General features: G+C 60.9%; 1 protein-coding gene across 4 annotated transcripts; it reads left to right on the forward strand.

The window, feature by feature from the left end:
* The first annotated feature begins 32,285 nt into the window (after nt 1-32,285).
* On the forward strand, nt 32,286-60,725 carry INF2 (inverted formin 2). Of its 4 annotated transcripts, none has more exons than XM_061159540.1 (23): nt 32,286-32,417; nt 44,407-44,806; nt 45,987-46,102; nt 46,173-46,332; nt 46,760-46,793; nt 47,590-47,731; nt 48,561-48,702; nt 48,861-49,526; nt 49,948-50,093; nt 50,170-50,231; nt 50,837-50,939; nt 51,036-51,121; nt 51,618-51,718; nt 52,714-52,784; nt 52,881-52,988; nt 53,305-53,375; nt 54,051-54,171; nt 55,023-55,187; nt 55,292-55,394; nt 55,522-55,683; nt 56,287-56,922; nt 57,333-57,389; nt 59,810-60,725. In XM_061159540.1, exons 2-22 carry the CDS (start codon nt 44,416-44,418, stop codon nt 57,386-57,388), a joined length of 3,642 nt encoding a protein of 1,213 aa, XP_061015523.1. In that variant the 5' UTR covers nt 32,286-32,417; nt 44,407-44,415; the 3' UTR covers nt 57,389; nt 59,810-60,725. The 4 variants fall into 4 exon arrangements, with proteins under 4 accessions (XP_061015523.1, XP_061015521.1, XP_061015520.1 ...); XM_061159538.1 differs by lacking the exons at nt 32,286-32,417; nt 59,810-60,725 and adding exons at nt 41,561-41,703; nt 58,777-59,799; XM_061159537.1 differs by lacking the exon at nt 32,286-32,417 and adding an exon at nt 41,562-41,703.
* Nucleotides 60,726-60,948: the final 223 nt, after the last annotated feature.

Below are 60,948 nucleotides of genomic sequence, written 5' to 3' on the forward strand. Positions count from 1 at the left end.
AGCCGCCGGCGGGGCCTCCCTGCCACCAATAGAGGGACGCCCTGACGCCTGGCTGCTTGCAGACGGTGTCCGTGCACTCTGGTTCCGCTGCCCTGGTGGACGTCTGGGTTTACGGGGTTTGGGGAGAGCCGAGCCCTGTGCCACTTCTAACACATCCTTCCCTGAGACAGGGCATTAGAGAGTTTCAGGGCCTTAGAACAAGGATCATCGCATTGTGCTCAGGACCTGGGAGCCAGGAGTCCAGGCTGCGGTGGTGACGGACTGTTATTTGGGGGGGGGGGGATATTAAGGAGATAAAATGCTTATAAACCATGTTGACCTCTTATACTAAGTGTATGTATAAACTTGTTAGAAGCTAAAACCTAAAAACACGGCTGTGTAGAGCCCCACTAATTCTTGGATCCCTGTCTGTGTGTTCAGGCTAAGTGGCTTTAGTCTCATATCCGACTCCTTGCGACCCCGTGGACTGTAGCCCACCAGGCTCCTCTGTCCATGGGATCCTCCAGGCAAGAATACTGGAGTGGGCTGCCATTGCCTCCTCCAGGGGATCTTCCCGACCCAGGGATCGAACCTCTGTCGTTTCTGTCTCCTGCTTTGGCAGGCGAGTTATTTACCACAAGCGCCACCTGGTAAGTGTATAAATTTTATAAAAATCAAATCTTAAAAAACTAAAGGGAATCGCAAATATGAGCAAGGTACATGAGACTACCAAAAATTTTCAGACAGATTTTTAAAGACTTCTAAATATATACATATAGTCATTGAAATCTGGAACTTGGTTGATTGGCTTCACAGCAGATCTAATGCAAATGAAGAGGGAACAGTGACCCGGAGAATGGTCTGAGAAGGTTCCCCAGGATCCAGCAGAGAGGCCAGGGGACATAGAAGGTGAGGACACAAGGGTGCAGCGCGTATGATTTCTGCCCCGAATGCACACATGCCCATGCTGGGGAGAGGTAACAGGCTGGGGATTTTCCAGAGCCGATAGACTGTTGAAACCTCCGTTTCAGCAATAATCTGGAGTGAGAGAAAGAAACCCTCACAGCGGACCTGCAGGAGGCCCACTAGAGGGAGCACGGCGGACCACGGCGTGGAGCAGCAGGAAGGAGTCTGGATGTAAGAGAGATTCAGGGAGTGGACAGGCCCCTCTGAGTGCGGGCAGAGTCCGGAGTGCGGCCGAGGCTGGGGCTGCAGCAGAGTGTTGGGGTGATTTCCTGGGATGGGAAAGCCGGCAGGGGAGGGGGACAGGGTGGAGAGGGGGTGGCGGGCTCTCTTCTGGCCTCTGACTTGCACGGGGAGAGCAGACGGGAGGCTGGAGGCCTGGCCGAGCTCAGGAGAGGGACCCAGGACAGGGGGGTCAGCAGCAGGCAGTCTTCACGGATGGGCGGGATGGGGTCACCCAGGGAGGGTGTGTAGATGGACAGAGAGAAGAGAAACTGCCAGGGACCATGCCCTGGGCCCTCGGAAGCTTCGAGTCGGAAAAGGAGGAGCTGGCAGAGGGACTGAGGTGAGGGAAGAAGTGGGCACTCTGGATGGATCCATGTCCCCCAGAATCCACACGTGGGAGCCCTCACCCCCATGGGACCCGACGTGGAGTCGAGGTCTTCAGGAGGTCATCGAGGTTAAATGCAGTCACGGGGTTGGGCCCTAACCCAACACGACAGGAACCTCGCAGGAAGGGGAGGACACCAGGGGCGCGTGCACGGAGGCAAGGCCACGTGAGGACACGCAGGGAAGGGTGGGGGGAGACCCCCTTGCCGGCACTTTGACCCTGGGCTTCCGGCCTCCGGGACTGTGAGAAGTTCACCTCTGCTGTTTACGCCCGGGTCTCTGGTATCCCACTGTGGCAGTCCCAGCAGGCTGAGACTGAAGGGAACCATGACCTCACGGGGCCAGCACCCAAAGCGGGGAGAGAGCCCCAGTGGACAGCCCGCACAAACCCCGAATGGCTCCCCCAGGAACGGCCTCGCAGGAGGCAGCCTCAAGCCCATCTTTAGGGAGGAAGCATCTTCCCGGCTCTTGTGGACACAGCGGAGAGGTAGCCGCCCCGCAGGGACCCAGTGACTTCTGGCCCAGCGCTGGGCCAGCCTCCACCGTCCTGGGTGACTGCGTCTGCCAAAAGAGGCCGCACAGTGTCGCCCCCTCACCCCGCCCCGTCCTCCCAGCGCCTTGTCTGGAGGGAGAGTGGCTGTGCCCTCCCCTGACCCGGGCAGGCCTGGTGATGGCAGAAGTGATGCTCCGGGACTAGAAGCCCCTCCCCGCGTCCCCCAGGCTCACCCATTCCTGGACCAGCCACCCTGCTGCCCGGAAGCCCGAGTGGAAGGCAGAAGAGAGGCCCTGGCTCACCAGTGAGTGAACCCCCGCAAGCGCATCCTCCAGCCGCCCGCCGAGCCGCCCAGGCCGAAGCCACGTGGACCAAAGTGGGTGACCCTCCCTGCTCAGCCCTGCCCGTGCGGCAGACCTTGAGCCAGATGCGCGATCACTGCCGTGGAAGCTTCGGGGCACTCTGCCCGTGACCACTCAGCCCAGAGCTGTGCTAAGTCGATTCAGTCGTGTCTGACTCGTTGCAGCCCTACGGACAATGGCCCGCCAGGCACATCTGTCCATGGGATTCTCCAGGCGAGAATACTGGAGTGGGTTGCCATCTCCTCCTCCAGGGGATCTTCCCGACCCAGGGATCTAACCCGGGTCACTTGCGTCTCCTGCGTTGGCAAGCAGGTTGTTTACCACTAGCCCAGAGCGGAACCCGGTTACTCTGCAGAGGGAGACCGGAGATCCCCGGTCATCCCTGGGTCCTGAGTCATCACTGGGGTGCCCTATTTCTCTCTCAAAAGTGTCCTGGCTTGGAGGGTGAGTTGTGAGGTCATCCTGTCTGTGCAAAACCAGAAGGCCCACTGGCTCCTTTCTGGGAGGGGCTCAGGACCCCGCGATTGGACCGGGCTGGGCGAGTTCCCTTCCTGTTCTTTGAAGGGGGTATGAAGAAGCCAAATGTGAAAATGTCCCATTACATCATAATTTGGTTTCTGGAATCTTCTTTTCTGGTTTGTGCTTAATCGAAGGTCCTTCAGGGAGGGGTGAGCTGAGTCCAGGAAAGGAGGGGGCTTCCTGGAGGGCCAGGTGGGGGCTCCACCCTCCCTGCATGTGGAGCAGTGTTGGGGCCCCCCGGGAGGGTCTCAGCAATGTGGCAAGGCAGCCCAGCACCTCTGGCACCCAGCACAGGTAGGTCCCGGGTTCTGGTGGGAGCCCTGGGTGGTCCAGTCCTGGGTAGCACCCACGTCTCAACCAGATCACAAGCTGCAAAGTGAGACAGGCTGGCCAGGTCTGTGCAGGCGCGGTCCCGCCCCCTGCCCCAAGCCCCGCCCCTGCCCCAAGCCCCGCCCCCTGCCCACGAGCCCTGCCCCGCCCCGCCCCCTGCCCTGAGCCCCGCCCCTCCCCCTGCCGCTCCCCAGGCTCCCGACTGGGGCCCTGCTCCATCCACAGGGCCGTCCCGGGCACTCAGGGGCCCGCAGCTGCAGGGCACCTGGACCATCAGGCCTCCTTCTGGAGGCGGGGGGGTCCTCCCCAGGTACCCCACAGTAAGTCAGAAAACTGGGACCTCGTGAGCTGCCCTGAGGTCACAGGTCCCCTTCGAGGGACCCCACCAAGCCTGTTGACGCACCCCACCCCACCCCCGCCACCCCAGGGAACTCCGCAGCCCCACCTGCCTCCCCACCCCAGACAGCACTTAAAGGGGCTCCGGGCTCCTCTCCAGGTGGCCCTCTCTCGAGGACACTTTCCTCTCAGGTTCCAGAATCCTCTCTTCCCATCAAGCTGGCCGACCTGCAGGTGCGCTAGCCCTTGGGGGCCCCCACACCCTGCCACACCTTTATAGACTGCCCCTCAACTAAGCTCCCCTGCAGTGTACTTAATCTGAAGGCAAACCTCTTTCCTCTGAGAAATCTTAGACCTGAGAGATCTAAGGTCTCTGGGGATTTCGAGGAAGGTCCAATATCAAAAACGGATCAATGCAAATCCCATAAGAATAGATTACAGGACAAAAAGCATATAATTCTCTCAGGTGATGCAGAGAGAAACTTAACATCTGTTTATGACTTTTAAGATTTAAATAAAGATTTAACACTTCGCTGTGACCTTTTTCAAAAATCTCTCAGCAAATTAGGAATAGAGCCAAAGGAAACATTCCTGGCTTGGTAAATGCACCGAAAGCCCACCACAAAGGTGTATTTAGGTAAGCAGAGTGGTGGCTTGGCGAGAAGGAGGCTGATCAGGCAAAGCACAGAGCATGTTTCAGGGCCTATTCTGAGGGTGGGTACAGATTAAAGATAAAGAGAGAACCTTTAAATTCACTGTGGACAGTGACTGCAGCCATGAAATCAAAAGACACTTGCTCCTTGGAAGAAAAGCTATAACAAACCTAGATAGCATGTTAAAAAACAGACATTACTTTGTCGACAAAGGTGCATATAGCCAAAGCTACGGTTTTTCCAGTAGTCATGCATGGATATGAGAGTTGGAACATAAAGCAGGCAAGAATTGGTGCTTTCAAATTGTGGTGTCAGAGAAGACTCTTGAGAGTTCCTTGGACTGCAAGGAGATCAAACCAATTCTAAAGGAAATCATGCCAGAATTGAAAGGACTGATGCTGAAGCTGAAGCTCCAATACTTTGGCCACCTGATGTGAAGAACTGACTCATTGGAAAAGACTCTGATGCTGGGAAAGATTGAAGGCAGGAGGAGAAGGGGACGACAGAGGATGAGATGGTTGGATGGCATCACCGACTCGATGGACATGAGTTTGAGCAAGCTCCGGGAGTTGGTGATGGACAGGGAGGCCTGGCATGCTGCAGCCCTTGGGGTCACAAAAGAGTTGGACACAACTGAGCAACGACTGAGCGACTGAACAACTATAACAAAAACTAAGATGAAGCTAAAGATAAAAAAGCGCCCGAGCACAGTTGTTTCCCGTAACGGTTCAATCCTGAAGCCACTCTCCGCGTGTGCTGGAGTGTGATGAGGAAGTGAGTGGGAGGTGGGTGGGGGCCAGCGTCCACTGCTGAGTGGGGATTTTCAGATGAGCAGGAGGAGGAGTTCAGAACAACCATGTGTTGATGGATCTGAGGTGGAGACGCCGGCAGGAACAGGAGCTCGGGTGTAGTCAGCAGAGATGCAGGCGGGCCCGTTTAGACACGTGCAGATACGTGTGTGTGTGTACACCAGTTAGCACACACGTGTTTTCCCTGGCTGTGTCAGCTGAGAGGGCTGAGAAACAGCAATACCCCAGCAGCAGCCAGCCCCCAACCAGGGCCTAGATCTCGGTTTCTAATAGGATTCTCCAGCAAGAGGAACCAGGGCTCCCTAGAGAAATGGCTGATTCTAGGGCTAGGGCAGAGAACATTCCAGAGAACCTGCAGCTTCCTGTCATGCCAGAAAGTAGGAAAGCGTCAGCAAGCTGCAAGCGTGTCCCAGACACAAGAGACACCTGAGGGGCTCCCAGCGACCGAGACTGGAACAATTTGAGCAATAAAATAAATAGTGCAGTGTTCTGATCCGAAGCGTAAAATAAACATCCCAAGTACATAGCCATATAAACACATGATTAAATAAACAATAGAAGAGAAGATACAAATCTCCTTGTGCAAGCAAGCTGCCTTCCCAAGACAGAAACTGCATCCCCTCCCCGCCCCCGCCACGTCTTCTGCGTGCTTCGGTTGCCTCCTAGGCCTTCCCCGAGATCCAAAGGCTACCTTTAATCAGAGACGTGAGAAAATAGAAAAAGAAAGGAAAGCAGAGAGGACAAAATAATAGTAACAGTTTAGTCATTAGACAAAGTCTAGGGCCTTTAGTTCTTCTTCAAGGACGACAGATGACAGCCTTAGCCATGTCTTTTGAGCTGTTTGGCAGATGCCGAAATCCCCACCAGGTAGAAGTTACCTGCACGCTGCCCACAGGCACGTGGATCTCAGGCCAGTGGGAACTGAGGGGCCAGCTGACCTGAGATGTGAGGCTCAGCCAGCGTCCCAGGCACAAGGGACAAGTGACCACTGAGTACGGCTGTGTGAGAGAGACGAGCGTCTTCGAAACTAGAAGACTGCCCCCTCCCCAGCCCGTGGCCCCTACCTCTTCTCCCCGGCTGATCTCCGAGCAAAGCCTGGGAAACAGGTCGCCGGTTCACCGGGCCCTGAGTCCACCTTCTCCCTGGGGCGGCCGGCTTCCCCAGCACGGCTGTCTTTCCTCTTCCCCAACCCTTGTCTCTCAGTTTGGAATTCTTGAGTGACAAGCAGCTGAACCTGAGTTGGGTCACACCTGCAGAAGAATTCCACATGGCTTATGTAGAAGCTCAAGGAGGCAGAGGGCGGCCCCCCAGCCCTCGGGGGGGCTGCAGTGTGGCCTCCTTCCAGGGGACAGTGTGGGACAGTGTGCAAAGGGGGGAGAGAGGCGCTCAACCAAGGAGACCCCTGACGAGCACACCTCAGCCTGGAGGCTGGGACCAACGTCCCGGGTCACATGTCATGGTGACGCTGAGTCCCCATGAAGAGCAGTGGTGGAAAGCCTTGCTCCCTCTGTGTACTTCCTCACCAAGCCCGTGACCACAGTGTAACCATGAGGAAGACATCAGACTAACTCCACTTGAGGGCCATTCTACAAAATACCTGCCAAGTCTCCCTCAAGGTCGTCCAGTTCAGGGCAAGTGTGAGAACTGTCTCCCCACAGAGAACCCTAAGGCCACAGAGTGACCAGGGCAATGTGGGGTCCGCGTGGACAACAGAGGACATTCGTACAAACCAAGGAAGCTAGAGCAAGGCAGAGACTTCATTAATAGCAATGCATCAATATTGGTTCACTGGTCATGACAAACGTCTCACTAAGGTGAGATGTTAACGTTAGGGGAACATTCAGCACAGGCTGGACAGGAATTCTGTGCTATTTTTGCACCTTTTCTGTAACTCTTAAAACTATTCTAAAATAAACAGGCTATTTTTTCTTTTTTAAGTACATTTACTATGGCATCATTGAGCCCCATCCCCTACAAGATCCGAAACAAGAAAGGAGGGGGGAAGTGGGGAGCCAGCCCCCTCCCTCCTGTCCCCACCCCCCGGCTCCAAACAGGGCCCCCCGGCTCAGCTGGTGAGAGTCTGAAGTCCACCGAGGCGGATTCCGGCCAGGCTCCCGGGCCAAGACCTCGGCCAGAGGCTGCAGCGGGCGGGACAAGGCAGCCAGGAGCCCAGCCCTACTCAGTGACTTACTAGGAAGTTCCCCGGGCTTCCAGCCTAAGCTCACAGGGGAGACGCGCGGGGCATCTTTTCATATGTTTACCCGGTTTTAGAGTCAAGGTTCATTCTATCCTCATGACGGGAGCGGGGCAACCTTGCTTGTGGTTCTTTCGTCTTCCTCTTTTCTGAAACAATTTATCCCGAAAAGGAATCAAGTGACGCTTTAACGTTTGGTCAAGCCCCCTGCAAAGCCAGCTGGGCCTGGGTAGGTCTTTGGCGGGCTGGCAGTCTGACTGCCATTTCCGTTTCCTTAGCGCTGCTTTGTATTCAAGCTCTCTCCTTCCTCTCGGGCCAATTTTAGTCTTTCACATGTTTCAAGAGTACCCGCTCCCGCCCTCCAGGTTTTCAGATTCATCATCTGCGATGACAGTGCTGTGCGCAGGCCTCCTCCAATCTGGAGCCTATTGTGTTTCATCAGCTTCTTTCTAAGGACCACACAGCTGAGTCCTGCGGATCTTGGCGTGTGTTGTGAACATCATTTAATCCTAAGAGCGTCCCATTTCCTTTCCACCCGGCAGTCCTGAAGCGGCCAGAAGTGCTGTCGCGTGCGTGCTGACTCACCTGCCCTCCATTCCCCCTGTTTTCCAGATGGGGAAACTGAGGCACAGAACCGTGCCATAACTTGCAGAGGCCCTGCAGGGCGGTCAACCAACCCCTGGGGTGTGAGGGATGGGGTGAGCCTTTTCCTCCGCCCCTTTGGGGAAGCCTGCGGATTCCCTTCCCAGCACATGATTTGTAAATGCATAAAATAAAAGGCATCGTGCTTCAGAGCAATCCACTTACCCTGAAATACAGCTACCAGGTCAGAAGCAAGTGTAGCTTCTTACGCAGCAATGAATGAGGCTTCTCGCTGGTGTATTAGTGGAGATCCAAAGATGGGTCTCATGACCACCAATATTGAAACATCAACCAGTGCTTCCGAGACCCTACAGTGTCAGCCCAGGACCCGGATTCCAGGCGGGGAAGCACAGGTGAGCACTCAGTTTAAGCAAGGGAGGGGCTTCCCAGGTGGCCCCAGTGGTGAAGAACCCACCTGCCAATGTGGGAGACGTAAGAGACCCAGATTTGATCCCTGGGTTGGGAAGATCCCCTGGAGAAGGAAATGGCAACCCACTTCAGTGTTCTTGCCTGGAGAATCCCGTGGACAGAGGAGCCTGGAGGGCTACAGTCCATGGGGTCGCAAAGAGTCAGACGTGGCTGAGCGACTGAGCACACTGCAAAAATAAAAGGTGGGACGTTTCCCGTCCAAGTTCACGGCCGCCCGGGATTCTGTCCTCAACGCGGCCCAGCCCAGGGAGTTGGTAACAGTTTGCACCTGAGGACTATGACCAGTCGGCTCCTCTTCCTTCAGCCGGAAGTGTTCTCAGAGGACGGTCATCTGAGCGGGGTGGGGTCCCTCCTTTCCGGCGCCTTGAGGGGTTGGGGGGGACATCCTCCCTGATTCCTTTCCCTCCCCACTGACCGCTCCCTGCAAACAGGTTTCCCGGGGCAGCCGGGGCAGGGAGTCATGGAGCAAGCTTCCTTCCTTCCGCTTTGTGCCTGAGTTCGCCGTCCTCCCCTCATGCGTGGCTGCGGTTTTCCGCCACGCTCCTGGGTCCACAGCGCTTTTCTTCCACGGACTCGGCTCCACCTCTTGCGTCAGAATTGCTGTCGGGATGCCGGATATCAACCTGACTTGTGCTCTTTGGTGAGAAGCCTTCTTCTCTTTGGGGAAACTGCTAGAATTTTCTTTTTGTCTCCAGTATTTGGAAACAGAAGCGTGCCTGGATGCCCTTACCTCCCCCATCAGCATCTGAGCCCGTGAATCCTTCCAGCTCGGATCCCAGAAACGTCTCCTGCGTTTTCAGATGCTCCCCACCCCAACCTGGACTCCCGGGTCCTGGGGCTGGCATCTCCACTCTGCCCTCGGTGCATATTTCCCAATCTCATCTCGCCACAGTTTCTGCCTCTTTGATGCTTTCTCAGCCCTACAAGCTGCCCGTGGGCTCAGCCGCGTCCATCCTATTTGTCCTCTCTGTGGTCTGATTCATGTTGACAGTCACAGTCGTCAAACCTAATATCTCCGCTCCGGTCTTTCTTTCGTGATTCTGTGCTTGCTTCTCACTGACTCTCTCCTCCTCTATCCGCTTCGCGGGGTCGACCCCACTGGCCCACCTCTTCCAACTGCAGTGCCTGATTCCGGGGGTGTCGTGGGAAGCTGGAGCCGCCTCCTGAGCTCGTCTCCTGGCTCCGCAGGGCTGCCCCCACTGCTCGCGGTCCCCAGAGCCCCGGGAGGGCAGTGACGTGCCCACCTGCGATGTTGTGACCTCTGATAGAAACACATACACACTCAGGCTTCATCCCGTTTCTGGCACAGAGCTTATAAAACCCTCCACGTTTCCTAAGAGACTGATCAAGTTGTCGTCTGTCGTCTGAATGAGTTGACTTCGGAAGTGTGGTGTCAGGAGAACCAGCCACGTGATAACAGTCCCCCCCCCCACCCCGCAGTCTGGCCAGGGGGTCCATGTCCCCCTGAAGGGTGCGCCCGCAAAGGTCTTGCTCCCACCACCCGCCTGAAGCTGATCTCTTTCTCAGGGGCTTCCCTGGGGTCTTGCTTGGTGTTTACCTTTCCCTGAGTCCATCCTTCCTGCCTTCTGTGGTTTCCTGGGATTGACTGGGGAGAAGCCCACCTAAACCATGAATCCAGACAGGATGGGGAAGACAGGCTCTGGGGGTACCTGCATGGGCAAGGCTGTGGCCTCCAGAAGCTCTGCCACCCCTCTTGTGCCGTCTGAAGCTTTGCTGGGTAACGATGTCTGCGCCTCCGCACAGCAGGCCCCTGCGGCTGGTTCCGGGCACCTGCCCGGGCAGGACCATGAGGGTGGAGTGCCCCCATCCTGCAGCAGGGCCTTGGCATAGAAGAGGGGGCCTGGTGCACCGAGAGCGTGGCTGAGACCACCCCCTCCCGACACACACATGTGCGCGCACAGACAAACTTCACGCCCTCCTCCCACGCCTGCTGCGGGGCATTTTCCACAACCGGATTAACTGGGAGATTGGGAAGGGAATCCAGAGCAGGGAGGGGCCTCGATAAACAAATCAGAGCCCAGAGCCTAGCAGATGTTCTCCTCCTCACTGTGACTGCAGGCCTGAGCTGCAGGCCTGCTGCCGGCAGGTGTGCGCGCTCAGGTGCTCCAGCGGCAGGTGGAAACCCCACTGCCTGTCCCCCCTGCCTCCCCGAGGACCAGGCCCCTCATCCAAGGCCAGCGCTGCTGCAACTGAGGGGCTGGGCTGGGCAGAGAGCAGCCCGGGGTTTGGGAGGGTTGGGCTGGCAGAACCAGGGGTGGCACCTGGGGAGGGAGGGGAGAAGGAGCCCAGGACAGCCCCCCCCAGGACCCCCCCCCCAGGACAGAAGAGCATGGCTGCACGCCCCGTAGGCCCCGGCCCAGTGCCCGAGTGTCGTGGGCTGGACCATGTCCCCCAGCTCCATTGGTGGAGTTCCAGCCCCCCTGAGGCTGTATTTGGAGACGGAGCTGTGAAGTCTGGAGGGCGGCCCCGACTCCGCAGGGCTGGTGTCCTTAAAAGAAGAGCAACCGCCAAGCTCAAGGTCCCGCCCCTGTGCGCAAGCTGAGAAGGCGGTGGCCTGCCCCCGAGGGAAGAGGTCTTCCCAGAGAAAAGCAGCTGGGATTTAAGCCAGCTTCGTGGGATCAACAACATCCCTGAGGTCCCTACAGCCCCCGGGGCGGCTCCACACTTTGCTCCCAGACCAAACTCCTCTCCTGAGTCAGGCACCCTCGCCTGCCCTGAGGCCCCTGCAGCCCCAGCTGGGTCCCAGCAGGGCCGACTCTGGGCTGGCGGCTCAGAGGACGTGCTGCCCCACCCCGGGAAAGCGGCCTCCCACCCCCTCCCACCCCCTCTCCAGGGCAGAGGATGCCCCTGGTACAATAGGCCTTCTGTCCCTCGGCCAGGTGACCCCAGGCTGACATGGCAGCTGCAGGGAGGGCAGCCTCAGGCAGGCGGGTCAGGGGGTGCAGGGCGGGTCCCTCCTGCTGCAGGGCCCCTCTCCCTCCCCAGGCCCAGCATCTTTCCAGCGCCCACTGGGTCGCAAGGTCCAGGAGACAAGGATAACGTGGACACGCCTCCCTGAGCTGTGTCCTCCACACGGCTCCTCCAATCACGGTTCACCCACAGCCACGCGAGGCCGGAAGAAGACACAGGGGTCTCTGGGGGTGGAAACTCGCCTTGATCTGGGTGAGGGTCACACGGGGCTGTGTGTTTGTCAAAAGTCATCAAACTGCACACTTTGGATCGACACATTTTACGGTATGTAAAGTATACTTCAAAGGCACAGAATCAAAAAAGAGTTGTTCTTTAAAAAATTAGAAAATATAGGCAACCAGGAGATAGTGAATGTCTGTACCCTGTGAAGATAGTGAATGTCTGAGTCCATGGCTGGGAGAGCATGTACACTGGCCTAGCCAGACTCCTCTCTCCAGCGGGGACATGTACTTGACAGCCCCAGACCACACGTGGGCCCGGAAGCCTGCAAACTTCTATCAACAGTAGAGCCTAAGTGTGTTTCTACTATGTCTGCCACCATTTTTTTTTAACAAATACACACTTCATACTGTGCCTAAACCTAAATCTTTTTCAACAAGTTACTTATTGTTCTAGGGTTTCTCTTCCAACATTCTCAGTTGTTGCTGTTCCATCTCTAAATCCTGTCTGACTCTTTGCAGTTCCCTGGACTGCAGCACACCAGGCTTCCCTTCCTTCACCACCTCCCAGAGCTTGCTCAAACACACGTCCATTGAGTCAGCGATGCCATCCAACCATCTCATCCTCTGCTGCGTCTTTCTCCTCCTGCCTTCAATCTTTCCCAGCCTCAGGGTCTTTTCCAATAAGTCGGCTCTTCACAGCAGATGGCCAAAGAATTGGAGCTTCAGCTTCAGCATCAGTCCTTCCAATGAATATTCAGGACTGATTTCCTTTAGGATGGACTGGTTGGATCTCCTTGCAGTCCAAGGGACTCTAAAGAGTCTTCTCAAGCACCACAGCTTGAAAGCATCAATTCTTTGGTGTTCAGCCTTCTTTATGGTCCAACTCTCACATCCATACATGACCGCTGAAAAAACCATAGCTTTGATGACACAGACCTTTGTTGGCAAAGTGATCTTTCTGCTTTCCAATACATTGTCTAGGTTGGTCATAGCATTTCTTTCAAGGAGTAAGTGTCTTTTAATTTCATGGCTGTAGTCAAGGTCAACAGTGATTTTGGAGCCCAAGAAAATAAAATGTCACTGCTTCCAATTTTTCCCCTTCTATCTACCATGAAGTGATGGGATCAGATGCCATGATCTTAATTTTTCCAATGCTGAGTTTCAAGTCAGCTTTTTCAGTCTCCTCTTTCACCTTCATCAAGAGGCTCTTTAGTTCCTCTTCGCTTTCTGCCATAAGGGTAGTGTCATCTGCATATCTGAGGTTATTGATATTTCTCCCGGCAATCTTGATTCCAGCTTGTGCTTCATCCAGCCTGGCATTTCTCATGATGTGCTCTGCATAGAAGTTAATAAGCAGGGTGACAGTATACAGCCTTGACGTACTTCTTTCCCCATTTTGAACCGGTCAGTTGTCCCATGTAAACTTGTAACTGATGCTTCTTGACCTCCATATAAGTGTCTCAGGAGACACATGAGGGGGTCTGGTACTATCTCCTGAAGAATTTTCTACAACTTGTTGTGATCCACACAGTCAAAGGCTTTAGTGTAGTCAATGAAGCAGAAGTAAATGCTTTTCTAGTAACTCCATTGCTTTCTCCATGATCCAGTGAATGTTGGCAACTTGATCTCTGGTTCCCCTGACTTTTCTAAATCCAGCTTATCCACCTGGAAGTTCTAAGTTCACACACTGCTGCAGTCTAGCTTGAAGGATTTTGAGCATAACCCTACTAGCATGTGAAGTGGGTGCACTGTGCAGGAGTTTGAACATTCTTTGCCCTTCTTTGGATTTGGAGTGAAAACTGACCTTTTCCAGTCCTGTGGCCACTGTTGAGTTTTCCAAATTTGCTGGCATATTGAATGCAGCACTTTAATTGCATCATATTTTAGGATCTGAAATAGCTCAGCTGCAATTCCATCACCTCCACTAGCTTTATTTGTAGTGATGCTTCCTAAGGCCCACTTAACTTCACACTCGGGGATGTCTGGCTGTAGGTGAGTGATCACACCATTGTGATTATCTGGGTCATTAAGACCTTTTTTGTATAGTTCTTCTGTGTATTTTTGCCACCTCTTCATAATCTCTTCTGCCTCTATTAGGTCCTTACATATTCTGTTCTTTATTGTGTCCATCTTTGCATGAAATGTTCCCTTGCTATCTCTAATTTTCTTGAAGAGATCTCTGGTCTTTCCCATTCTGTTGTTTTCCTCTGCTTTTTCACAGTGTTCATTTAAAAAGACTTTCTTGTCTCTCCTTGCTATTTTCTGGAACTCTGCATTCAGTTGGATATCTTTCCCTTTTTCCTTTGCCTTTTCTTCTTTTCTCAGCTATTTGTAAGGCCTCCTCAGACACCACTTTGCCTTCTTGCATTTCTTTTTCTTTGGGGTGGTTTTGGTCACAACCTTCTGTACAGTGTTACGAACCTCCATCCATAGTTCTTCAGGCACTTTAGCACCAAATCTAATCCCTCGGATCTATTTGTCACTTCCTCTGTTCCCTAGTGGCTCAGATGGTACGGCATATGCCTGCAATGCAGGAGACCTGAGTTCGATCCCTGGGTTGGGAAGATCCCCTGGAGAAGGAAATGGCAACCCATTCCAGTATTCTTGCCTGGAAAATCCCATGGTCAGAGGAGCCTGATAAGTTATAGTCCACGGGATCACAAAGAGTTGGACACGACTAAGAGACTTCACTTTCACTTCCACTGTATAATCATAAGGGATTTGATTTTGGTCATAGCTGAATGGCCTAGTGGTTTTGTCTACTTTCTTCAATTTAAGCCTGAATTTTGCAATAAGGAGTTCATGATCTGAGTCATAGTAGCTCCCAGTCTTGTTTTTGCTGACTGTATAGAGTTTCTTCATCTTCAGCTGCGAAGAATATAATCAATCTGATTTTGGTGTTGATCATTCGGTGATGTCTGTGTGTAGAGTCATCTTCTGTGTTGTTGGAAGAGGGTGTTTGCTACGATCAGCGTGTTCTTTTGGCAAAACTCTATTAACCTTTGTCCTGCTTCGTTCTGTACTCCCAGGCCAAAGTTGCCCGTTACTCTAGGTATCTCTTGACTTCGTATTTTTGCATTCCAATCTCCTATGATGAAAGGGACATCTTTTTTGGTGCTAGTTCTAGAAGGTCTTGTAGGTCTATAAAGACCTGGTCAACTTCACCTTCTTCATCCTCAGTGATTGGGGCATAGACTTGGATTACTGTGATACTGAATGGTTTGCTTGGAAATGAACTGAGATCGTTCTGTCATTTTTTAGATTGCACCCAAATAATGCATTCCAGACCCTTTTGTTGACTATGAGGGCTACTCCATTTCTTCTAAGGAAGGGATTCTTGCCCACAGTAGTAGATATAATGGTCATCTGAATTAAATTCACCCATTCCCATCATTTTAGTTCACTGATTCTTAAGATGTCAATGTTCATGCTTGCCATTTCCTGCTTGGCCTTGTCCAATTTACCTTGATTCATGGACCTAACATTCCAGGTTCCCGTACAATACTGTTTTTCACAGTGTTGGCCTTTACTTTCACCACCAGACACACCCACAACTGAGTGAGGTTTTCACTTGGGCCCAGCTGCTTCTTTCTTACTGGAGCTATTAGTGATTGCCCGCCTCTCTTCCCTGGTGGCCCAGACAGTAAAGAATCCACCTGCAATGCAGGAGACCCGAGTTCAACCCCTGGGTTGGGAAGATCCCCTGGAGAAGGAAATGGTTACCCACTCCAGTATTCTTGCCTGGAGAATTCCATGGACAGAGGAGCCTGGTGAGCGACAGACCATGGGGTCACAAAGAGTCAGACACACGGGAGCAGCTAACACACACACGCTTTCCTGTTAGCATATTGGAGCTCTTCCGACCTGGGGGCCTCCTCTCCCAGGGTCATATCTTCTTGCCTTTCACACTATTCATGGGGTTCTCGTGGTAAAAGTCCTAGAGTGGCCTGCCACTCTCTCTCGCAGAAGATCACGTTCTGTCAGAACTCTTCACTACGTCCCGTCTGTCTTGGATGGCCCTGCATGGACCACAGAGCTCATAGCTTGTGTTACACAGGCCCCAGGACAAGGCTGTGACCCGTGAAGCGGGACATCCTGAGTAGCACTGCCATGAACACCAGGGCAGCTTGGTCTCTGGGCACATTCTAAACTCCTCTCTTGAGATAAGTCCCAGGATTGGGATTGCTAGGGCAAAAGTCATGCGCATTTTAAAGTTTTCTTTTGCTTGTTTAAAGACCAGCTGGAAAGCAGAGATTTTGACAGGTTTTGCTTTGGTTTTTTGTCTAATCTCTCATTTTATCTTTACAACCCAAAGGAGGCCGAGCCTAGAGGCAGCATCAGGAACATCATCCCACTTTGGATTTGAAGCTAAATGATCAGCTGCAGATCAGAAAGCAAATAACAGAGAGTAAAGATAATTACTGGATGTCCGCTTCTGAGGGGGAAAGGGTAAGTCCCACACAGAAGGCCATCAGCCCTGAAGTCAGCCACTGAGAGAGGCACGCTCGTTACAGAAATCCTACAGCAGAGCCAGGAAGCTGTGGGCGCCCTGAGGACTAAATGGGCTGCAGTTCTGAAGACGGGAGAATGGTCCATACAGGCAGATAGTTTACAACCGTCTTGTTTCCGGGGGACACCTGTCAGTCTGGGCGCCGGGCCAAGGCCTGGGCTTGGCCCCAGCTGCTGAGGAGAAGAGGAATCAGCCACGCTCTGCACAGTCCTGGAAGCATAAGGGTCAAACAAGAGACTTCAGGGGCCTCAGACCCATCACTGACCTCGCACCAGCCCCACTCCAAAGCATTTGCAGAATCGTGTCACTGTATTTGGGAGGAGGCTGACCTGCAAGCTCTCGGGCAAATCTCTGAAGAGGCCAGTCCGCAACCAGGCAGGCCCCTCCTGCCCCAGGTCACGGCCGCTCCGGCCCCGGATCCACCCTCCTCCAGCCCTGTGGCTGCCGGACAGTTTGCTCCCAGATGCTCTAATCAGACCAACTCCCGCACAGGTAACAACTGCAACTTCTGGACACAGGGACAACTGTCCGACCGCACTGGAGAGCAGCCAGAACCAGGCAGACGCCGTAGGGGACCGACCCCGGGCAGAGGGAGCAGCTGCGGGTCCGGGTTCAGAGGGCAGCCCTGTCCGGGCCCGGCAAGGTGGCTGGAGCCACGCTGCACGTGAGGGCTTACTGCTGGGAAGAACCAGAGGACAGAGTGCCCACAGCAGCTAGAAAGGGAGGACACAGCCCAGAGAGGAGAGGCAGCCACACACAGGAGCCCGGGCATAAGAAACTCGTCTGGAGCCTCGGGCTGGTCTGTGAGCTGTGCTTTTACCAGACCTGCTCCAAGCAGCTCAGCGACAGGAACAGAGCTTCCCGCCAACCCCCACAGAGGAGACAGCGGGTCTGAGTGCTCAGCCCCAGGAGAAAACAAACCAAAAGTTAATAATCTTCAAGAGAGCACAACAGAATCCAGAGTGCCTGCAATGCGTCATTCACACCCTTCGGGGTGGGGAGGGGGACATAAAACCAATACATGCACACAAGCTCCAAAGTGCTGCTGAGACTCCAGAAGAAACACTGACAGAAGCCGGATGACAAAGGAATATGTCACTAAGGTACTGAAAACCAAGAAAATAGGCAATCTAAAATCCTGTACCCTGGGACTTCCTTGGCAGTCGCCAGGTTGAGCCTCCACGCTTCCCATGCAGGGGGCATGGGTTCAATTGATCCCTGGTCGCGGAACTAAGATCCCACATGCCTCCCAGCCACAAAATAAATAAAATAAAATTCTGTACCCTTCAAACATATCCTTCCGAGATGAAGATGAAATCAGGACTTCAGAGAAACACAGACTAAAACAATCCATCTTTGTCAGATCTGCACTGAAATGAATATTAAAGGAAATTTATTTAGGCAGAAGGAAAATGATCCCAGATGTCAACACAAAAATGTAGAAAGAAAGAATAATACCAAAAAGGATGACATGTGTAGACAGATTGAAATGAATATAGACTGCAAAACAACACTCATTTACAGAGTTTAAAAATAAAGTAAAGGACTTCCCTGGTGGTCCAGTGGTTAAGACTCCATGCTTCCACTACAGGGGGTGTGGGTTTGATCCCTGGCCAGGGAACTAGATCTCATGTGCTGCACAACATGGCCAGAAAAATAAGATTAAAATATATATAAAGCTATATGTATAATGACCATAACTATAAAGGTGGGGGATATTTGCAGTACATGTGTAGCAAATTGCCAAAGACTTATGTCCAGAATATATAAATATATAAAGAATGTCTACAAATCAACAAGTGAAGAATAGACGACTCCATAGAAAAATGAGCAAAAAGACCAGAACAGACACTTCACAGAACAGTCAAGAAGATCAGTAAACAAATCAAAAGTGACCCAGTCGCATTAATCATCATGGAAATGCAATTTAAAATCACAGTGGAATATCCCAATCCCAAAGAATGGTCAACATGATAAAGATGAAAACGTCCAATTATGAGCAAGGATGTAAGGGGCTTCCCAGGTGGCTCAGTGGTAAAGAATCCGCCTGCCAATGCAGGAAGAGATGCAAGATGGATTGGGAAGGTCCCCTGCAGGATGAAATGGCAGGCCACACCAGTGTTCTCACCTGGAGAATTCCATGGACAGAGGAGCCCCACAGGTTACAGTCCGCGGGCCCCGAAAGAGTCAGACACGACCGAGCATCAAAGGGCAGACCACGCACAGAAAGCAGATCCCGCGGTCACCGGGACGGTAAGAGCTGGGGCCGCCCCTTAGGGAACGTGCACCCGCGCAGGCACACGGCTGAGGTTTACCCGACAGAAGGGTGCGGGCAGAAAACACGCTCTTGACTGTGGCGAGCAGGCAGCATCAGAGGCAAAAGCTGGAGCCCCTGGAGTGCCAATCGGCAGGAGAGCGGCGGGGCGGGTGGTCAAGCCGGGCGAGTGACGGGTGCTCACACCTGGGGCTGAGTCCTCGCAGCGCGAACGACCCAACCCAGTACCGCCCGTTTCCCGGGAGTGAGCGGCGCCGTGAGGGGGGCTGGGATGGTCCCCGGCTGTGCCTGCGGTTCTGGGGCGAGTCCGGGCGTGTGGAAGGACGCGGAGCTCCGCTGACCTCGGGGCTCTCTCCCGTGCGTACGTCAGGCTTCACCGAGAGCGCAGCGGGAGGGGGGCCTGGGGGCGCCCCCCATCGTGTTCCCAGGGGCCCGATTCTCCTGAATCGCTGTCAGTCACGCGGGGACATGAACACACGGACGCCCGTTCAGGCCTTCTTGCCCGTCTTCCTGTGGAGTCGTCTATCCTTCTCTTGTTGGCCTGCAGACGTTCTTGATATATTTATATATTCTGGACGTTAAGTCTTCTGTGGTCTGCTGCACATGTACGGCAAATATCCCCCACCTTTATGGTTACGCCCGGAGCTTGTTACCTCTTCAAATAATGACCCCCCCCACCCCCCACCCCAGTTTTAAAAAATGACGATGGGAAACGCAGCGCTTCTAGGAACCAGTCTCTTTTGTTAAAATATTTATCTGAAAGTCAGCAAGTCTTTCCACTTAAATCCAGATGAAGTTCAGCATTTTGTTTTAGAATAAAGCACTAAAGCTTTAGCCCAAGCTGGTTTTCAGTTATCTCCAACCTTCATCTTGACAAATTTGTGAAGCAAGGTGTCTGGGATAGGACTGAGCAATGGAGTGATGGTTACCTCTAACTGACACAGTTTCAAGTGACTTTCACAAACTTCCTTTTCTGTTTGTGAAATTAATTCATTCATATTTTTTCATTAATTCATATTTTAATAACAAGCATTTTTCAAAATGATGAACTTATGCTTTTGTGCTTCTGGTCTGGACATCCCCAGCTGAGTCACCCTGAGGAAGTTTGTTATTCTCCTTGGTATTTACAACTTTAAAATGTAGATCATGATGTTACCACATTCACAGATTTTTTAAGGATTACATTACATCATTTTTCAAAGCGCCCATAAAGGAGGAGGGCTTCCCCAGTAACTCAGTGGTAAAGAATCCGCGTGCCAATGCAGGACGTGGGTTCCAGCCCTGGGTCAGGAAGATTCCCCGGAGAAGGAAACGGCAACCTACTCCAGTATTCTTGCCTGGGAAATCCCATGGACAGAGCAGCCTGGTGGGCTGTAGGCCGCGGGGTGGCGGAGTCTGACAGGCTAAGTGTAACAATTTTCAGAGAGGAGGAGAGGCCTGTCCTGCCCTGCAGCTCTAGCTGGTGCTGCCCGGCATGAACAGGTAATAAAGTAACAAAAGGACTGGGACCCTCCCAAAGGGAGATTATAATCCAGCAGCAAGAGGTCACGGCAAACACCCAAGCCCAGCCCAATAAACCACCTGCTGCCCCGGCTGGCCAGCAGTATGAAGGGCAGAAAAAGCAGGGCCAGGAAGGAATAGGGGGGCAGGCGGGGGCAGCACAGGCCTCCCAGAGCACGGAGCACTCCGTGCAGGGCGGGGCCCCCAAAACCAGGAAGTCAGGAATTCCTGGACCCAAATTCTCCAGCCTGAGAGAGAGGTGGGGGGACCAGGCAGACAGAACCCGGGGAGGACCCACTGGAGGGCCCATCCGAGGAAGTCACCGACGCCCCCAGAGACTCCCGTGTGGAAATGGGTGCCCTGGACCCGTGCTCAGGCACATGGATGGCATAATGAGAGACCCGAGCTGCCGGCAGAGACGCCGTTGGGAGGAGGGCACCGAGGTGCAGCCAAGGGGTGGCAGGGCTGATGGCTTACGGCTTTTGTGCAGTGAAGCGTTCGTCCCCTCAAGGAGCTTTGCCCCAACTCTCAGAGGCAGGAGGAGTCACCCTCCCACCTGGAACACTGATGCATCTGTCATCCTGCATCATCTCACCAGCTCAAAGAGCTCCTCAGGCTGGGACTGCTAGATAACACACAGACCACCTGGTTAAGTCTGAATTTCAGATAGGCAGCAAATAAGTATCAGTAGAAGCATATCCCATGCAGTATTGGGGACGTACTTATATCAGATATTGCATGCTTACATCAAATATGCATGTATGCATATAACCATTGCATACATGCTTACAGTAAAGTATTCATTGTTTATCTGAAATTCAAGTTGAACTCAGTGTCCTGTATTTCCCATTACTTCAGCTGGCAACCCTACCAAAGGTGATGCTATGCCTTTTTTCACCTGGTATAACCAATACTAACCTTATGCCCAGCACATGGCAAGCGTTCAGTAAATGTTAGGCAGATGGATGGATGGTAGATCCATAAGTAGATGATGAGTGGATAGGTGGATAGGTGGATGAATGGATGGATTGATAGACAGGTGATGGATGGGTAGATGAATAGGTGGGTGGATGGATGGATAGAAGAAAAGATGAACAGATAGATACATGCATGGATGATGAATGGACAGATAGATGATGACATATGCATGAATAGATGGATAGATAGATGGATGGATGGCTAGATGGATGGGTGTTGGATTCTATAAGGGGTTTAACACTAACCAGTCCTAAGTACCTCATGACAGAGCCAGAAAGCAAAGGAAGTGTCTGCTGATGGGAAGACCCCCAGCTCTAATGCATCTCCCTGTCCCTAGGACCTCCTAGTCAGATTCTGTGTGTATACATGGGAAGCCTCTGTCATGCCCCAGAACCCTGATGCGCCAGGGCACAGACTGGGTGTTCCTGACATGGGGAGGGGCAACAGGACTGACCAGCAGGCTTCACAGCCCTGCTGGGGTCTCTGACTTCCCAGCTTCGACCTTCACACAAAGGTGACCTCTCGACTCCCAAGACCACCAAGCTGCTCCCAGACTGCCGACCACCCTCAAGGCCAAGCCCAAGCCCGCCAGTGTCACCCAGTAGCCCTTCTGAGGCCTCCTCAGTCCTGGTGTCCAGAGGGATACACCTCTCCCACCCAGGGATCAGGAACCAGGGGCACGGTACCTTCCCAGAGAGACCCACCTCCACCTGTTGGGAGGGAGCCCATGGCAGGGGCACCTTGCCAGCTAGCTCCACCTCCCCTCTTGGAGAGTGGGCCCTGCTGAACCCGGGCCTCAAAGAAAAGGTCTCCCATTTGCAGCACCTGTCTCCCATCCCCTTGGTGCCTCAACACAGGCTGCCAAGGGCGGGTGTGGGACCCAGACGGTCCAGAGAGTCCAACCCCAGGATTCTTCCTCTGAGGGATCCAGGCGAGGAGCTGCAGGAAAGCCAACACTGACGGGGTGGAGCTGAGCCTGGGGATGGAGAGGCCCTCCTGACCCCGCCCACCCCCACCATGGCTCCCGTCCATCAATTCCCGTCAATTCCGCCTTCTCTCCTCCACCAGGTTGGGGTTCTGACCCAGGCACCCAAAAGGCTCTTGACTATTTCTACATCCCTGGACAAGAACCACACACAGTCCCTGGGGCCTTCGTGTCCCTGTGTCCCTCAGCTGCCTTGAGGGTCCAGAGCACCATCTCTGCCTTCTAGCGGATTCCCCAAGTCAGGTGCAGCAAAGATCTCCCTGACCGTCCTCTGCCCGGCCAGTCCCCCAAAGCCCAGAGAGGCGAGTGTATCCAGGAAGGGCCCCCTACCTGTGCTTGCTCAAGGAGGTGTGTGGCCCAGGGTGGGGTGAAGCTCAGCACCTCTGCAAGACCCATCAGACAGAAGGTCATTGCTGAACCTGTGCCTCATTCCCACGCCTTAGAACCCACTAGCCCAGCCCAGCTCCCACTTTTGCAGCTGGGAGAGACCTGCAGAGAGACGGGGGGTCTGGGAGCCCCTTCCCCTCTTGTGTCTCAGTTGCCCCCCCCTCCCCCCCCGCCTCACACATAACATGACAAAGGGAATTTGCCGTAAGTCCAGAAGGATGGGAAAGCAGTGCAGCCTAATGGAGGGGGACAGGGGATGGGGGGAGGGATTGCGGGCAGCCATAAAGGGTGTCCCCTCCACCCCCCACCTGGGCCCAGGGAAGGGGCTGACGCAGAGGCCAGAGGAGGGCTGCAGGGTCTCCCCACTCATAGGTTGATGATCTCAGGGATGAGCTGTATGGGAGGTTGGGGGCTGCTCAAAGGCTTGAACCGAGGTTTCCCAGCCTGGGGACAGAGGCCATGGGTCATGGCTAGGGGCGGGGCATGCCTGTGCTGGGCTGGACTAAGAGAGCCTTGCAGGCTCTGGGGTCCCTGGACCGAGCTGAGGGGGTCCCTGAAAAGTCCCCGGGCTGGAACCCCTGGTGTGGCCTGGGTTTGCTGGCCGAGTATCAGACGCCCCTCCGTGCTGACTTGTGGGGCCCCTCGCGGGGCTGAGGCAGAGCGGCGTTGGAAAGAGCCCGCAGTGTCCCCAGGGCCAGGCAGGGAAGAAGGGCCCGAGGCCCTCCTCCCTTCTCTTCCCGAGGAGACAGATGGCGGTGGGAGCGTCCTCCCCCGTTTTCCGGAGCATGACTCAGACAGCTGCCTCCTCAGCCCCACACCGCCGCCCGCCCTCCCTTCCCCTCCTCCAGCAGGGACCAGCGCTCCCAGGGCCCCCCAGCTCCACCCGGGGCGCGCAGGGCAGAGGAGCTGGGAAACTCCCGCCAAGACCCCCACCCCAGGCCTGGGCAGGGGGAGGGGGAGACTGCCTGTCCCCAGTCTGCGCTGACCCTGCAGAGCCCTCTCTCGCGCCCTGTTGGCACCACCTCCCCACGCCCAGGTGGTAGGGAGACCGGCGCGTTCCGGGCCCCCCGGGTGTGCGCAGTGGGGCGGGGTGGGGTGGGGGTGGGGCAGAGAAGGGGCGGGGCCAGGCGCCCGGCTAAGCTCGGTTCTCCCGGGGCGGGGCTGAGGGGAGGGCGGGGCTGATGGAGGGCGGGGCCGATGGGAGGGCGGGGCTGAGAGGAGGGGCGGGGCTGAGAGGAGGGGCGGGGCTGAGAGGAGGGGCGGGGCTGAGGGAGCCCGGGGGAGGAGGACTAGAGAAGTCTCCAGAGGCAGCAGATGTGACGGGCGGGGGTCCATGGAGAATGGCGCTGCCGCCCCAGTAGAAAGCGGACAGGCCGGCCTTCTCCCAGGAGAATGTGGGCCAGAGGCGCTCAGGTCACCCAGGAATTCCCCCGCGGACACTGAGTTCAGGATAGCGTCCCCGCCGCCCACCACTCCCTGCCCCCGGAAGCCTCCAAGGGCACTCTTGGGGGGAGCCTGGAACCTCCTCTGGACCACCGCTAGGAGCCCTGCCAGCCCACCCCTCCTCGCCCGCCTGGCCTGGACACGGGCGCACACGTGTACACACGCATGCACACACGCATGCACACCCTGAAAACAGAATTATGTAGTTGGAAGCCTCTTCCTGGAGTTCCACCCTCACCCCGCCCCTCCAGTCCTAGCTGACGGTGGGCCACAGGAGGGTAGCTCGCCCTCCCTAGAGCTGCTCCCTAGAGCAGCAGACCCTGGCCCCAGAGGGGACCATGCATTTCCCTCCACCGAACGTCCCCACCTGTCCCCCCATCTGCGCTGTGCCCAGGACCCAGGCCCGTCCAGCCAGGTAAGGCCTCCTCTGGGAGGGCTCGGCACCTGACCTGAGGGTCACCTCCCAACCAGGACCACCAACGCTCAAGTGTCCTGCTGGGTCCCTGGGCCTTCCTGCACCCCAAGGGCCCCCTGAGAGCTGAGCCAGAGACCTGCCTCTGCCCCCTGGGCATCTCCAACACGGTCCTGAAGTCCCTCCCAGGCCTCCCTGACTGGGCTGCTCCCGGCTCCAGCCTCAACTTCTGCATCTGTAGGTTGAGGACAACCAGACCGCACCCCTAGGTCCCAACCCAGCCTCTGGGAGGAAGTGGGCAGGATGAGCATGTGAAGGGGTGCAGGGGGAGAGGGGTGCAGAGAGGGGTGTGGTCCTCCCCAGGGTGGGAGATGCCCACCCGAGCTGGTGCTGGCAGGAAAACCCGGGCTATGGGCTCCAAGCCCGGCCACGGCACCTGCTCTCCGTGGCTGTGAGTGCACCCATAGCATCAACAGGTGACAGCTGCCAGCAGAGCCAAGCGAGGGCGAAGGAGGCGAGTCTCCGCAGGTGCCTGCATCCAGCGCTCGGGGTTGGCCTCCTGGTCTCATCTGCCCACTTGGATGCCTGCTTCACTTTCTGGGGCCCTGGGCACCGGCCCATATCCATCAGTGAGGTGAACCACAAAGCCAGGCCACACTTAGCCATCCAGAGAAAGCCAGAGAGACACGGAGCTCTTGGGGTCCCAGGCCCGGTGTGTGTCTGTCACTCTGATGGTTTTAAGCCCGGGACCCGTGGGAGAGCCTGCCACCCCGAGGGGACTTTCTCTGGGCCCTCGGGGGCTGAACGGGGCCTGAGGCCCCAAAGGAAGGCAGCACTGTGGCTGAAACAGGCTCTCGAGCGACCCCAGCCTTTGTGAATTGCCAGCTGTTCCCACAGGCCAGCTGACGTCATCACCAGCAAAAACCAGGGGGCCTGGCCGCCTTCACGGCTGGACACTTGAGTTTGCCCCCCTCACCCCCATCCCAGTCTTCCCAACACCAGGCGGTGCACCTTCTCCCCCCATAGAGTGAAAGCTGACCTCCCCACACTCTCCCACACGTGCACGCCTGTCTAACCCCCACCAGATCTGCCTGCGTGGCCCCCCATTACAGCCTCGCCTGGCCCTGCCCCACCTGGATCTTTCATGCCAGAAGTCAGGGTCCCCCTCCCCATCCCTGCTCAAACCTTGAGAAGTGGAATATTTCCTGCCATATCTGTAAACAAAGGGCAACACAGTCACCAAGGTCTGCAGCCCCCCACTGTGAGCTTGTGAGCTCTGGGGAAACTCCGGAAAAGAAAACCCGGGAACCTGGCCCCAGACCTCTGAGGTGCAGATCAAAGGAATGGGTGCAGATCAAAGGAATGACTGCAGTGAGCCCAGACTCTTGCATGTTCCCATACACAGAAAAGCACTGAATTCTTTAACTTGGATTATATGGGTTTCTTTAATTAACAATCATCTTTTGACATTCAGACTATCTACCCTCTGTTGCAAATCTTCTAGGTAACCTGGCTCCTCCCCTCACCCCCTCAGAGCAGTTCACTCAGGGTCACATGAGATGTTGCCTCTCAGGCATGAAGTCCTAAAGATTCCCACCAGATAAGACATAACTCTCGACTCTCAGGCTGTGAATAATTTTCCAGTCAACAGCCCCTTCGAATCCTTCCTGCTCCCACGTCTTCTCACCCTGCACGATCTCCACCCTGACTCTGATCTCCACCAGGCAGCTGTGGGCGGTGGTGTGAAGCAAGATCTTAATTCCCTGCCCAGGAATTGAACCTGGGAATCCTGGATGAACACCAGGAATCGCAGCCACCAGACCAGCAAGGGCTAGAGGCTAGAAGCTATTTTTCCCTGGATCTTTGTTCCCAGTTAAAAAAAAAAAAAATGCATTTATCACAGAGGCAGAAACTGTAAATGCAGGCAGAAAGTTTATTAGTAGAGACAAAGCACAATTCATGGAAGAACACACAGAGGAAACCATCTAAATGAGCTGGAAGCAAGGCAGAGATGCACACCCAGAGAGAGAGGGTGTGGGCGTCCCCGCCTCGAGGAGGAGCGCCGTGAGGAGGCGGTTAGGTCATTTATTTAGGTCAGTTCTTCTGGGTCTTTGCTTACCCTGAGCAAACTATCTGGTTTCTTTTTCCACACCTGACCTACCCTGGGACCCTCCCCTGGGTGGACACACACCTCTCAACCAAGATGGATCTCGAAGTCTTGAAGTGAAGGCTTCTGGGAAGAGCAAGACTCATTACGGCCTGGCGTCATTCCTTGACTTTTGACCCACAGGGAAACTTTCTGCACATGTGTGGTGTTTCCCTTGCCTCAAAAAGGGGGGAGCGGAGATCCCTTAATTCTTCACTCAAACACGGTCTTGCCCCTCTTTGTCCCTGACTTGACTATTACCTTGACTATTCCTGTGACTATTACCTTAAGGTGTTTACAAGAGACAAAGACTACCTATTGACCCTGATTCTACTGTTACTTCTATTTTGGAGGGCAAACAAGAGGTTGATTGTAAATTCCTCAACTGGAGCCCACCTATCTCTTGTCTCAGGAAATGCTTGCAGCTGTAAGTATCCAGCATGAAGCCCACTTCTTTGTGCCCATGAAATGCAAACAGGAGCCAGTTGTAAACGTCTAGCCTGCAGTCCATCTACCCCTGCCTCGAGTCTCCCTCTTGCCCCCTTGGCATGTCTAAAGGAACTGTCCCTGCCCCAGTGAAGCTGCCTAACCACCTCCCCTGGATTTGAGCCAGGGCGCCCACTCATGCCTCATGACACTGCTAGAGGCACAGATGGGAAGGGGACCGCTCAGAGGATCCCACCCCACGCCGGGAGTGTCACTGCTTTCCCCTTCGACTAGGGCAGGGGCCCAGCTCCAAGCAGCCAAGTGAGGCAGCTTATCAGCAGCAGAAACCGGATCTGGGCCTGGGCCATCCGGCTACACGGCTCCTGGATGGACCCTGGATGGGCCACACCGCCCACTGTCTGCAGCAGTGTGCCTGGCTTCCAGCAGGCCAGGACAGGCCCGGAGCTCTGGAATTCGGCCCATGGAATTCGGCACACCCTGACTGCGGGCCCAGCCTGCAGGCCCTGCAGGCCCCCAGCCCACACCGAGTCTGCCCATCCGCCACTCCCCTCCCCCCTCAGCTGCTCTTCCAGATGACGTGGACCTGAGTCAGCAACTGCAGGAGAACGTGGCCACTTCGCTGCCAACACGAGGTGGGGGGAACCAGAAAGGCCCAGGCTCTGTTAGCTGGGGTCAGCAGGGACCCTGGCCAGGGCTGAAGTAACCGCACCGCTGCCGGTTCCCAGAGCTCTGCGTCCCTCTTCTGGGGAAAGCTTACACACACACACACACACACACACACACAGCCCACCTTGAGGCGAGCTGCGGTTGGAGGAACCACAGCCCAGCCGTGGAGGAGGAACCAGAGGCAGTGAGGTGGGGTCTTTCTGGGCTCACCACCCACGTGCCCGCCAGCCCACACCCAGCTACCTGCCAGCCCACACCCAGTGCCTTGTGCCGGGCCCAGGAGCAAATGAGCAAACAGCTGTGCCTTGAGGGGCAAGCCTGGGGAGGGGACCGAGTGGTGGGGGACCCACAGAAGGGAAGAAATAGCACGGGGGTCAGAGCTCCCCAGAAGCTAAAGTAGGGAGGGGCGGGCGTCTCGCTGCTGCCCTCCCCCCATATAGCCTGGTGAATCCGGATCTTAAGTAATGCATTCAGTGTTCAATAAATAAATTGATCCAAAGCGTGGTTCGTGGCTGTCCCTCACCTCTGCAGTACCAGATGTGGTTCTGGCTGCCTCCCCCAGTGTGGTCTCGAGAGAACTGGGGTGAGACCTGGGGTAGGACACTGTAAGAGTGCCGGGCTTAGGGCCTGGCTTAGCACCCAGCACCCTGGCTCCTGAGCTTCCCGCCCCCCACGTGCACGCCCACGGATCCTCCCACCCCAGGGCGCTCAAGCAACAATCGGCTGTCCCTGGGCACTGCTAGCCGCGGCCCGCGCCGCTCATCAAGTTAGAGCTTGATTTCTAGTTAACCTCAAAAATACGGCCAAGGTAATCAGGAGCTGACGGGTGAAAGGAAACGGCGTGCCACGCGGGCGGCACAGAGAGGAGGGCGGGTGCAGAGCTCAAGGGGGCGGAGGGCGCGCTGGCACAGAGAGCCTGGCAGGTTCAGAGCCCCAGAGAGGCGGAGCGCGCAGAGGTGCGGGTGGGGAGGCGGCTGGAGCTCACGCCTGCCTCCCATCCCCAATCCTGGACACTCCGAGGCTGCCGGCACCCTGAGCCGCGGCCACTCCCCGACTGGAGCTCACAGTCCAGCCAGGGAGCCCGATGGCTGCCCCATAGCACTGGGCTCGCAGGGCTGAGGTCCGCGGTTCCTGGGAGAGGGGAGCACGGTGATCCTTCCAGGGTGGGGAGGACTGGAGTCGGAGAATCCCCGCAGAGAGGTCCTTGCAGGGGACTTCTCTGGGAGGCGGGGGAGGGCAGTAAGCAGGAGTGGGACAGACCGCAGAGTCCTAGACCAGGCACTGAGCAGCCAGGAGAGGTGGGTGCAGAGGATCATACTTGGTTATTTTCAACCCTTAAACCTTCCCACTGCTCGGGAGGAAAAAAAGGAGAGTTCTGGTGGGGTCGGGAAGAGGCTGAGCAAGCGGGTAGGCCAGGAGGGGCGGAGACTCCCAACGGGGTGTGCCAGGAGGGGCGGAGACCCCCAAGGGGGTGGGCCCGGAGGGGCGGGGGCAGAGCCTCGTACGGGGCCTTGGGGAGCAGAGCACCTCTGGGGGGCAGAGGGGCCACAGGAGCCCCTTCCTCCGCTCACTCACCCCCCACCCCCCGCATGAGGTCTATAAACTCTTCCTGCACGGGAAAGCTCAGATGCCAGCGGATTCTTTTCCACCGGAGGAGAGGCTCAGAGCCTAATTCAAGGATGGCTGGGAGCCAAATGGAGCCAGCTATTCTGGGCCGAGCAGGGGGCTGCGGCGGGGCGGGGCCTGGAGGCTGGAGGCTGGAGGCGCGAGCGGTGTCTGCAGTGAGGCAGGCGGGCCGGGGTAAGAGACCCTTGAGGCCCGGGCTTGGCTCTGCGTCTCTGAAAAATGCAGCCCAGTGGCCAAAGCCAGCGGCAAGGATTGCGGGTCTGGTCTGAGTGTTAGTTGCTCAGTCGTGCCCGACCCTTGGCGACCCCATGGACTGCAGCCCACCAGGCTCCTCCGTCCATGGGATTGTCCAGGCAAGGATACTGGAGTGGGTTGCCATTTCCATCTGGTCTGTAGAGAAACCACAAACACTGAACTAGGGGGGAACTGAGCCATCGCCCTGGGGGAGCCCAGAGTCAGGGTCCTCAGACCACGTGGCTGAAATAACAGCCAGTCAATACATAACCTTGTTCTGTGTTCCTTACTGTTAAAGACACTGCATTTGGGACATATTGTATTGCTGATTCAGGAGCACTGAACGCGAGGCAGCTGCGCGGAAACTCACATGGACAGGAAACTCCTCAAACACACATGTTTTCTCTGTGAAGCACACCCAGCCTTCCTGCACTTAGAGACACAGGATGCACTTAGGGACACTGGACGAATTTAGGGTTGGGCTAGGGCCACTTGAAACAGGACTATCTCCCCCCAAAAGCACAAAAACGTGGAAGACTGAGTGCTAAACTGGCTGTGTTTGCAGCGTGAGATCGAACAAGAAAGCCCAGAGTGGCTCCTTCTGACTTCAGCTGGGGACTCAGAACTTCTGCTGGTCTACACATATCAGCAAATGATTGCCAGACAAGTACTGATTTTAGGGTTACAAATAGGTTTCAGTGAGTAGGCAAGTTCCCAAATGCAGAATTAGCAAGTGATGAAAATCTCCTGAGTGTGTGAGCGACCCTCAAAGGAAGAGGCTAGACATCACTGAATGACCTACCAGAGCCTCTGAATGACCTCCCAGCCCACCATCCCACCGGGGTCCCCCCACCCCTCCCCAGACCAGGGATGGGCCCTGGTCCATCCTCCTGCGTGAGAGAGTGTTGAGGTTACAGCAGCCGGAGCTGCCAGGCCACAGAGGAAAGGGGCTGAGGCAGAGGTAGGGGCAGGAGCGGACCCAGGGCCAGAGCGCCAGTCGCTGCCCCACCAGAGCTGACCTTTCTGGAGGTGAGCAGAGAGGTCAGGCCCTGATCAGCAGGACCAGACGCAGAACGGCTGCCCGGGGTGCCACAGCCGCTCTGTAGCAGAGCTGGGTCCCATCGTTCTTGCTCACCAGCAAGACCTAGTCCTGGGTGGATGAGTGCCCGGATGGATGGATGCAAGGATGGATACGTGGATGGGCGTAATAAGTGGATGACTTGGGGGCCGAACCTCAGATTCCCAGCCAATGCCGGGCTTCCCTCTTCTGCCTCTGAGAGGGAGGTTCAGGACTCTGCCTGCTCCCCACCCCAGGTGGGGAAGAGGTGGGGATCTGGGGCACAGGACACCCCTCTCAGTGCTGCTTTCGCAGATGGGTCACTCTCCCCAGTCCAGCCTAAAGGCTGGAAGGTCACTCCCCACTGTCCTCCCCTGCCCTCTTCCGTCCACTGGATCCACAAACACACCCACTGACCACAACCGGCTGCAGCCAGGCGCCAGGCTGGGAGACCGATGAGTCAGCGACTGGTGCCACCCCCCCACACCCTCTCCCCCAGGAGGGGCCAACTGCTGGATCCCAGGGAGCATGCAGAGGCCTGAAACCCAGCTCAAGGGAGGTAGGAAAGCGCGCGGAGGTCGAGGAGAGGGCCAAGGCGCCGGGCTGGGGTGCCGGCCAGCCTTCCAGGCAGCGGCACGTCGACAGAGCTGGGACTCGCGCATTCTAAGAACGGCAGTCCCGGCGCAGGCGGCCACCAGGCGCACAGGTCCCTGGCTGGACGGTGTCCAGGAGCCAATGCACCCTGCTTGGTGGCTCACCTGGCACGCCTAGCACTCATTCCACACTGGCCTGTTGCCAGGAGCTGCTCCCACACCGGGGCTGAGCCAAGGAGACTTCAGGGGCTGAGGCCGCTGGACCAGCAGGGGCGGCACCTGCGTCTCAGCCCCGGTCCCGCAGGGGCACGCTGGACACCAAGGGGTGCGTGCTTGGCCCCAGGGAGAAGACTGAGCAAGGCTGTGAAGCCACCTGGACCCCGTTCTGAAGGGTCTGCTCCCAGCTGCTCACCCGCTGTAAGCCCTCAGCCCCCAGCCTCATGCCCCCATGGTCCAAAGGCGGCAGGTCTCTGGGTAGATTTGGTAAGCCAAAGCCGTCAGTGGAGACGTTTCACCCACTGTGCTCATCTTGCCCAGTAACCTTTAGGCCGAATTGTCCATCTCTTTAACAGACGGGGAAATTACAGCTCAGCGGTTCAGGTCAGGTCCTGCCTGACCCTGAGGTCAGGCACCACCAGTGCAGAACCCTCTGGACAGGGTGGTATCTCCCCCAGCAGGCCTGGGGCTGAAGGCACGCCTGCCCCTCCTTAACCCACGCCTGCCCTTCCCCCAGTGACTGGCCTCCTGCTGGGCCATGCAGGGGTGGGGGGGGCCTCTTGATGAAGTGGGCACCCCCCCAGTCCGTAGGAGTGATAAGGCAGGACAGAAAGAGGGGGCGGCACTCCGGCTTGCAGCCTGCAGCCAGCAGTGTCCAGGCCCAGAGACCACTCTGACTGCATCTCTGCTGGGGACCAGGAGGAGGGCCGGGGGCTGGCCCCCCGATGGGGACGCTCTGGATTCCAGAAGACCAGGGAGACCCAGCTGCCATGAGGGGACCCCAGGCGTCAGTTCGCGGGATCAACTGGCCCGAGGTGTCTCCCACGCGGGGTGTAGCGAGCACGGCCTGGGAGGCTGGTCCACCTGCCGCCAGGCTTTGACAGGAAGCCTCAGTGGGTGAGCCGCTTACCTGGCGCGCTGCCAGGGCGAGGTGGGCCTACGGGAGGTTTGTGGAAGGGGGCGGAGCAGCGGAGCCCAGGGAGGGGGGCGGACAGAGAGAGCTGAGGCGGGAGGGCCACTTCCAGAGCTTTCCCGGGACCCCCACTCCCCGCTCCATGTATCCCACCCCCCAGCGCCACCCCCGCCCGGCAGGAGCGAAAGTGGGAGGGCTGGGAACAGACCGAGCCCTGGCGGAGGTGCCGCGGGTATTTTCGGGCTTGGGGAGAGTCCCTGGGCGGCCCCGCCCGGGCGGGGGGGGGGCAGCGGTGGGCGGGGCCTCTCCAGGGACCCCCCCTCTCCCCCAGTAGACTCCGCCCTGGGCCCGCGCCCGCTCCCCACGTGGCCGCCAGCGGGCGGGGCTGGGCGGGGCTGGGCCGGGCCTCCTCTTCCTCTCGCGCGCCCCTCCGAGCCTGAGCCCCAGCCCGAACCCGAGCCGTGCGGAGCCGCAAGGTGGGCCGGCAGCCCGCGGCCCCATCATCCGACCCCGACCGAAGGCCGGCCCCATCCCCTCCCTCGGCCGCCGTCCCTGTTCGGTAAGTCCGCGCGCTCTGGGCCGGCCGGGAGCCGCGGGGAAACTGAGTCGGGGCCGTGGGGTGCTGGCGGCTGGGGAGCGGAGTTGGGGTAGCGGCGTGTGCACCCGGGGTGGCGACCCGCAGCCCCGCGGCGCAGGGCGGCTGGGTCCCCGCTCCCGGGCGGGGATCCCGCGGCGCCCCGGCCCCGTCGGCTCGCGCCCCGCCCCAGACTGCCGGCCCCGGCGCGGAGACGCCGCCCGAGCGCGCGCTGCCCGCGAGTGGTGGGCCGAGGGCCGGTAGGGCCGCCGCCCTTCCCAGTGCCGGCAGGTTTTACCCGCCTTGCGGCTGCCACATCCTGACCATGAATCAGCCACAGTTGGGAAAATAAACTTCATTTTCGCGTCCGCCGCCCTGGTGACACAAGGCACGCGGTGGCCTGCGGCCCCGTCTGAGCTGCTGGGTCTGTAGCTGCCCGGGAGCAGGTGGGCACAGGGGGCCTGGGCACCCCTCAGGAAGGCCTTGCGGGAGTGAGCCCCCGTCCCTGCCCTCTGTCCTCCGGAGTGGGGCTGGCAGTCTGGCCCCTGCTCCTCCAGTCCCACCCCGGGACTACTTTCCTGGGGAAGAACCTGGGGAGTGACCACAACCTCAGGAGGGAATCTGTGCTGCCCCCCACCCCTGGCTGTGCCCGCCTGACCCCTGAGGCTCTGTGACCCAGGGCCCCAGGCTGCCCCTCCCACTCGGACACACGAGGAGTCAGAGGCCCTGTGATGGCCAAACCCTTGCCCCAGCCAGGAATCAGGAACAAGGCCAGAGGTCGGCACACCCATGCAGGATCCTGGGTTGGGAAGTCCCCTCCCCACCAGCCCTTCCCCTTTCTCCCTCTGGCAGTGGGAACTGGCCAGGACTCTGGCCTTCACAGGCCTCAGTTTCCCTATCTTCACCCGCAGGGTGGGGACGGTGGCTCAGGCCTGGACCTCCTCCATCGCCCAGCAGTGGAGGAGTCAGGGACCTGAAGCAAAACCCTAGATTCCCTGGCATTGCTGCCTAGGGCAGGGGCGGGGGGGGGGGGGGGGGTTGGTTAGCGTGCGTGCTGCTGCCCTCCTGCACCCACTGCGAGGGCCTTAGGTCCCAGTCTGGAGTCTGAGACCTCACACTGTTCCCACTGCTCTCCAGCCCAGCACCAACTTTTTGCTGAAAGCCCGGTTGGTACCGTCAGCCCCTCCCGGCCACTGCCACCCTCCTAGGAGCTGCCGGCACCCAGCTCAGAGCTGACAGATCATTGGGGCAGGTGCGGGTGGAGGGGTGCTGGCATGAACCCAGGTGACCGGTGGGGCTGCCCTCCTGTGACCCACGCAGGTGGCTGGTCCCCCGAAGGCTCTGCTCTTTGGTGGCAGAGAGTTAACCGCCAGGTGAGGCCCCCGCTGCGTGGAGGTGCTGACGGGCTGTCGGAGCTAATTGCACATACCTCCCCCTTAATCCGGGCCGGGAAGCTGTGCCCTGAATAGATTCTGTTTGCCTTTCGTCAAAGTGCAGTTGTTTCCCGGTTTGGGGAAGTGATCTGGTTCGTGAAGGTGGTGGGAGGGAGGGATGGAGACTGGGCGGTGAGAGGGGCATGGCCCTGCGTGCAGGCATGACTAGCTGGCCTGGCCTGGACCCGGGCAGTGGTGTGCCCAGAGGTGGACTCGAGCCCCTGGCCTGTGAAGGCGGTGAGTGGAGGAACCCAGAGGTGAAGTTCCCACTGCAGCCCAAGGGCCGAATGAACGGAGGAGAGGAGTTGGTGAACTGGTCTGAATGTCCCCATCCGCTCTCTGTCACACCCCCGGGTGAGGGTTGGTCCTGTTTCACGGAAGAGGAGACCGAGATGGGGTGGTTGGTTGACAGGATCAGGGCACGCTGTCCTGGAAAGAGGTGCCTATAAAGCCCCTACTGTGTGCACCAGCCTCTGCAGGGGCTGGAGCGCTGTGTTCACCACGCTGGGCGTGGGGAAGGCACTGCCCCAAGCGGGAGAGAAGTGGCCAGCCCCGGGGAGCCAGCACCTGGAGGCCGGGGCTGCCCCCCTGCCCCTCGTCACTCCTGCAGTCCCCATGGGAACAGCAGGCACGTGGGTGCAGCCGCCTCAGGGTCCCAGCACCGACTCTCTGGGAGCTGGGGGAGCTTTGTCCTGGCCGAGCAGCACCCCTGCCCCTGGGCCTGCAGTGGGGGCAGGTGCTGGCCCACCCTCAGGGCACCCCTCCCCACTGTGTGACTCCAGAGCCCAGCAGTCCTTGCAGACAGATGGCGGCACTGGACGCCAGGGGCCACAGGTTCTTCGAAGCAGCGGACCCTCTTAGGAGTGGGGTAGGGGCAGGCACGGATGGAGGGTCCCCCCTGAGCTGTCTGAGGACCAAGGGGCCAAGGGCGAGGGCGAGACCCCTTTCCTGCAGCCCCCATCCTCCCCGGCCCTCCCTTGCCTCTGCTTTTTCCAGCTGCAGCTCCTGAAGGCCCCGCCAGTCATCCCCCAGCTCATGGGCTAACCCTGCACCCTCCAGCCCCCCACTTGGTGAGCTGAGTCCCCATCAGAGCACCCTGGGGCCTGACGGGGAAGGAGGGTGGACCAGGGGACCACCTGCTCCCACGACGCTGTGCCTGGGCCCACCCAACAGGAAAGGCAGACCCCCGGCAGGGGCTTTGCGGACTGCGCTACTGGGAGGCCCGCTCAACCAGGGCCATCAAGCAGAGCCCTCCTTAGATGGGAGGCCAGCCTGAAAACACGCTTGGAGAGGTGCAGGAGAGCGTGTTTTGCACCCATTCTGCAGATGGTGCCACTGAGACCTAGCATCAAAGGTGTGCGCTGTCTGTGGGTCGGGGAGGCAGAGAGGGCCGTTCCGCTGTGCCCGTGTCAACCGTCCTGTGTGTTGCCTTCCTGGGGCTCCTCGGAGTTCGCACTGGGCTGCTGTGGGCAGAGGCCAGCCCAGCCCCTGGCGCCCCCAGGCAGTGCTGGTCCCCCCACCACACCTGCGTACACACGCTGTCCCAGCAGACCCCGCGGCTGGGGCAGGCACTGCTCCGTCCCTGAGCTTGGCCTTGATCCTTGCCAATGCCAGTGGGTCTGGGCGTGGACACCAGCGTGGGCCCTGCCCAGCTGGGTGAGGAGGTCTCGGTCTCCCCGCCTGGCCTGGCGCCGGGTCCTCTGGGGCCCTGGGATGCGGCCTCGGTGTGCAGCCTGCCTCCCTTCACCCGTGCGCCTGTGCCAGCGTCCCCGTTTCTGCTCACGCACAGCTCTGCACGGCCGCCCGCGCACTGCAGCCAGGAAGCAGACATCTCCTCTTTACCGGGCCCCGGGGTGGGAGGGGGCGCTGGCCGTCCCCCTTTCCTGCCTGGCTCTGCCGCCCCATGTGCACGAGCGTGAATGGCCTGAGAACACCAGCCTGGGGTGCCCAGATCAGCTGTTGCCCATTTTGGGGACACCCATGCCCCCCACCCCACCCCCATGCTTCCGGGCTATCCCCCAGGGGCAGGACCAGGCCGTCCAGATGGAGGCAGCAGTGATGGACGGATGGCCAGAACCTGGGCGGTCACCTCTGAGAGGAGTGGGGGGAGCTGACCAGAAGGGGCCTTGCTGGCCAGGTAGGCCCAGCCCTGTGCAGGCGGATTTGGCTCAGCCAACCCAGCTCCCTGGACAACATCCTGGCCATTTTACAGATGCGAAAACCAAGCCCAGGATGGGCCTGGCCCTCGGTGCCTGGCAAGGAACAGCACGCAGCGTCTCATGCCCGACACTCAGGATCCTGCTTGCCTGGTTCGGTTGGGCTGCTGGCGCCAGCTGCGTGGCTCGGGAGGCCCAGGAACGCTGAGTAGGGGCCGAGGAAGTGGTGACCGCTCCAGCGCAGTGTCACCCAGTGTCCCGGCCTAGGAGGTGTCTGGTGCAGTGGACTGGCGGGCAGTGGGGCCCAGCGCTTTCTGGCAGTGGCGGGCCTGCTTTGCAGATGGCATCCGTGGATCTGTTGGCAGATTGGGGGAGGGGTGGCATCAACATGCTTATCCCTGGGTGAAGACGGGAGTCAGGGCCCAGAGGTCCTGAGGCCCGTGCCCAAGGGACATGGCTGGTCAAGCAGCAGAGCCTGGTCTCAGCTGGAACCTGTGCTGTCCCCTGCCCCCGGGGCCTGGCCACAGCTCCTGGTGGTGCCAGGCTCTGCAGGCTGGGCCCTCCCCACCCCCCCACCCAAGTCTGCTGCTTTGTTCTCCCTCCTCTGGGCAGGCAGCCTGGACCAGGGACACAGGAGAGGCGGGGCTGTGGGTGGGGGGGTCCCCTGGGGCGGGCAGTGGGTGGCCTTCACATCCAACCCCGAGACTCCAAGACAGGAACAGGGTGGTCAGTGACCGAAGCTGGCCTGACCCCTCCTTTACCCAACTCTGCGGATCCTCCCTGAGTGGCCTTTCCTGCATGGTGCAGGGGTCAGGGGAGGGACCCGAGGCTTCCTGCTCTGAGCTGTGTCTGCTCTTTAGGGCCGGAACCCGGGCAGGGGGGATGCTGGCGATGAGCCTCGGGTCTGCGTGCGGCCCAGCAGAGCCTGCAGGTGGATGCTGTGGCCAGACACCTTGCCCCTCGGGGCACCGCCGAGTTCCTCACCCTCTCACCCTCTAACCGCGGGCCTGCACATATCACTTCCCTCGAGCACCGCAGCTGCCTCAGCGATAAGGGGTGGCGGTAGGGACCACTGTCCCCATCGGCCCCTGAGCCGCTCCCCACCCTTCCAGCCTCAGGCCCCCGGAAGCTCGACCAGAACCCGAGACAGGCAGAGGTGGCCAGGCCTCTGGGCGCTCCCCGTTAGCCCAGCTTGTGCACCTGGAGCGCTGAGCCCAGAGAGCGGGTGCCAGCGGAAGGCGAGGACAGACGCGGTCGCCGTGAGCCCGCGGGGCAGGTGGAAGCGAAAGCTGGGCTTCCTGGTGTGGCTGCCTCCACCCTTCCTGTCCTCCCCTTCACCTGAACCCGAGCCGGCTCATCCTGGGGGCGGGGTACTCCCAGACCCCTCAAGCCCGTTCCCCAAAACCCTACCCCTGCAGCGCCCAGCGCAGGGTGGACCCTCCTCCCAGCGCGCCCAGCGCAGGGACGGCACCACGCCGCCCCCAGTGGTGAGCGTTTCCTGTCGAGTCAGGCCCCTACCAGGGGCGCCCTCTGGGGCCCCCACCGACTCCTGCTCCTAACGAGGAGGGTGGGGTTCGTGGAGGTCTGTGTCTGTCACCACCCCAACCTGACCCAGATCCTGGGGCACCAGGGACCGAGCCCTGGCCTGGCTCCCCTGACTGCTCGTGTCCCCCGGCTCTCGGCACAGCCCGCCCTGGCCCCGATCCTTCTCCACTCGCAGCACAGGAGACCCGGCTCCTGGCTCTGCCCTTTCACCCCTGGTGACTGAGCTGGGACAGACCTGCTCAGAGCCCAGTTCTCCCTGTGAGATGCCGCTGGCCCCCTTCTGTCCCTGTGCTTGCAGGCTCCTTTTCTCATTGTGAAATGACCGTATTCCCCCTGGATGCAGCCTCTCTTAGTGTCTGGCGTGTGTCCTGTGTGACACACCCCATTTCGGGTGGTTGGAATCCCACACAGTGCAGCCGGCCTCCTGGCAGTCGTCTCTGTTTCGTCATTCGGCGCTGCCCTGGATGTCTTGGTGCCCACCTGCCTCCCCTGCCCCTCTATCCTGCTGCTGGGTGCTGTGGTGGCCGGCCGGCCTCCTCACACACAGTGAGGCTCGGGAGGCAGAAGCCTCTCACCCCATCCTGGAGACACAGGTGGCAGTGGACAGGAGGACTGTGTGGACAGGAGATGGGCCAGGGAGCCGTAGGACCCTGCGTGCCCGAGGCCTTATGCACTGCCCCCAGGCATGGGTGGGCGGTGGGCGGACACTCGGTCACTTCCCCGAGGCCCCCTGTCTGCAGGATCCCCTGCCTGGGACGAGCCCAAAGCAGGTGACCCACACAGGTCAGTCGAGATCCCCAGAGGGCGCGGGGCCTGGTGAAGATGACACAGTGAAGCCGAGATTCTGGAAAGGAGGGAGACAGGGGGTCATGGCAGGGCAGCCTCAGCTCCCCCTCCCACCGGGCAGGGCCTGGGCTGCCCCTGGGCTCCAGGGAGCTGCCAGGAATGTAATCCAAGAGTTGCCAGGCAGTGGAAAAATTTTGGTTTTGTAGAAGCTAAAAATACTGTGTGGCAGCCCCTGCCTCCCAGTTCCGGAACCCTGCTCCTGACAGTTTACCGCCCACCCGGGGGGGAGACAGCTCACTCTGTGCGCCCCGCCCCCAGCCTTGCTGGCTCTGGGCCCAGCAGCACCCCAGCTCAGTGCTGATGCCAGCCAGCAGGGCTGCCCCAAGCTGTCTCCCCAGCCGTGAGCAACCGTTCCCCATCACAGGTGCCTTCCTTAGTCCTAGTCCCCGCCCCAGCCCCAGCCCCCCACCCTGCACCCCCTCACCAATAGGGACTGCAGAACAGAAAACCTCACCCAGCTCCACAAGGTGAGAGGCTCAGGCCCGCGGCTGGGCGGCCCACCCACCAGGCCGCTTGAAGCCCAGTGGGCCCTGGACCCCTCCAGGGCCTCCCAGCCGCAGCTCACTGTGTGTCCAGGACACAGCTCAGTGTCTGCCAGGGTTGGTTTCTCCATCTGCAGGGGCTGGTCTTGGGGGTCTGGGAGGCCAAGTTTGACCCTGCCCCCTGCTACACACACACACACACACACACACACACACAGTTTGACTGATTATTGTAGGCAGGGGTAACAGCTTCCTGTCGGTCAGCACACTGCCCAGGTACAAGGGCACCTGGGTGGAGGGGCCAGCATCACCATGCCAGGCTGGCCATGTGCAGGAGAGCTGGATGGGTGTCTGAGGAGGTGGCATCTGTGTGGGCTGGGTGATGCCGGTGAGCAGGACACCCAGATCAGTGAGTGGACCCTGGGAAAGCTCAGAGGGAGACCCTATCTTCCAGAGCCCCAGTCGGAAGGGGAAGGCATGACCCCTTCCCAGAGGACACCCCACGTTAACGGAAGAAAAAAGATGAACGCTAAGGACCTATGGGCAACGTCCCAGTAATGTCAGAGCCTCAGGGGCTTTCCCTGCAAAGGGCCCTTCCCTTTGTCCGCTGTACTTTCCGTGCGGGGTGGGGCGGACTGCTCGGAGGACAGAAGAGGTGCTGAAGCACCCGACCTTTCAGTTGCCCACGGTACAGGGTCTGGCCTGAGTCACTTTAACTTGGACCCTGGGAACCCCAGACTTTTTCAGTCTGCGGTGCTGATTCCAAATTCCTGCGCAGGCCCTACCCTTGGCGGGCTGGCCACGCCCCTCGCCTGAGGGAGCCCTGAGCGCCGGGAACACATTCCTGAGCTTAGGGCCCCGCCCCGTGGGGCCCCGCCCAGAACAGAACCGCGGCCCCGCCCCCGGGGCCTCGGGCCCGCCCAGACTCAGCCTCAGCTCCGCCCCTCGGCCCCGCCCGGAACTGAACCGCGGCCCCGCCCCCTCTGGGCCTTGGCCCCGCCCCGAGCATAGCCGGGGCCCCGCCCGTCGGAGCTCTGGTCTCTGCGCCCGGCCTGGCTGCAGGGTGGGCGCTCAGCCCGTGGACAGGGCAGGCCGGGGCTGAGCAGGGCCAGGGCTGAGAGCCGGGCATCCCACGGACTGAATGACAATAGCCGTGAGAACCCTGCGCGCTCGCCCTGTGCCCGCCAGGACCAGTTTCAGTATGAAAACCCGCTGCAGCCCGCCTTCCGGCTGGCTGCCTCCCACGCAGGGTCCCTGCGTTATCCCCAAGGGCCGTTGCCCACAGCCTGTGCTCCTGAGAGCGGTAAACGTTGGTTCCCTCCTTGAGTCCCTCCAGTGTTCCCTGCAGAGATGCTCAGTCACCACCCAGAAGGGAACAGGCAAAGCTGTTTATTTGGAATCGGGGCAGCCAGGAAATCACTGCCGTGTGGTTACTAAATACATAGAACGCTACCTACACACACTTGACTATATAACACGTATTACTATGTTAAACTATTTTCTGTGTATCGAAAGCTTCTTTACAGGATGGGGCTTCCCGGGTGCTGATGGGGGCTGCAGGGCTGGGGGAGCTGCTCGGCTGAGGAGACTTGGGCCCCCACGCGATGGCTGGGCGAGGTCCTGTCCTGTCCAGCTTTCTGTGGTCCTCAGTGGGAAGCGAGGACAAAGCTCAGGAAGCTGTGGGTTACTGATGAAGCCTGGGCCGTGGGGGGATGTCCCAGGGCCGTCGTAGGGCTTCCGGGGCTGTCGCTCGAGATAGAGGTCTGACATCTGTCAGGTCTGGCCCACAGGGAGTGCGCTGCGTCCTGGGCTGCTTCCTGTGGGGACGGCCGGGTGTTCTGGTCTGCTGGCTGCAGCTGTGGGTAGGAGTTCCGTATATGATCTGACTGAGGTCCATTTGTATATTCACTCTTTATCCTGAAAAGCGGTTGGAACGTTTCTAGGAAGATGTTGTTGGCCTGGGGCCTGACCAGGTGGACCCTGGATGAGGCTGGCAGCCTGGTGGGCATCACAGAGGGAGAAAAGTCACGCACGTGAGCCTCTGGGTCCCTAGCTGAGCTTGCTGTCCCAGCTAGATGCGCCGTGCTCACTGGGCCGTGTGGGCTGCGGCCAGTGGAGCCCTGTGCACCCTCTCTGACCCGCCCAGTGCCTCCATGTGCTGGGGGGGTGGGGAGCAGACAGCCAGGGCAGCTCAGCTGCAGGACACAGGGCCTAGGATCAGGCGGACAGGTGGGCAGACTGGGATGGTCACCAGCTGTGCTTCCCCTCCCCTCAGACCCGGGGGCTCCCCTTTGGGGGGTCTTTCGGGGCAGTGAGCCCATGGCTCAGGGAATTAGGGGCATGTGGGGAAAACTGGGCAGCACCGGAGGGGCAGCTCTGATGACCGGGTGGCCTCTGGGAGCTTGTTTCTCCGCGTCAGGGGACCCCTGGGGCTCTTGGCTGGAGACGCACTTGGATGCCAGAGTGCTGGCCTGGGAGAGTTCCTCTGTGTCCGCCCAGCCTGTGCCAGGCAGCCGGGGCCTCAGGCCAGGGGAGGCGGGGGCAGGAAGGGAGGGTCAGCTCTGGGTGCTCCTTAAGCAGCAGCACCCACGGCGGGTGGCAGTGTGTGCAGAGGTCTGTCTGTCTGTCCTCCTGGCTCTTCACAGTGCTGGTGGGAGTGCCCCGCCCCCACACCGCAAAGCTGCCTGGGAGGGGCAGCTGGGGCCTTCAGTGGGCAGCAGCGATGAGAAGCCAGGGGAATGCAGGGGGCAGCCCGAGGCAGGCCCCAGCCTGGGTGGGCAGAGGCAGCCGGAAGGTCCTGCGTGTCTGGGTGAGTGCCTGGGGGCCTGGAGGGTGGGTTAAACCTCGCAGTCGTGGGGCGGGCCAGGTCCAGTACAGGCCCCAGGCCACAGGGGCCCCTGGGGGAGGGCTGGAGGACACCCCGCATCCTCCCCAACCCCCAGCTGCTGCAGCAGCCAGACCCAAGGCTCAGCCAGAACAAGCAGATCAGCCAGGGTCGGCTGAGAGGGCTGGAGCTGGACACAGTGGTCAGCGCCCTCCCCGCCCCCAGCCAGTCTGCCTCCTGGGAGGACCCAGGGGTCCTGCAGGGAAGGGGGGAGGATGAGGGACGGGGGACCCCCTGCAGACAGAGGAGGGGCTGCTGAAATGCCAGGAGGCCCCTAGGGGGTGGGGGAGACTCCGGAAACTCAGGTGTGGCCAAAATCTTGGCTCCCTGTCCACTGATGCCGAACAGAAATATGGAGGCAGAGTTTGGTGGAAAGAGAAAAGGGCAGCTTTACTATTTGCTGGCAAAAGGGAAACAGTAGGCTATTGCCTCAAAAACACTGCCCCGCTCTCTCGGGAAGAGGGCGAGGTCTTGTAACCTCATGAAGTTCTTGCCTTTTTTTTTTTTTTTTTTTCTTTCTTTCTTTTGCAAAGTTTCAAAATGGTCACAGCTGACATCAGGCAACTCAGCTGACATCACCAAGTCTGGTGTCCCTAAAGTTATTGACTCCAGATCTTCTTTTTGAAATGTAGAATGCTACAAGAGGGTGTGGGGCTCAGTGATAAAGAATCCACCTGCCAAGGCAGGAGACCAGGGTTCGATTCCTGGGTCAGGAACATCCCTTGGAGAAGGAAATTGCAACCCACTCCAGTTTTCTTGCCTGGAGAATTCCATGGAGAGAGGAGCATGGCAGGCTACAGTCCATGGGACTGCAAAGAGTCAGACATGACTAAGCGACTAAAGCAACAACAGCAAGAGAGTGTAGGGGGAGAATAATGCCACATACAGAGTCCAATTCGCGTGAAGTCACAGAGTAATTAGCTCTGCTGAGGACAAGTCTACCTACGAGTGTTTGTTAGTAGCAACAGTTAAAGAATAACTAAGATTTTTAAACTCTTTTAGGCCTGTTTACGCTTTTCCCCCCAGCCTGTTCATTGTCTTCTTATTTTCCTTGTTTATCAGGAAAGTCTCATTTCTATTTAAGAAAAGCCTCATGTCTATTTTTGCTGCCGCAGATTGCCCACTGCTAGTTCATCCCTCCATATCACTGGAGGAAGGGAAACAGGCATCGTTCATGTCAGACTGAGGACAAAATTTCAGTTCTGCTCCCATTTGACAAACATCAGCTGCTTGGCCCAGGGGCTCGTCTGTCTAATTCACAAGGGAGGACACCCAAGACCCTCACCCAGGTGGGGGGGTCCTCCAGGAGTGAATAGCGAGTGCTGGGGACCCCGAGCCCCGCTGGGCATCGGCACCTGGGCCGTTGGCCCCCTCAGCCTGTCTCCTGCATCACCCCAGCTGGTCCCTGGGGTCTCCCCCGTAACTGGCCAGGACCAGCAGCCCTTAGGGTGATGCCACAGTGGGCCCCAGCCTCTCAAGGGTCCCAGGCCACCTTCTGGCATCCAGCCTCACTCTGCCATTTCCATGTCTGGGACCCTGGGCACGTTCGTGACCCGGCTTCCCTGGGTGCCGCCTCCCTTTCCCTCCTGTGAAGTGGGGGGCGTACCGTGCCCTCCTCCGGGTGGTGGGAGGTCAGGGGTCAGGGTGGGCAGTGCCAGCGTGAGGCCCCCTGGCATGAGGTGCGGTGGTGTCGCTGTCCCCTGCCCCTTGGGCCTCCAGCCCAGCAGCTCCACGCTGCCCTGCTCACACACTAAATACAAGACCATACATGGTCACAGAAGAGCCTGGGCCACCTCTGACCCTCTGGGCCAGTCCCGGGGCTCGGGTTGGGGCCCACATCACAGCCCCGGGCCCGAGGAGAGGGACTCTACCAGCTATAGTGATGACACAGAGAGACTTGCCGCCTGTCCCACTGTTCTGTTCTGGAAGGGAGCCTTTGGGAATGTTCTGGCCTGGGTCACCCCCGACCCTCTGGGGGATGTTCTCTGGGCAGCAATCAGACTTCCTGTGGCTGAATCTGGGTCAGTGTCCGAGAGCCCCGGGCCTGGGGGACGCTGGGCCCTGCCCCCTGACTGACAAAGTGAGGCCCACAGGAGCTGGGGCCTGGCAGGGCCGCTCCCCGAAGGGCCCTGGTCTTGCCTAGAACTGAGTGGGCCTTGGACATGACCCTGGAGCCGGCCACATTCCTGGTGCCGTGGGCAGGCTGGAAATGCCCCGGGTGTGGAGTTGTCCCCGCCCACGCTATTATCCCCATCTGAGCCTGTCCGCTGGGCAGGGGAGCGCCCTGGGCCCAGGTGAAGGAGCCCCGGAGACACCATTTCTCCGCCTGAGCACCACGGGGCAGTGGCCTTCCTGCCAGTGAGGCCTCCTGGGGTCTCAGTGCCTACCATCAAGGCAGGGGTGCGGCCTCCTTGGTCGCCATGACGACCAAGACGGGCATGGGTGTAAGAGGCGCCTGGCACAGGGGAGCCTGGCGGGTTGAGGGATCCCCAGCACATTGGGTCCACAGGGCATCAGCAGGCGAGTCCCCAGTCGGCAGGTGGAGACACGGAGCAGGGGACACCGACTGGCCCCGCCTCGCTGGGCCGCGTAGACCCCGGGCTCACACCCGTCTCCTCCCACCTGCAGCTGAGCAAGATGTCGGTGAAGGAGGGCGCCCAGCGCAAGTGGGCGGCACTGAAGGAGAAGCTGGGGCCGCAGGACTCGGACCCCACAGAGGCCAACCTGGAGAGCGCCGAGCCCGAGCTCTGCATCCGGCTGCTGCAGGTGCCCTCCGTGGTCAACTACTCGGGGCTGCGCAAGCGGCTGGAGAGCAGCGACGGCGGCTGGATGGTGCAGTTCCTGGAGCAGAGCGGCCTGGACCTGCTGCTGGAGGCCCTGGCGCGCCTGTCGGGCCGCGGCGTGGCCCGCATCGCCGACGCGCTGCTGCAGCTCACGTGCGTCAGCTGCGTGCGCGCCGTCATGAACTCCCGGGAGGGCATCCAGTACATCCTCAGCAACCAGGCCTACGTGCGCCAGCTCTCCCTGGGTGAGGCCCGGGCGGGCGCGCGCACGGGTGGGGGCGGGCCGGCCGGCAGACGCGGGGAGGGCTTCCTGGAGAAGGAGCCAGTTTCCCGTCTGCCCACGTCTGAAGCCGGGGCACTGTGCAGCCGTGATCCTCCACCAGCTGCGCCTAGTCGCCCGCACTGCTCTGACTTCCCCTGCGTTTCCACCTAGCCCGGTGCTGGTCCAGGCTCTACCCCAGCCCGAGTCTTCTCTGCCCTTGAGGCCCCCGTCCACACCGTGGCAGTCAGAGTCACCTGGATCAGAAACTCATGTCCAGCTGAGGGGGCCCCCCTTCCACTCCGCCTGGTTTCGAGCTCCTCGGCCTCAGCTGGGGCTCAGCTCCTCAGGTCTGGGCCCCACTGCGGGCATCAGTCTCCACCCCCACCCCCGCCTCTGCACTGGGCTCCTGGGGGGCGCCTCCCCCCGATGCCCTCCAGCCTCCTCCCCCACTCAGGCTGTGGTGCCCACGTGTGCCAGCCGAGTCCTGCTCACCCTCTGAGCTTGGACTCACTGTCACCTCTTTCAGGGAGTCTCACCAGGCTGTGGCCAGACTTAGTCCCCAACCTGGGGGAGACCCCAGGTGGCCCTTGGTGGACAGTGGTCACTGCACGCTCTGCCTGCCAGGCCGTGCTGCCCCCACTGATGCGTGGGGCTCCAGGGCGGGCAGGGCCCATGTGGGAGAGTGAACCAGAGATCACCCGGCCCAGGCCCAGCTGTTGCAGTCTGTGGAGTCCTTTGTGCCTTAGTCTCAGCAGGGTCAGCCAAGAGACACCCCCAGAGCGTCCCCAGCTCCGGGAATGCGGTGGGAGGCAGGGGCCCATGGGGACAAGGAGGCCTCGTGAGCTGTCAGTCGTAAACACGGTTGCTCTAAGTTTGGAGAAAACATGGGCTCAGCGCTGGGAGGGGTGCCCGTGTGGGCCTTGGGCCCAGAGCCCGCAGAGAGCCCCCAACTTAGAACTGAGGGCCATCGGGAGTAGAACCCCAGTGACTGGGGCCGTGCCTGCCTCCACACCCCTTCTGGGGGTCCTGGGGGTGGCCAGCATGTTCAGAGACCAGTGCCTGATGTGGGCGCTGGACCCTGGTTTCTGCCAGCCCAGCAAGTTGGCAGCTGCAGGCGGGGGGCGGGGGCCGAGCCCCTCTGAGAGGCCCCCTACCCCTGGCAGCTCTGGACACGTCCAACATGATGGTCAAGAAGCAGGTGTTTGAGCTGCTGGCTGCCCTGTGCATCTACTCGCCCGAGGGCCACGCCCTGACCCTGGACGCCCTGGACCATTACAAGGTGAGCTACACGTGGCGGGGGCCAGGCCGGAGCCCGGGGGCACGCTAACCCCTGCCCCCCGCCCCCGCAGACGGTGTGCGGCCAGCAGTACCGCTTCAGCGTCATTATGAGCGAGCTCTCAGACAGCGACAACGTGCCCTACGTGGCCACCCTGCTCAGCGTGGTCAATGCCATCATCCTCGGCCCTGAGGACGTCCGCACCCGCGCCCAGCTACGCAGCGAGTTCATCGGTAACCTTGACCTTGGCCCCACGCTGCCCACTTCTGGGGCGATGCCCCTCACCCCTCTCCAGGGCCCCAGGGGCGGGCTCTGCTTGGGCCGGGGAAGCCTCCTGCCCTCCTGCTCCCTTCAGTGGACGCAGGGCCTCAGGACCCCTGGACGGTAGCGCTGGAGGGATTTCGGTGCTAGGCTGCCGCGTGGAGGGAGGCGGGCGGGCCGGCCGACATCGGTCTGGCCCTGCTGGCTGCGGCGTGACTGTTCCCCGGGCACCACGTGTGTCCAGGGTGGGCTTCCCAGAGCCCCGTGGCTCCGGCAACCCGAGGGAGCAGGTTCCCCTCCTGCCTCACAAGCTCAGCACTGTGGGTGGTGGGAGTGAGCCCGGGGACAGGGCGGAGGGGAAGGCGTCCCATGTGCCGGTGACCCCCTGTCCCTTCCCAGGACTGCAGCTGCTGGACGTCCTGACGCGGCTGCGGTGAGTCCCCACGCACCTCCCCCCGGCTCCCAAGCAGCACCTCCAGGTGGGCAGGGAGGCGGCTTTCCGGAGCAGCCCCGACAGGCCACGCCTTCTGGGGCCAGGCCCAATGAGGACCCAGCCTGCCGTCCCTAGCTGGACAGGCCATTGGGCGGAATTCCCCAGCAGCCGGCAGCTGCCCTAGAGCCAGGGCCCCCAGGTTTAATACAGGACGCCCGGTTAAACTGGAGTGTACCCAGACCGTTCTGTCAGCGTGTGTCCCAGATATCGCACGGCACACACACACACTATTCATCAGTTGACGTTTAAAGAAGCCCGTGTAGCTGAGAACCCCATCCTGGTCCTTACCAGGACCATGTTCCCCCCAGGGCAGAGGGCGGGGGGCCACCCCACGAGGAGGCTCCCAGCCGACATGACTGGTGCTGAACTGGCCTCAGCGGAGAGAGGCCTGCTGGATGCGAGGACCAGTCGGGGCTGGCCTTCGTGGGCCCAGCACCCAGCTCAGGCCAGCGCCAAGGCTCGGTGGGCCCTCGGGGGCCTTGGTGCCCCCCTGCCCTCCGCCCCCGGGACACAGCAGCACCATCTCTCCCTGCGAGTGTGGGAACTCACGCTTCCTGCCCCGAGGGGCGTGGAGCTGATCGGAGAAGCCCACCCGACCGACTGCAGTGCCCCCCGCCCCCGCTGTGGCAGCCACAGGCCCTGCTCGGGGTGGTCTGCGTGTCTGTCCAGGGAGGGGGCGGCGGGGTGGGGGGCAGCCAGCTGAAGTCCCCGGCCCCCCGCCCCCCACCCACCCCAGAGACCTGGAGGACGGGGACCTGCTGATCCAGCTCGAGACCTTCAGGGAGGCCAAGGCCGAGGACGAGGAGGAGCTGCTGCGGGTCTTCGGCGGCATCGACATCAACAGCCACCAGGAGGTCTTCTCCGCACTCTTCCACAAGGTGTGTGCGGCGGGCAGCGCCTCCCGGGACTCAGGGTGGGGCCCAGGGCTCAAGAGGGGCCGCGTATTCTGACCCGGTCACACCCCGCCCTGCTGGGCCTCGGGGAGCTCCGGAGCCGCACTCCGAGCCCAGGGGGTCGGGGACTGGAGAGGCGGAGCCTGGGGCGGGGCCCCAGCAGGGCAGCATGGCTGCACGGTCCGTGGCCTAGCAGCCCGGCCACTGTGGGGTGGTCCGAGGGGACGCTGGGACGAGTGAGAGGCTGAGACGGAGCTGAGTTCCAATCCAGCCCAGGCCCTGTTTTCACTGAACCCGTTGACTGTCAGCCAGGAGCCAGGGTCTGCAGGGGCCATCCAGAAACAGCTGGAGAGTTGGGGCTGTCACCCTGGGCAGGGGCACTTCCAGTGGGTGGGGACCAGGGGCTCTGCTAACACCCCGCAGGGCACGGGCAGCCCCCACATGGTGACCCGGCCCCTGATGTCACCAGTGTGCCCATCGGGGAGCCCTAACTCAGGCTCATTACCGGGCTTCCCATAGCTCAGTTAGTAAAGACTCCGCCTGCAATGCAGAAGACTTGGGTTCGATTCCTGGGTGGGGAAGATCTCCTGGAGAAGGGCATGGCAACCCACTCCAGTATTCTCGCCTGGGAAATGCCCATGGATAGAGGAGCCTGGTGGGCTACAGTCCATGGGGTTGCAAAGAGTTGGACACGACTGAGCAACCACCACCTGGGCATAGGGTGGGGACGGGGTGGACACTCGAGGGGAGGCCGGCGGATCGTCGGCCCGGGAGATGACGCCACTGACCCGCACTCCTCACCTGCCCCGCCCAGGTGAGCTGCTCCCCGGCGTCTGTCCACCTGCTGTCCGTGCTGCAGGGCCTCCTGCACCTGGAGCCCAGCCTTCGCTCCAGCCAGCTGCTCTGGGAGGCCCTGGAGAGCCTGGTGAACCGGGCAGTGCTCCTGGCCTCTGACGGTGAGCGGGGTGGGGCTGGGGGAGGAGCACCGTGCCCCAAGCTGCGTCCCCCTCCCGGACCCCAGCCGGGTGGGCAGACACGGGGTTCTCGGCCTGCGGGTGGAGGAGGCCAGCCTTGGCCCGTGCCCCCCATCCTGACTCCGGACATCCCCACCCAGGCCAGGAGTGCACCCTGGAGGAGATGGTTGAACGCCTCCTGTCCATCAAGGGGCGGCCCCGCCCCTGCTCCCTGGACAAAGCCCACAAGAGCACCCAGGCCGACCTTGGCCAGAGCCAAAGGGGCAGCTCCCCGCAAAACTCTAGCGCCCCGACGGCAGGCCTGGGAGGCCAGCAGCCAGCCGCGGCCCTCGCCAGCCCACTGGTCACCAGCGTCCAGGGCGAGCGTGGGCCGGCACCGCAGCCAACAGCCCCGGAGCGGCTGGAGCGCCCCCCGCCCCCGCCGGCGCCCCCGCTCCCTGACTCCACGACCACGCCCCCTCCTCCGCCCCCGCCCCCACCGCTGCCCCCGCCCCCGCCGGGCATGGGGGCTGCATTCCCCTCACCGCCGCCGCCCCCGCCGCCCCCGCCGCCTAACTCTGCTGGGACCGTACCGCCCCCGCCGCCCCTCCCGGGCCTGGGGGGCCCGCCCCCGCCGCCCCCACCGCCCCCACCCTTGCCCGGCATCTCCGGGCCCCCTGCCGCGGGCGGCGTGGAGGAGATAATCGTGGCCCAGGTGGATAGCGGCCTGGGTTCGGCCTGGGTCCCCCGCCACCGGCGCGTGAACCCTCCCACCCTGCGCATGAAGAAACTCAACTGGCAGAAGCTGCCGTCCAGTGTCGCCCGCGGTGAGGCCGGGCCGCCATGGCTCCCCTCCGGGGCAGGGGGTGGGGACAGGTCAGGTTCGCCCCTCAGGCCCCTGTGCTCCCACACGCCCCCTGGAGGCTGGCGTGTCTCTGCTGCTGGGCCCCTGCACTGCGCGGGCCCAGGGGCTCAGCGTGCTGATACCCAGGGGACATCAAGGCCAAGGGTGGCTGGAGGCCAGGTCACCGGCCAACCTGGACACTGGGCCCTGGGCACCCGCACACACATACACAGCATGGCATCAGCTGGAGGGCTTCTTTGGCTGGGCATTTATCAAGTGCCTGCTGTATGCTTGCCCTGGGCCGGGCCCCAGGCCCAGCACCCCTGCCAGCCCTCCGGCCCGCACCACCTGCCCCTGGACTTGGGGGGCAGGCGTGAGCCTGACTGGCGGCCCCTCACCAGCAGAAGGCAGCTCCATGTGGGCAACGCTGAGCAGCCCTGATGCCGAGGTGGTGGAGCCCGACTTCTCCAGCATCGAGCGGCTCTTCTCCTTCCCCACGGCCAAACCCAAGGAGCAGGCGGTGGCCCCGGCCAGGAAGGAGCCCAAGGAGGTAGGGATGGGGCCGGGGCTCGGACAGGGCTCCGTGGCCGCCCTCCAGGTACTGACGGGCTGGGGGTGTTTTGCAGATCACTTTTCTGGATTCCAAGAAAAGCCTGAACCTCAACATCTTCCTGAAACAGTTTAAATGGTGAGCTTCCAGGATCTCGATGCCTGGGTCAGACGCCCAGCCTCGGCCGTGGCCCGTCTTGGGCTCAGCAGTGCCCTCTGCAGGCTGCTCTGGGAAGTGCACACCCCATCCCTGGGATTGGAGACGACAGTCGGATAATAGCAGCAAACGGTCCCAGCTGGGGGTCCTGGAGACCACCAGTCCAGCCTCCCTGGGGAATATGAGACCCAGAGAGTGGCAGGGATCCCCTAAAGCCACAGACGGGGGGTGGCCGTGCCGGGCCAAGGACCTGGCCCTACCCCCCTGCCCTGAGTGCTTCCTTGTGGCAGGTGCCCTGCCCCGCAGCTCACCGGGTACCGCTGAGCCTTCACCCTGTGTCCTGAGCAGCCCCCTGGAAGGAGGCGGCAGGGGTCGCTCGGGCAGCTGGGGAGTGCGTCATTCAGCCACTACCTGGGCAGGTGGCCCGCCTTCTCTGTGCCCTGAAACTCCCTAGGTGGAGGGAGAAAGCCTGCTGTGACCAGCGTGGGGCTGTGGGCCCAGGGCTGTCCCAGGCGGGCAGGGTCCCAGGAGGCCGAGGGCCGTGGCTCGTGTCATTCTCGGCCACCTCCACCCTCTCGCCCCTCCAGCTCCAACGAGGAGGTCACCGCCATGATCCGGGCGGGGGACAGCACCAAGTTCGACGTGGAGGTCCTCAAGCAGCTGCTCAAGCTCCTTCCGGAGAAGCACGAGGTGAGTAAGCAGGGGTGACATGTGAGTCTGGGCCCCTCCACGCAGAGCCGCACCTGTGAGCGGGCTGCAGCGAGCACACGTGGGCGCCTCCCGCAGATCGAGAACCTGCGCTCCTTCGCGGAGGACCGGGCCAGGCTCGCCAGCGCCGACCAGTTCTACCTCCTCCTGCTGGGCATCCCCTGGTGAGCCGGCAGCCCTGGGGGTGGGCGGGGGTTGAGAGCGGGAGCTGGGCCCGGACCCGGAGCATAGAGAAGGGGTTCCGTGAAGGGTGGGGGCAGACACCACTGGTGCAGCCCTCAGCCTCGGGGCCGTCCGAGGAGCCCTGTGGGGTCCAGGTCTTCCTCCAGGCCAGGGACATCATGGCGGTGGGCGGTGGGCAGGGCTCCGTGGCCTCCCGCAGGCCAGCCTGGGCCCTCCTGGGCGACCCCTCTGCTCTAGGAGGGGAGTGTCCCACAGAGGGCGACGGCCCTTGTCCTCGGCACCTGGGGGCTTATCCAAAGCGCCCTTGCTGGGCCGGCCCAGTCCTGCCGGATCCCATCTGGGGCCTGGCCGAGGAATGCGCATGTTGAACCAGGCCAGGCCGTGAGACCCCGGCAGCTCCGAGCTGAGAGGACCCTGCGGGCCCCAGGCAGGTGGATGGGGGCCCCTTGAGCCTGAGCGCCTGCTCTGCCACCCCAGCTACCAGCTTCGGATCGAGTGCCTGCTGCTCTGCGAGGGCACGGCCGTTGTGCTCGACATGGTGCGGCCCAAGGCCCAGCTGCTGCTCGCCGCCTGCGAGAGTGAGTGCCGACGCAGGGCTGGGCGGGCTGGCCCCCGGCGGCGCCTGTGGGTGCCGAGCTTCCCCTCCCCACGGACCACTGCCCGGTCCTGAGGGCCACGCCATGCAAGCAGTCACGTGTGCACACGCCATGTGGGCACGCACACACTCACACACACCTATACACATGCCCACACACATGCTGTCACACACATGCACGTGCACACACATGCATGTGCTCAGAAACACGCACACGCTCTCACATATGTGCACATGCACAGCTCTCGCACACTTGCACACATGCAGACACATGTGCATGCATACTCACAGGTGCACGCCCACATATGCACACACGTGTGCACGTCCATATGCATGTGCACACATGCAGACATGTGTGCATACATGTGCTCTCACACATGCACAGGTGTACGCATACATGTACACATGTGCACACACTGACACGTGCACGTGCTTTTGCACACATGCAGACACATGTACATGCACATGCTTTCTGTACACTCACATGCGCACATGCGCGTGCATGTACATGTGCATGCACATGTACATACATGCAGATGTGTGTGCTCACACATACACAGGTGCACACATGCGTTCACATGCTTTCACACACACGTGCACACACATACCGCTTTACCTGAGTGAGGAGCCAGGGAGTCACCACAGTGAGGAGCCTGCCACCACGTGGCAGGAACATGGACGGGCCTGACCACTGAGGCACAACCCGGTTCTGCTGGGCATGCACTCAGGGATGTCCCTGTCACCTCGACGACAGAGCCGAGAGCCAAGGCGGCCACAGGTTCCAGAAGGTCCCCTCAGCGTCCTCGCCCACAGAATGGGCAGTGGGGTTCAGGGAGCACTGCCGTAGGCACGCCCCACACTTCCCAGGGTCAGGGTTCCACCACCCTGCCCCTCTGTCGTGCCCTGCGCCCCTGTCCCACCCTGGGCAGAGCCTGGGGAACAGGCCAGGGGCAGGCATAAAGGGACCTTGTCCCGCAGGCCTGCTCACCAGTCACCGGCTGCCCGTCTTCTGCCAGCTGATTCTGAAAATTGGGAACTTCCTCAACTATGTGAGTGGACGGCACCCAGCCTGCCCCTGCTGCCAGTCCCCCAACCCCCGCCCCTCCACCAGGCCGAGAGACTCCCTCCCCGCCCTCCCCTCACAGGGCAGCCACACTGGGGACGCCGATGGCTTCAAGATGAGCACGCTGCTGAAGCTCACGGAGACCAAGTCCCAGCAGAGCCGGGTCACACTGCTGCACCACGTGCTGGAGGTAGTGGAGCGGGGGGCCTCCTGGGTGCAGCACCAGCGGCCAGAGGCCCCCGGGGCCCCGCCCAGCCCCGCAGGGCTCCCCCTGGCAGCGCTGCCCCGCCCTGCAGCCCACACCCACTCTGACCAGCCCCTGTCCTGCCCCAGCCCCGAGACAGCAAAACCGTGAGAATCGCAGTCAGGCCCAAGGGAAGCCCTGGAGGCTCAAGGTGCCGGGGGATTTCCCAAGGGCCGTGGACCAGAGCTGCCGAGGGTGGGGCTCACAGGGCGGCCTTGGCTGTGTGGCCTCAGTGGGCCTCACTGAGCACATCGTGCTGCAGGAAGTGGAGGAGAGCCATCCTGACCTCCTGCAGCTACCCCAGGACCTGGAGCTGCCCGCCCGAGCGGCAGGGTAGGTGCCTCCCACCCCCACCCACACCCCGGCCAGCGTGGCCGGGCTCGACCAGGCTGCTCTTGTGCTGGGGCACCACCCTGGACCCCGGATCTGCTGCCTGACTCTCATCCCACTTTGGGACAGGACCTTGTGTCCACTGTGGCCTGTCCCTGCGCGACCGAGGGGGGACAGGGGTGACCCGGCCATGGTCACCCCAGGGGCTGGTCTAGCATGGCCCCCTCACGAGGCTGACTTTGATTACATGGACATGCTGCCCCCATTGTACAGGCAGGGAAGCTGAGGCCCCGGGAAGTAGGGTCAGGTCTGTGGGGTCACACAGCCCAGGGGTGGCTCTGGGAGGGCAGGGTCCACCCTCAGCACTGGCCGGCCCGGCTCCATGCCACCATGGAAGGTTCTCTGGTCCAGGGGAGGCTGAGCCTTGCAGAGAGTCAGGCAAGGAGGGCAGGCTGAGCCGTCAGGGTCACTGTTCTGACACCACCAGCCCAGCACCTTCTCAGGTGAGCGTTTGACCCCACGCTGCCCTGCCCATCCTGGAGTTCTGACGTGCCTCTGGCAGCCAGTGCGCTGTCCGGGGCCACTGTCCCTGAGGGTGAGCCGTCCGGGGGCCCCACTGTCCTAGCAAGGCTGGACGGCAGCGTTCGACTGATCCAGCGGGCCCTCTGGCGCCTTCAGGATCAACCTTGAGGGCATCCACGCGGAGTCCAGCAGTAACCTGAAGAAACTCCTGGAGATGGAGCAGAAGGTGTCCTCCTCCATCCCAGAGGTGCAGGAGCAGTACGCCCACCGCCTCCAGGCAAGCGCTGGGCGGGCACCGCCCTTTCCAGGGCTGGGGCGTCTGCCGGGCCTGGGGTCTACTGTAAGGTGGGAGGGCGAGCAGGCGGGTGAGCGTGAGCGGGCAGGTGAGCGTGGGAAGGAGAGAGCCAGAGCCAGCGCCCCGGCAGGAGAACAGCCCCTGCTGCTGGCCCCCAGGTGTTTCTGCAGCTGAGGGGTCTCGCCGGGTGCTGGGCTGAAGGGCTCAGCCCACCGGCCCTCAGAGCCCCCACGACCACGCTGCCTGCAGAGCCTGTGCTGGTGGCCGTCCTGCTGTGGCCGCACCTAGCGCTCCAGAGGCTCCAGCGCAGGCAACGCCTGCGACAGTGGGTGGGGCCCTGGCCCCGCCCCCTGACCTCTCGCACGGCCCTGACCCCACCCACTGCAGGCCCCTGCCTCCTCCCACTGCAGGGCCCTGACCCCTCCCACCGCAAGCCCCTGACCCTGCCCCGACCCCTCCCATCACAGGCCCCCCCCCCGACCCCGCCCCCTGACACCTCGCGCGGCCCTGACCCCTCCCACCGCAAGCCCCTGACCCCGCCCCGACCCCTCCCATCACAGGCCCCCCCCCCGACCCCGCCCCCTGACACCTCGCAGGGCCCTGACCCCTCCCACCGCAGACCCCTGACCCCGCCCCGACCCCTCCAATCACAGCCGCCTCCGACCCCGCCCCCTGACACCTCGCAGGGCCCTGACCCCTCCCACCGCAGACCCCTGACCCCGCCCCGACCCCTCCAATCACAGCCCCCCCCCGACTCCGCCCCCTGACACCTCGCAGGGCCCTGACTCCTCCCACCGCAGACCCCCTGACCCCCCCCCCCCCCACACACACAGGCCAGCATCACAGACTCGCAGGCGCTGGAGGAGGTGTTCCAGGCCATCGAGCAGAAACAGCTGGAGCTGGCTAGTTACCTGTGCGAGGATGCCCAGCAGCTGTCCCTGGAGGACACGCTCAGCACCATGAAGACCTTCCGAGATCTCTTCCTCCGCGCCCTGAAGGTGGGTGGGAGGTGTGGTGGGTTTGCGGCCCCCCCGTCCCCGAACAGGGCAGGCGGAATTGGGGTGCCGGAGGCTTGGGGTCACGGGCTGCGCCCGTCCTGCAGGAGAACAAGGACCGGAAGGAGCAGGCGGCCAAGGCTGAGAGGAGGAAGCAGCAGCTGGCGGAGGAGGAGGCCCGCAGGCCGCGGGGCGAGGGCGGGAAGGCCGGTGAGGCGAGGGCGGGAACGGGCGGCTGGGGACCACCCAGGCTGGGCCGTGGCCTTTCCTCCGCCCTGCTCTCTCAGGGGCTCCGGGGACCCTGGGCAGTGTCCCTGAGGGTCTCTGGGCTCCTCAGCCAGGAGGGGAGGCGGGAAGCAGGAAGAGGTGTGTGTCATCGACGCTCTGCTGGCTGACATCAGGAAGGGCTTCCAGCTGCGTAAGACGGCCCGCGGCCGAGGGGACGCAGAGGCGGCCAGCAGGGCAGCTGCCACAGACCCCCCGAGGAACAAGGCACCTGGTGAGACCCTGCCCCACCTCCCGGTCACCCCTCCCTCCCCACCATCCTTACCTCCCTTCCTCCAGGAAGCGCTCCTTGTTGGTTCAGGAGAGCCCGCCCCTCTTCCCTGTTGCCATGAGGTCAGGGACACCTCACCCCCGTGATCCTTGCACACATCTCTGCCACAGCAGAGGGTTCCCTGGTTGCTGTGACAGCCATTCATCCAGCCCCCAGGCGGGCGGCAGAGCTGGGCCGGTGGGCTCGTTGACATATGCTTTGGGGCTCAGAGGGGCTCTGAGGTGGCTGGGGGAGGCAGGATGAGGCCCTGGGGCGGCATTCTCCACTGCTGGGCAGGCTGCCTTGGGGGCTCTAGGGGCAGGGAAGACATATGTCATTGCCGTGGGCCCTGTGTGCCCTGATCCCCCATGCTGGGTACAGACCGTGGACACCGCGGCCCAGGCCTGCCTGGTGGGAACCCACTCGACCACCAGAGAAGGCTTCCCGGGGAAGGGGGTCCGCGGGACGGGTGGTATTGACTTGGGACATGCTGAGCAGGGCCCTGGGGATTGGGATCACTCAGGGGGTGAGGCCCGTGCCCTCCACTGATCAGTACTTCATCCACAGCCGCCACCAGGGACCCCGTGGGAGGTACCAGCGCCCCCATCTCTGAGCCTGGCCTGGACGCTGCAGCTGGCAGGGAGCCCCGGGGCTGGGATCTCGCCGATGCCGCTCCCACCAGCCACCAGCCCACTGGAGATTCATCAGAGACGGGTGGCTCTGGGCCCCTGGAGAGGCGCTCTTCCTGGTACACAGATGCCAGTGATTTCCTGCCCACGGAGGACCCCCAGGGCCCCCAGCCCCCTGCAGGGGCCTGGTCAGTGGTACTGGGAGACGCTCAAGCCCTGAAGCCCCTCGACTTCAGTGACCAGCCCCCCAAAGCCATGGGTCTGAGTCAAGACACTGAGGAGCCCATGGCCCGGCTGGGTGCCTGCCAGGCCAAGGCCGACAGCACAGGTGAGGGCCTGGAGGATGCAGCTGCCCACGGCCGCCGCGCCGGCCTCCCCGCTGCAGGCCCCGATGAGGCTGAGGACGGGGAGCTCACAGCCCCAGACTCCGCGCTGGACACCTCCCTGGACAGGTCCTTCTCCGAGGATGCCGTGACTGACTCGTCGGGGTCTAGCACCCTCCCCAGGGCTCAGGGCCGGACGTCGAAGGGCACGGGCAAACGGAGGAAGAAACGCCCCTCCAGGAACCAGGAAGGTAACTCGAGGCCCCCTGTCCCTCCCCGTCCTGCGGAGCAGGGGTTCCAGGCGGGCAAGTCAGCAGGGCTGGGGGCATCGACGCGTGGTCTGAGCTCGTCTGTCCCACGCCGGGGCCTGGACCTCCCCCTGAGGCCGGCCACTGCCCCCGGGAGTGGGCGATTCCTCGCCCCTCCGGGTCCTACCGCAGAGGAGACAGCAGCGCCTCTGCATCGGGAGGGCACCGCCCAGCGGCTGCACCTCTAACCCACTAACTCTGCCTGGTGATGCCAGCTCCAGTTGGGCGCGGCGGGGGGCCTGGGGCACGGCTGCGCTTCGGCTCAGTGTCCATGCGGCCCCAGCCCCGACTCTGAGTCCAGGGTCGCTCGTCAGGGATGAGCTATTGAGCGCGTTTCTTTTATTTGGAAGCAGAGGTTGCCCCCGACCCTGACGCTAATAAAACAAAAAGGCTCTGTGTGATCCAGTGAGGTAGGTACCCGCCTGGCCCTCCGCACTAACCGTGGCCAGCAGGGGCAGGCCTACGCCGGCCTCCTGATCACTAACCCGCTTCCCCCCCGCCCTCCCCGGGACCCTCCCGGCGCCCGGCTTCCCCTCCCGCCCTCTCGGAGCCTCGCTTAGCTGCGTCTCTTGTCTCTTCCTGGGGCAGATGCCGCCTCAGAGCCTCCGCCGCCTCGCAGACGGGTGAACGGGGCTGCAGGGCCCTGAGGGTGGGAGAGAGGTCCTCCTGCCTGAGCGTCTGGCTCACTCCTACCCCGAAGGCATCCCCTTCCCCCGAGTCTGTCCTCAGGGCACCCTCCTCTGGCCCTGGTGTGAGCCATGCGCATCCCCAGGGAGGCAGCGAGGGACAGCGAAGGCCCCAGGGGCCGCTGCCAGGGACAGGCAGACTGTCCGCCCCTGCAGGGGGTGCTCAGGCCTCCTCTTTCTAGGGGGGAGACCTAGGGAGAGGGTCTGTAGGCACCTCCCTGGTGACGGGCTCCGGGCCTCCCGGGACCCCTGAAAGTGGGCGGGCCAGTCGGGGTCTTTGATGAGGCTCACAGGTGTGACCAGAGCAACAGGCCTGGGTCCTCACCACGCCCCAGCCTGGGGTGTGGACCATGATCGTATGCGGGGACTGGGAGCCCTGTGGGGTCCAGAGCTGCACAAGGGCGGCCCTGGTTCTCCATGCACCTCCCACCCGCCGGACTCGAGACGAGGTCCAGCAGGTGCTGGAGACCTGGGCAGGGGTGCAGTCCGGCGCGTCTGTGGGTTTGGGGACAGCAGCCACACGTGACCACTGTCTGGGGAAGACCACTGAGCCCGGTGTGGGATCTGAGCTCCCTCGAGCTCCCCCCACCCCCACGCCCCACGGGGCCTGTTGTCCCTGGATCAGGAAGGGAGGAAGGGCCCCTCCTCTTTGTCGCCCCAGCTTTTTGTTTGGAAAAAAACTTCAACTTGAAGGAAAATTTGCAAGGAGGTCCCAGGGAACACCATCTACTCTTCACCTTGAAATTTCAAAACCATGCAAAATATAGGAAAACTGCTAACATCTGCATCCTTCCTTCACCCCAGCCCCTCCCCACACAACTTCACAGACCAATTTGAGTCGTCAGGACACGCCATCCCGGGCTGGTCCCCGGCCCGCAGGTCAGGGGCTCATCCCTGGCCCCCAGGTCAGGGCCGTTCCCCCCACGTACCTGGATGGTGGGCAGGCCTCTGCTGCAGCCTCAGGGCGGCCCCGCATCTCCGTCTGCCCATTGGGGCCGTTGCTTTGCTTTTCTGGACCGAGGTCCTGCCAGGACCGCTCACCCAGCCCCCTGTCTTGTGTGACACTGAAGACACAAGTCACTTTGGGGGCATCCTGTTCGTCCCCCGCCAGGTCCAGATTGTGTTGGGGGCAGGACCCACACCCAGTGACAGGAGTCCTCCCCAGAGCACTACAGGAGGGGCTCACGGGCCCGTCTGCCCCATGCTCAGCGGCACGGATGCCCGTGGAGAGGTCAGCTGGTGGTTTCGGCGGACCCTCTGCTGCCTGAGCGGGGCTTTCACTCTGGGATGAGTGGGCGGCCCGTGGGTGAGGCCCGGGGACAGCTCTCAGTCTGCACTTGGGTTTCTGTTCCATCCTTCCTCCCACAGTCTTCCCTGCTGGGCAGCGTCGGGAGCGGGTGGTCTGTGCCCACGCTGCAGTGCTCCCGTGCCCATGGGATGAGTGGCATCAGGCCGCCTCCTCGGGGCCCTTTCTTAAGCACAACCTCACTCCCTCCATCTGCCCACCCCCGCCGGCCAGGCCCTGCCTGCTGGTTCCTCATGGGGTGGGAGTGACGGACCATCTGCTTCTGCCCCGGTTGTCTTCATCGTCTGTCTCTTCCGAGCACCGGTGCCCGCGCCCCATGCTGCCTGGCTCCGTGGTGGCCAGAAGGGCAGGGCCTTTGGGGGGAACAGCCAGGCAAGAGGCCCTGCAGCGGGCAGGAGCTGGAATTGGGGGCGAGGGGTGGTGCTGGTGCCCTGAGGATGGAGCAGAAAGACCGCAGGAGGCCCCCACCAAGGGGCTGGTGGGGAAGTGACCGAGGGAGCCCCAGGGAGAGCCGGCAGCAGTGGGGCTGGAGAGTGTGGACGGGGTGGGACTCAGACAGGACACCGCGGGGACCCCACCTGCCCATCTCAGAGGCAAGAAGCGTGCCTGGCGACACCGGGCCGGACGGGTGGATGGGGGCCAGCCTGCAGGGGGTCAGCTGGCACCTGCCGCCTGGGGCAGCCTCACTGCTCCAGAGAAAGGGCCTGTGGTCAGAGTGGACCTCAGGACGCACGGTGCTGCCCACTGGGCAAGGCTGACGAGCGGACGGCGGGAGCCTGGGGACTGAGGCAGGCACCGTGCCAGGCCGCTCTGACCATGTCCTCTCCTCTCCCCACAGGCCTCAGGCCCAGGTCCAGAGCCAAGTGAGAGGACCCACAGCAGGGCTGCCGGACGAGCTGCTGGGCGGGGGCCCCCCGGGCCAGGCTGGGGACAGCCCCTGGGAAACCCAAACTCCGTGCCTTACCCGGCCCGCGCCACGGCCTCTCGGAGCCTCAGACTGCTGAGGCCAGGACCCCCACGGGCACTGGGGCCCGGCCCCCCTGGCGCCCCCCTGGCCTGCCTGCACACCCCTGCCCTCTGCTTTCTAAACGCCGTCGCCCAACCCCGACCCCACACGGCATGCACCATGGCCCCCATCCAGCCGCCTGGGGGGGCAGGTCAAGTGGCTGCGTCCGGGGCACCCCGAGCTTATGAACTGGCTCCCAGATTCCCCTGGGGACAGGCCCTGACAGACCTCCCCCCGAAGTGATGGAGCTGGGGCGGACTGGAGACCCTGGTCCACAGATCTGCCCCCAACTAACTCAGTTGGGCTGAAGCACTCGTTTTTAACTGAAATAGGATGATTTGTGGGTTTCTACCATTTTGTGTGGCCGAGTTGGGGACAGGTAGGTGGGTGAGAGGACCCAGGGCCTTCGGGTAGAGGCAGGCCATCTGGCCATGCATGGAAGGCCCAGGGTCCCTCTATTCAGGAGAGGGGGATCCCCGTGGAGTTGGCACCCATCCCCACACCTCCAGCCCTGAGGTGGGGAGGGGCCTGCCCTTGGGTCCCCTTGTCAGCAAGACAGCTGGCCTGCAACTGCTGCCCCCTCCTCCAGGCCCCACTGGGCCGGGGGGAGGCCAGGATCCAGGCCAAGGGGCCAGAGGGGCTGCCGCCTCTCCTCACTGACCCCGTGGGCCCCTTGCACTGCCCCCACCCCCTGTGTGTACTACCGAGACTGGAGAAGCTTTGGCCAATAAAGAACAAGGCTAGCCCAGCAAGGACTATGGTGTATTTACAGCTCATGGGTGAATGTGGTGTGATCACAATGGCGGTGTGGGTGAATGGATGGACTGATGATGGACAGATAGGTGGGTGGATGGATGATGGACAGATGGGTAGGTGGATGGATGATGGACAGATGGGTGGATGGATGGACAATGGACAGATCGGAGGATGGATGGACGATGGACAGATCAGAGGATGGATGGATGATGGAC

This window comes from Dama dama, chromosome 13, assembly GCF_033118175.1.
Source record: "Dama dama isolate Ldn47 chromosome 13, ASM3311817v1, whole genome shotgun sequence".
Taxonomy (NCBI): domain Eukaryota; kingdom Metazoa; phylum Chordata; class Mammalia; order Artiodactyla; family Cervidae; genus Dama; species Dama dama.

Bases quoted from the DNA above. Each gene is read 5' to 3' on its own strand.
- INF2 (XM_061159538.1), top strand. From the start codon at position 41,617: ATGAGAAGCCAGGGGAATGCAGGGGGCAGCCCGAGGCAGGCCCCAGCC. The intron at 41,704-44,406 runs GTGAGTGCCTGG...TCCCACCTGCAG, and splicing joins GGAAGGTCCTGCGTGTCTGG to CTGAGCAAGATGTCGGTGAA. The intron at 49,527-49,947 runs GTGAGGCCGGGC...CCTCACCAGCAG, and splicing joins GCCGTCCAGTGTCGCCCGCG to AAGGCAGCTCCATGTGGGCA.